Consider the following 72,089-nt stretch of genomic DNA (forward strand, 5'->3'; position numbering starts at 1 on the left):
CTGCTCATTTAACCAGGGAGGCAAGGAATGCTCCTGCAAAGAGCAGATCCAAGTACCAGTCAAGAGGCAGCCCCTGACTTCAGTAGGTTCAGTTTCCAAGTTGGAGGTGGAATATTTTGCATACAAATTCAGTGACTATTAATTGACAAGGGGCTATGCATATGTGCATCTATGGTATGTACTGGCCAGAGACCTTCTTTTTCTTAAGTTTACATTCACCAGGATAACTCAGGCAGTTATAAATGATGTTTACACTGGAGAAAAAAATCTATTTCTGACAATGTTAGAAATGGAAAAGAACTTACAGATCCTCTCATCGTCACTCACTCTTTTCAAAAATGAGATTACTGAAGCCCAGAAGGTGAACCAATTTGCCCAATACAGCTGAACTAGTCATAAACAAATGCCCATATACTTTGAAAACAGTAAAATGCATTTTATTTACAGGCTCAAAAATTAGGGCTTGATTACCATTGAATGAAGATCATCTAGTCGCGCTTCTTGATCTTGAACATGCATAGCCATCTACCCCCCATCCCACTCCCGTCTTGTTACAATGCAGATTCAGATTCAGTAGGTGAAGTCTGGGCCTGAGATTCTGCACTGCTAACAAGCTCCCAGGTGGCGCCCACGTTGCTGACCTCTACTTTTGAATATCAAGTGTTTATAGGCAACGCCCTGGCCTTGTGTGGATGGACCTCAGCCTCCAGCAGAAAGGTATGCAAGACTTCCCACTGAGAATTAATTCTTTCCTGGTAAGGTAAGGAGTTCTCATCAGAAACTTATTTTGCTGTGCCTAAGGTGAACAGAATTTCTTGTGAGTGCTCCTTTCAGAAAAAAAGTAAAACTAAGAGGATGGATGAATTTACATGTCTCCTATTTGTGTAAGTACACAAATTGCATTTCTTAGTGTCCTTAGCACAGGAGGCTCATAATTCAGAAAGTGCACACCTGTGTCCCCCACTCACTCGAAGCATGCTTTGCTTCCTCTTAAGTAATAATCAACATTGCAAAATTGCAACTAGGCAACTAGCAAAATGTTCCCAGGAAATACAACTGCTGGCTTTCGCTCATAACAAGTTCCCTTCCCTAACCCACTGTGTTCTTTCCTGCAGGCTCTCATTCACGGGTTTCTCAACTTCAGCACTAACGCCATTTGGGGACTGGTCATTCTCAGTTGTAGGGAGCTTTCCCGTGCACTGTAGGGTGTTTAGCAGCATCTCCAGGCTGTGGTCATGTCTTACTTTAGGCTGCTATAACAGAATTCTAGGGTGGCTGAAACACGGTGCACTTATTCCTCATAGTTCTGGGGGGTTGGAAGACCACAACCAGGGTGCCAGCATGATTGAGTTCTTGGTAAAGGCCTCCTTCCTGGTTTAGAGAGAGGCGTCTTCTCAGATCCTCACTTGGTGAAAGCAGATCAAGAACTAGCTCTCTTCCTCCTTCTATAAGGACAGTCATTTCATCATAGGGGTTCATGACCTCATAACCTCCCAAAGGCCCCATCTCCAAATACCACCACATTAGGTATGTGAATGAATAAGGTATGTGAACATATGAATTTTGGCGGGGGGACACTAACAGTCCATTACAACCCACTAGATGCCAGTAGCACCACACCACCAGTTGTGACAACCAGAAATGTCTCCAGAAATTGTCAAATGTTCCGTAGGAGGCAAGATCACCCACAGCTGGAAACCACTGCTTTAAAGAGTAATAGTACTATGTTGGAAAAGACAACTAGCTTAAAACATAAAATTATACCATTTTAGATCTGAAAGCAATCTTAGAGCTCTTCCTGCATCTTGGGGTCACACACTGAACTTAAGTCAGAAGCACGGTTATTACTATTGGACACGTTTCTTTCTGTTCAAACAGTGAAGTCAAGGTATTATCGATATTGCATTTTTCAATGGTACAAACTTCAATTAAGCAAAATCTCAGATTCCAGGTCAAGATGGAGTCTTTGCTGGTGTGGTAGGGAGTGGGGAGGAGTCAATACTTTTCTCCATCGTCATCAGTACAAGCTTAGAAAAGGTGAGACCAGAGCTGTATGGAGGCGCCAACATGTCCCCAGATCAGGGACTATCCAGTGGGGTGCGAAATGTCTTCAGTCTTCTATAAGGTGCAGATGTACAAACATTATTTCAAGAAAAAATTCCTCACCCTCTGCGCACAGCTTCTTAGCCCTCTGGTTAGCTACCTAAATTCTGGAGCAGCTTGTGTTTATACTCAGCCAGAGTAGGTCAGCTTACAACATGCACCACAGGACTGTGAGAGAGGTTTTCTCGCTGCAGTATTAGTGACAAACGTTTTACTAATACTCTATTGACAAAAGAGAGAGCAAGAGAGAGAGAGAGCAGTTAATCAGACATTTGCCTTTTGGCAAATGCTGAACAACAATGGTCTACTAAAAGAACCACTTGTTATTAGATTTGTTAGCTCACTGTTAAGAGAGCTCTGAAGTAAAACACATATGTTAAGTATTTAAAAACTCATTTCATGTTCATGGCCTCTCTAACATTATGAAAACGTGATGGCCTAAAAGTGCGTCAGTGTCAACACAAGTTATTTATGGTAGATAATGTTAATAGCTTAAGGCCCTGGCACAGGGCCAGATTAAAGGAGCCCTATTTCCCCTCTCCTCTACTGAAAAGAAAAAGGAAAAGCTGGGCTCTCTCTCAGCTCTAAGCTGGGGATGACACCCATCACCTTCCAATAAATAGTCTGCTGCCCTGCAGCTTTCAAACCCTCTCTATTCACACCCAACTAACATTACTTATACACCTACCATGTGCCAGATGCTAATCCAGGCACCTCCACAAAATTTATCTTAATTTTTACAACTTAATATATTTGGGCACTATTGGGGAACAAAAGGAAAGCATTAAGGCTAATAATGTCAAACCTGTTTTAGAGTTCTCTGTGCTCAAAATAATTACTTTCATTTTTAAAAAATTTCTAATTTTATCTTTATTTATCACTTCCTTCCTTGCTTGATTCCTTTATGCAGTAGATGTGCTCCTAATATTGGGAAGCAAATTGCAATTTTCTAAGTTGACTCACTTTTGAAAAGTTTTAGTATGGCTCAATATTTAAGACTGATGAAGTAAATCTGCCTTTGATTAAACAAGACATCCTTTGGGAAAATGAAAGCCACGCTTTACCTGATTATTATTTTATTTTTTTTGAATCACAAAAACGAGTTTTATTTATTTACTCATTCATTCATTCATTCTTCATATTAAATATTTTTCCCTTCCAGTTATACTGAGATATAACTGACATACTGTACTGTATAAGTTTAAGGTGTACAGCAGAATGATTTGACTTACACACAACATGAAAGGATTACCACAATAAGTTTAGTGGATACCCATCGTCTTATCCAGATACAAAATTAAAGAAAAAATATTTTTTCTTGTGATGAGGACTCTTAGGATTTACTCTCTTAACAATTTCCATATATAACATACAGAAGTATTCATTGTATTAATCATGTTTATACATAAAACCCTAGTATTTCTTTTTCTTTTTTTTCTGATTTTTAATTCTGAACTTTTAAAAGTTTTCTCAAAGATGGACATATATAATATTTTCTCAAGTCATCAATGAAATCTAAACCAACAACAGATTATGTTTTTACAGTGATGAAATAGATGGTATAGGAATCAAATATTAACACCAATATTCAGACCAATCTAATGGAAGGTACAGCTGTCTGACGTGAATGTTTATTAGTTTCCTATTGCTGCTATAACAAATTATCATAAACCTAATGGCTTAAAACACCACAAATTTATTATCTTATCCTTCTAGAGGTCACAGATCTAAAAATCAGTCTCACTGGGCTAAAGCCAAGGTGTTGACAGGGCTGGTTGCTTCTGGAACAGGAGAAGAAACGATTTTCTTGCCTTTGTCAATTTCTAGTGGCTACCTGCATTCTTTGGTTCATGATTTCTTCACATCACTCCAACCTCTTGCTTCTGTTTACTACTACTCATCTGATCTCCTGCCTGCCTCTTATAAGGACTCTCATGATTATATCGGGCCCACTCCGATAATCCAGGCTAATTTCCCCATCCCCAAATCCTTAATTTAATCACATCTACAAAGTCTCTTATCATGTAAAGTAACATATTCACAGGTTCTGGGGATTAGAATTTGGGCATTTGGGGGGCTATTATTCATTTTATCACAATGCTGAAACAAACTTCAAACTAAACTTAGTTAAGAATTGGTAGGCATCCAACTAATTACCTAAACCAGTTTAAGTAAATAAGAAATAGGTCTGGAACAAATTCACTGAGTGATTAATTTTAATCCAGTGTACATCTGGGACTTTTCAGTGTTGTATTAAACCCAGGAGTGAGGCTTCCTGAGATTATTGAGACGCCTTGTAATTGTGACTCGTTCCATGGAAATGAAATGAAAACTAAAAAATGATCCAAAAAACCCAGAACTTGGCTCCATTTATCAAAGACATTGCTAAGTAACAATACCATACAACCTCGGCTTTGAGTTATTTTCTAGATAGATTAGTTTGATTTGAACCATTCTTTATACCCAGACCCCATTTATAACGAATGCTATACATTTATGGAAAAAAGGATTTGGAATTAGAGTATAGTGCAGATATCTTTTCACTAAGTACTCTGCTCTGATTACCTGGGCGAGCTGCTTAGACATTTTGCTTGCTGAAAGTGTACTTTAAAGAATTCAGTTCTATTATCTTCCACTAGATGTAAAAAATCATTACAAACTATGGGACATCAGCTGTACTAGTTCAACAAGTATTTAAATACTTCCTATTAAGGTAGGCATTATGTACTTTGAGAGAGACATAAAGATAGATTTTATTCTTGAGTCTAAAAGCACCTGTGGGGTGTTGGTCTCCTCCTCTGGACTCTGAGAAGGTTTGTGTATGCTTCAGTCAACAAAGTTCAGCAGAAGTGATACAGAGTGACTGTCCACAGCTGGAAAGGTCATTGAATGACAGGTAGAACTTTTGCTCTCAGAGCCCTGAGCTACCACATAAGGCAGAGCTGCAAAGGTGTGAGGATGCCCAGGCCACAAGGAGAGCCCATGTGTTAGATACCAGTGATAGTCCCAGCTGCAGATAGCCTTCACATCATTCCAGCCCAGGCCCCAGAGACCTGAGGGAAGAAGCCTCCAGATGATGTCTGCCTACTGCCATTCAAGTCACCTGCAGCTGTTTGAGCCCACACCATGGAGCCATCCCCGTCCAGATCCCTGAGGCATTGAATCTGAGGGGGTCATGAGACAGTGGTGTTTTATGCCACTAAATTTTTTTTGAATTTTATTTTTTTTTATACAGCAGGTTCTTATTAGTTATCTATTTTATACATATTAGTGTATACATGTCAATCCCAATCTCCCAATTCATCACACCACCACCACCACCACCACTTTCCCCCCTTGGTGTCCATACATTTGTTTCTCTACATCTGTGTGTCTATTTCTGCCCTGCAAACCAGTTCCTCTGTACCATTTGTCTAGGTTCCACATATATGCGTTAATATACGATATTTGGTTTTCTCTTTCTGACTTACTTCACTCTGTATGACAGTCTCTAGATCCATCCACATCTCTACAAATGACCCAATTTCGTTCCTTTTTATGGCTGAGTAATATTCCACTGTATATATGTACCACATCTGCTTTATCCATTCATCTGTCAATGGACACTTAGGTTGCTTCCATGTCCTGGCTATTGTAAATAGTGCTGCAATGAACATTGTGGTGCATGTATCTTTTTGAATTATGGTTTTTTCAAGGTATATGCCCAGGAGAAGGATTGCTGGGTCATATGGTAGTTCTATTTTTAGTTTTTTAAGGAACCTCCATACTGTCCTCCATAGTGGCTGTATCAATTTACATTCCCAACAACAGTGCAAGAGGGTTCCCTTTTCTCCACACCCTCTCCAGCATTTGTTGTTTGTAGATTTTCTGATGATGCCCATTCTGACTGGTGTGAGATGATACCTCATTGTGGTTTTGATTTGCATTTCTCTAATAATTAGTGATGTTGAGAGGCTTTTCATGAGCTATGCCGCTAAGTTTTGAGGTGGTTTGTTACACAGCAATAAATAACCAGAGAAGTCTTCAAAGTTGACTAAAAATTAATATAGTGGGATGGGAAATGAAACTTTTGTGTTAACCTTAGAATTGTGACTAAAGCCATAAAGCTGGAAAAGTGAGGTGTTGTAAGTATATCAGTTATAATGAGAGCTGCCCAAAATAGGTGCAGACTAAGCAGCAGCAGAACAGGCCGCATCTACAATCACCCCAATCCCCAGGATATTTAAGGACAGGATCGAGAAGTAGGGTGGGGAGGAGGTAGAGGAGAATTGTGATGGATCCTGTGTGATTTGTAACAAGCAGCTTTCCCCTCCCTTCCTAAGGTCATGCCCGATGAATCAAAGGCAGGTAAAAGGTGTTTCTAAGAAAATTATTCCTAGATAACGGCAAAGCTCACCAAAGAGGAGACCGAAATAACTGCAGCTGTCTTAGCCTAATCATCTGTGCTTAGAGTGGGAAGGAGGTGGAGGGAGGAGGGGGAGAAGGATTATGTCATGTCCAGAGGTGACAGTAACCCCAGAAGATGAGGATCAGGACACTTACTTTGCAAAACCTCATTTCTCACTAAGAATAAGGAAATGGTTGTCCCACCTCCACAGGTACTCAACATAGGGTGGTTTTTAAAAATACTAATGCCAAGTCCCAACCCCAGACTGACTGAATCAGAATCTCTGGGGCAAGGGGTAGGGGTGAAGCCCCAAAGCATTTTTTAAAACTGCCTAGGTGATTCTAATGTGCCAACAGCTTTGATTATAAATATAAGCAAAAGTAGCTCAAGGAAGCTGTCCAAGGACTAGGTTCAGTGGAATGGACTAAAAATACTTGAGAAGGTAAATGTCAGCATTATGTTGGACAGGGGTATGGCATCCTGGGGCTTGGTCTTCTGCTTGCTAGCCCTCTAACCCTGGCCTCTGGGCCTCAGATTCCTGTCTTTAAAATGGCACCATGATGCCACCTACCCTCTGTGACTGCAGTGACGAATGATGAGATAATCCATACAAGCCATGCACTGTTTCTGGTAATGTTTAAAGACTCAGAAATGAGCTGGTATTCATATAAGGTTACCTTAGACGTTTACACTGAAATACTGCCATGTAATAAAGTCCTCTTGGGTTTTTCAAGCACTTTGTAAATGCATTTCATTTCAGGTATATTTTAGTATCCAAACAACCAGGCCAGATTGACCTGCTATTTAGCAGATTTTTCTCAGTATCAGGAAAAGCTGTGCTTCCCCTAAGCAACTAGTCTGTTTTCATTTTTCTTTTATTTTAATTTGGATGCTATGAATCTTGTGGTCAATCTCTCTCTCTGCTTTGGCCATTAGAAAACTAATGTGACCCAAATCTCAAGAACTAAATAAAACTGGCTTTATTATTTTCTCTCCCTTTCTTCCCTTTCCTCCTTAAAAATCTCAGCTTTTGCTTTATACTTTTATATAATATTTATGTACATTTTACATACATAAATTTTATATAATTTTATAAGAATGTCTGTGTTTTTGTAAGGTGATTCAAGTACTTTGTGGAATGGTACCAGTGTAAGTTAATTACATTAGAAGCACTTTTCTACGATGAGATCCAGGCTAACAGGTAATTGATTAGTTGAAAAATGCAATTAAATGCAGGGTTTTATGAAAATATGATGTATACGCAGCTTAAAATTTTTATTTTAACTAAAAACATAAAAATTGTGCATCTTTTAATTGACCTTTTGACATAGAGCCAAGCCCTTGTCGTCAGAAAAAGATCTACTGATGGGGCTTGTCACTGTCGTTCTTATATCTATCATATCTGTACTAGCCCCATTTAAAAAAAAATGGGATGAGAACCCAGAGACACTTGTAAAGAAAGCAGAGTGCAGAAACTCTCTAGAATCTTAACATTTTCTTCCCTGATCTCTAACAACTTTCCTGACCACACTTAATTCAAAAGCATTTTTTTGGGGTGTGTGTGGTATGTGGGCCTCTCACCGCCGCGGCCTCTCCCGCCGCAGAGCACAGGCCCCGGACGCGCAGGCCCAGCAGCCACGGCCCACGGGCCCAGCCACTCCGCGGCATTCGGGACCTTCCCAGACCAGGGCTCGAACCCTCGTCCCCTGAATCGGCAGGCGGACTCTCAACCACTGCGCCACCAGGGAAGCCCCAAAAGCATTTTTAAATGATTCCCTTTCTCAAAAACGTCTAAAAACTGTGAATTTTTACAGGCACAGCAAAATTCTTCCTTGTTACACTTACTTCCCTTGTAACATCTGTAATTACAGGTTTGAGACACATTAAAATGAATTTCAGTCAAGGCACAACTCAATTGCTTGAAAACAAAAGTTCATGAAACCTATGAACTGTGAATGGTCTGTGCTCTAGAGCTTTGGTCTGTGTGTTTCAGAAAGAGAGAAGAGCTCTGTATAAATTGTTGACTTAGAAAAATAGCTAAATGAATAGGCCCATATAAAATACACAGCTAAACTTAGCAATGAGAACATTCAGAGGTACCAATATACACATGTGTGGAGGAACATGAGTGGTTTATCATGGGTTACTGGGTAGATGTCCATGTGTGTGGATGTGAATATGTTTTCCCAATGAAGATTATTTTCCTCCCACCCCTCTCATGGTTGCTGCTCTTCCAAGGACCTGGAAATACCTTTCATTTAGTTGTCGTTTCCAGAACTGGTGCATCTTTACTTTCTATATTGGTGGTGCAAAGGGTGTTTCCTTAACTGCTATTTGCTGTTCTCTAATATTTGTGGGAATATTTGATATTTTTCCCAATGTAAAAAAAAAATAATAAGAGGGTTATACATAGCAGAGCATATTTTACCTCTTCATGGCTCTCTTTTTAAATTTCTTGATCTTATGCCTCAAACTATAAAATAAATAATTATCCACTTGGGGGATTAACGTCACAAAACAGTGGATCTCCTTAAACTGGAAGGTAGGTTTAACATTGAGCAATGAAAACTGCTAAATATTAAGGAAAGAGTTAAATTTCTACCCCTTCTGCAGCCAAGTATTACATGCAGCAACGTATCATCTGAGACGTTCTATAACTCTCATAGAAAGGGAAATTTCACGGGAGGGTGGGAGGATGATCCTGGTGATGAGTGTGAAATTTTTTGAGGTGCACCCACAATCAAAATCGTACTCAAAATGACAAGCATTTAAGGCAAAAGATTTTTATCTAATGGCTGTTAAATCACAGTTACATCTGCAGTAAGGCATAATGTTATAGGTTTCTTTAAAATATCATGGAATTTGGACCAAGAATATGCACCTATACGACCTTGAAGTGCACGTTAAAATTGTCAAGTTTAGGGCTTCCCTGGGGGCGCAGTGGTTGAGAATCAGCCTGCCGATGCAGGGGACACGGGTTCGTGCCCTGGTCCAGGAAGATCCCACATGCCGCGGAGCGGCTGGGCCCGTGAGCCATGGCCACTGAGCCTGTGCGTCCGGACCCTGTGCTCCGCAACGTGAGGGGCCACAGCAGTGAGAGACCCGCGTACCACAAAAAAAAAAAAAAAAAATTCTCAAGTTTAAAAAGGTAATTCAAAAGAAAGTTAGCCAAGTTTATCAAATAATGAAATACTCAAAAAAAAAAGGGGGGGGGGGCTTCCCTGGTGACGCAGTGGTTGAGAGTCCGCCTGCCGATGCAGGGGACACAGGTTAGTGCCCCGGTCCGGGAAGATCCCACATGCCGTGGAGCAGCTGGGCCCGTGAGCCATGGCCGCTGAGCCTGCGCGTCCGGAGCCTGTGCTCCGCAACGGGAGAGGCCGCAGCGGTGAGAGGCCTGCGTACGGCAAAAAAATAAATAAATAAATAACAATAACAATAATAATAATGATGAAATACTCTTACCTTCTCTCTACCAAACATTAAGGTGTGTATACTTTTAGATATCTACATGCATCCACCACTGCCTATCTTGATGATTAACATGACAAACTGAAAAGGACATTTACAGAAATATAATTTATTTAGCTATATTAACTTGAATCACAAAGTTCAGTTGAATGAGCCCCCATCTCTAACAATGAAGTCAGTAGATTACTAGACGGTTCTGAGAATTGCTGGGCAGCATTTCTAACAGACTGTGTTTTACTATTTTTAATCACACAGCTCTTAGGATTTATCCTAAAACCTCTAACCCAAGATTTATCCCAAACCACCTTCTTCCAGTGCAGTTTTCAGTATGGGTGGTATATTTCCATTAATAATGTCTTTCTATTAATTATAAGTTACTATATCCCCAAATATTATAAACATGGGAAAAGTGTGAAATGTTTAGGTAAATTACATGCAAAATAGTCAAGCATCTTTACTTTTCTTCCCCAGAGACCAAAGGATTAATATGAATATGTTAACTGGCTAATGTTAAGTATTCATATTAAGGAAAAATTGATCATTAGTCACAGAAGAAATGTTAGCCAGATGAAAAATTAACATTATTTGGATCAGAGTCTAATGAATCAGTCATGGACTGATGTGTTACAGTGACCTGATCTTAGAATTTTAAAGCATGAAAACACCTAAGAGCATTAGTCTCTAAGCATTGTTCTTACCTCCCAGGAAATGCACTGAAGGATCCACCAGAGCACAGGGAGTTAATATCAGAACTTAGATTTAAATATACTGTTTATGTGAATAGAGAACAAGCTACACTTTACTAATATTTGGTCCACTGTCTGACACCAATGCCTGGATTCTTAGTGCATTTCTGCAATCATAAGTCATGGTCTACATGACTGTCCTGAGGGCTTTTCGAAAGCCAGTAGCATCCTTAGTCCTTCACAGCCTTTTAGAATTCAGAGACATAACTGCAGTTTACCCATGAAAACTTTTTGTTACAATATTTTTCTAGGTGTCGGAATAATTTATCTTGACTTTACTATTAGACTTTATTGCTTTTGTTATAATTTTAAAGATTTTATCGACATTCTCCCTTAGTTCCTTAATAAATCTCAAGATGACCAAATAAGATAGTTCAAAAAAAGGAGTCTTTCGTTTCTCATCTGTTTTATCGAAATGTTCTAAGTAACTTTACAACTTACAGTTTAAAATGGTGTATTTCAGCTTTATTAACTTTTTAAATAAATGTATCTTGTTTGACTTTGAGGATCCCTGTTTTTTAAAATATTGTTAAAAATTCTCATCACAAGAAAAAAATTGTAACTAGGTATGATAATGGATATGAGCTAGGCTTATTGTGGCGATCATTTCACAATATATACACATATTGAATCATTATGTTGTATAACTGAAACAATCATGTTTGTGTCAATTATGTCTCAATTTAAAAAAAAGAAAAAAGGTATCATCGTACCTCTTCCAAGGCCTAAAAACCTTTTCAGTGGGCAAGCCGCCTCATTATATTTAAATTCTTTAAAGGAAAATCTAATTTGGCATGTGCATTTAAATACTCCATTTTTAAGACAAACCTTTAAAGAAGACATAAATATGTAACTGTCGGGCTTCCCTGGTGGCGCAGTGGTTGAGAGTCCGCCTGCCAATGCAGGGCACACGGGTTCGTGCCCCGGTCCGGGAAGATCCCACATGCTGCGGAGCGGCTGGGCCCGTGAGCCATGGCCGCAGAGCCTGCCCGTCCGGAGCCTGTGTTCCGCAACGGGAGAGGCCACAACAGTGAGAGGCCCGCGTACCACCCCCCCCCCCCCACACACACACAAATGTAACTGTTGCAACAATATATACATAGTCTACAATTTCAGTTTGCCCTGGAGGTGGCTCTTCCTTTAATGAAATTTAGAGAATGAGCTGCTCCTGGACATATTGTGTGTATTTATTTATGTGTTTAAAAGAATGCTGTCTATACCTTCCATTACTATCAAAAGACTCATCATAAGTGCTGAGTCTTTCGATTGAGGGTAAAATTGTCCAGACCTCTTGGTTGAGTAAAGTCACAGAGGGGTTTTAGTTGGCAAAAAAAAAAAAAAAAAGTTAAAAAGGCTCACAGGATTGTTCGTTTTATTTTTATTTATTTATTTATTTTTGTGGTACGTGGGCCTCTCACTGCTGTGGCCTCTCCCGGCAGAGCACAGGCTCCGGACGCGCAGGCTCAGTGGCCATGGCTCATGCGCCCAGCCGCTCCACGGCATGTGGGATCCTCCCGGACCGGGGCACGAACCCGCGTCCCCTGCATCGGCAGGCGGACTCTCAACCACTGTGCCACCAGGGAAGCCCAGGATTGTTCATTTTAATAGCTGCACGCAATAAGCACCAACTGATTGGTGCTGGTCACATTCAGGACAGAATCTGCAATAACGGACTCATATTTGACGTTTAATTTATTTATTCCATTTACTACTTCATCTGGTTTACATTTTCCAGTTATTCTGATTAATTCTCAACGAGTTTTTTGGGGTAAATAATATTGTTTTTCGAAACTTGACTTTTTCCCAGCAACCTTTGTAAAAATATATCCAAATCAGCAATTTGTTTAATGATTCTATGATATCCATGAAATTTCCATTACATGGAAACGCCATATTTTTATCATGCCTCTGAAGGGCCAATCTTTTTCATTTATAAATGTATTAACTACAATAACCCTTTTTAGCACCTCAAAATAATACCAAATGTTCTGTCTCTTCCATTATTCAAGATATTAATCTGATACATTTTTATTTGATTTCCATGTAATCCAAGCAAACACTATTCTTTATTGTCTGTCCTACTAAGACTTTGTCAGGTCCTTTGGTCTACAGAAAGTAGGCAGCTCTGTCTGCTTTATAAACTGGTTTAAACCATAGCCTCATTTCTTCAGAGAAACTGAAAAACATTTTAACAATAGATGCATCTGAAAGAAAAATGAGAAGACTGAAAAGGTTATTAGAAATATTCTTACAAACCTTCAATTTTAATTAAAGTTTCTACCAAGTGAGCCCCTTATGACTCTAAGTCTAACCTGCTTTTCATTAAAAGGTAAAGTCTGATAGAACTTCAGAGATCAAATAAATCCTAAAAATCCCTTAGGCAGAGCCAAACTAAAGCAAAATTTTACACAAAGTGTTTTTCCCCTGGACTTCCTCCAAAACATCCATCCTTCCCTTCTTCTGTATCCCCAAATGTGTACTTACTCCAAATCCCACACATAACTTAATTTCAATTTTGTGGTACAACTGCTTATAAAAATTTAGCCCAGTAGAGGTCAAAGCCTTCTCCTCTTGCCAAAGAACGTTTGCATTGTTAACTTTACATTATTTGCAAAGGAGTAGTTAGTTCCCTTCTCCGTAGACCTTCTGCACCTTTAGTGAATTAACCAGCTGTGTGGTTCTATCACATTTGTCTCTGCTGCCACAGCAAACAACCAGTGTTTAGAGATTAAGTCAAACTGATTTAAATAAAAAGAAATTCAGAATCGCTATACAGTGTGAGTGCAAATGTGCATTTTCCTTTGGATTATTTATTAACCTCTTATCAGAAAATGGACCAAAGACCAAAGTGCTTATTTCACTAGGAAGAAATGTGATGATTCAGTGAGTTGCTCCCTACAGAATCAATAGAAAGCAGATGTCTTATTTTTCTTCCCTGGCAATCGGTACTATATAAGTCCTCTACAGAAGATGATGTTTAGCATGTTTGCATCTAAATGTGGATTTGTGTTACTGGCAGTCACGCGTGAAAGATTGCTGCCCCACTCCTATTTGATTTTAACACTAGGTGAGTGAGTTGCATTTGGTTTATCGTAACACTGAGCCAAAATAAATTTGCCCCAATCTATGCACGGCCATCATGTTAAGTCCAGACCTAGTTTCTTCAGCAAATGTGCAACTCTACACTACCCTTAGGCTTCCACAGACTATCTTAACTAGGTTAAATGAATTACTTCCCAATCAAAGAAAACAGCAAGGTAAGAATGACCTGTAAAACAGGCCGTTTCAGTCATACAGTTGGCAAAAGCATGCCCTACCTACTTTCTAGAGTAAGACCTTATCTTTGTTACTGTAGACAATCATTTTGGGAAACTGCCACCTAAAGCATGTAGATGAAAGTGGTACTTTATTATTAGATTACCTTTCATTTTTTCTTATTAAAAATCCATATTGGGCCTCCCTGGTGGCGCAGTGGTTGAGAATCCGCCTGCCAATGCAGGGGACACGGGTTCGTGCCCCGGTCCGGGAAGATCCCACATGCCGCGGAGCAGCTGGGCCCGTGAGCCATGGCCGCTGAGCCTGCCCGTCCGGAGCCTGTGCTCCGCAACGGGAGAAGCCACAACAGTGAGAGGCCCACATACCACCAAAAAAAAAAAAAAAAAAAATCCATGTTGATTACAGAAATATTAGACTATTACAGGTAAGCAAATACAATAAAGTAAAAATTAATCTGTAATCTCACGAGTAGGAAATAACCATTATTAGTTAGCATTCTGATACACAAATTTATAGACCTTATAAGCTCGTTCCTGTCCAAAGGCCTTTCCACTACTGTTTCTTCTGCTTAAAATGTTCTTCCCCAGACCCACGTGTGCCTGCCTCATTCAGGTTTCAGTTCAAATGTCACCTCTGTAGAGAGGCCTTCCCTGACAGGTCTAGACAAAGCAGCCCCTCCCCAGCCTCCCTGTCACTCTTCATCACGTCACCCTAATTTTATTTTCTTTATAGTCCATAGCGGTACCTGAAATTCATTTGTTTGTGGTCGTAGTATGTCTCTCGACATTTTTATAACAGCTGAGCCTACAACCAATGTCAAGCACATTTTTGTTTTTCAGGAAGTATTTGTAGGTCTGTTAATTAAAACTGACCATACCACGAACATTTTTCCATGTCAGAAAATATTTTCCCAGAACACCATGCGGTGGCTATATCCACTGGCTCTGTGTATATAGGTGTGTATGGGTGTGTCATAAATTATTTTTATCAATCATTCTAAAATTTTATAATTTGAAACGCAGGACATTTTGATCATTTCCAATTTTTCACTATGTTAATCATGCAGTGATAAGCATCTTTTTTTGTTGTTTTTATGTGTTGTGTTGTTCGTGTTGTTGTTGTTTCAACAGTATTTTACTTATAAAAACAGATAGTAGGCCAGATTTGGCCCATGGGCCATGGTTTTCCAAATAGCAGTTGTTTTTGTTTTTAGACAACTTTACTGAGACATAATTCACTTACCTATCTATGTCTAGTCTCTCAATGAAAAATACAATTCCTCCATTTCAAGTGTACAATTCAGTGTCTTTCGTATTTCATTATTAATTTTTTTTGCCACTTCGAATCATTTTTTCTCCCAGTTTTGTTGCAATATAATTGAAATACGGTGCTGTATAAGTTTAAGGTGTACAACACAATCATTTGACTTACATACATCCTGAAATGATTAACACAGGTTTAATGAACATCCATCATCTCATATAGACACAAAATAAAAAATATTTTCTCCCTGTGATGAGAACTCCTAGGGTTTACTCTCTTAACTTTCATATATAACATACAGCAGTGATAAGTATATTTATCATGTCGTACATTACAGCCCTAGTACTTCTTTACTCTTGTAACTGCAAGTTTGTACCTCCTGACCACTTCTATTCAATTCCCTCTCCCCTCCCCCCACCGTTGGTAACCACATATCTGATGTCTTCTTCCACGAGTTTGTTTGTTTTTAAAGTATGATTGACCTCCAACACTATGCTAGTTCCTGATGTTCAACACAGTGATTTGATATTCTACACATTACAAAAATGATCACCACAACAAGCATCTTGATAGCTACATTTGCGTGCACATCCAGAATTATTTCCTTAGGAAAAATTCCTAGAAGTAAGATGGCTATATTAAAGGATATGGTCTTTTTAAAGCCTCTGGCAACATGTATTCAATTACGCTGCCGAATATGGAACAAATCAACACCCTCACTAGTGATGTAGGAAAGGGCTCATTTATTACACCCTTGCCAATCTCTGAGTTCTGTCATTTAAAACTCCTTGCCAGTGCTATTTTTAATGTGAAACTGTGTTGAAATTACAAATATTTCATGCGCATGCTTGTGTCAAGGATACAAGGAAAAATGATCAGCCATAAGTCTCGGTGTGACTTCTCAGGGCATTTATCATGACATGACTTTAATTGAGTATCCTCCCACTATCAACTAAACCTTTTCTCGGTTTTATACATCTTTTTTTATTAGTTGCAAAACTGAAGCTGAATTTAACTGTCTCCAAATGGGCTGCTTTAAACTGTAAATATTATCCAATGCATTTAAATCCTGTAATATTCTAAATATAGATCTCATCTTCATTTACATCTAAAAATCATACAAGGAGAAATAATCTTGGACTAGAAACCAATTTGGTTTGGCTACAGTATTTGGAAACGATGGCTAAATATCTAAAACGCTTCATAAGAATTGCAGAAACACTAATGACATCTGAAAATTACATGGATTTCATGAGAAAATTAAGTCTATTTCTTGACAGACCTGAGCAGAAACAGAATGGGACCCATAAAGTTAGCTCTTCTTGTATATCCAGAGTGCTGCTCAGTAATTTATTGACAGGGTCAAAGAAATAAGCACTGAAAAAAATGAGCTGAACACTGACTGGGTGTAAATGATTGTCCACCGAGGACACTAAGAAGCATCGCAAATGACCCTGAACCCAAATACACTTTTAACTCCTAAAAATGAATACCAGGCCCTAAACATATGCTCATGGTAAGAATATTGAGGGATCTCAAGGCAGTACACAACAGACTAAATATATGTGTCTTAGGAGAGAACAAGCACAGAGAGTCACAGAGGACTGCCCTGTCAGAGGTGGAACTAAAAACTGAGCTGAGTGTGGAAATAAATCAGCATTGCAGTCAAAAAGATAAGCAGGATGACAAAAGGGTTTCTTGACCAAAGTTGGAAATGTGGGGAGGATTATTTGTTCAGGAGATGGACAGTAGGCCGGAAAGTGTGGGTAAACACAGAGAGGGGTGGGGAAGCTGCGTGCAAGCAGACCCCAGAAGACCTTAGCTACTAATGTAAGCAAGCTCACTAAGACTTTATTCATTCTGAAGAATCAAAGGGCTGCGGCAATGTCATTTGTCTTACGGTTTAATATTTTTAGGTAGAAGATAATATTTCAGTGAGAGTTAAGCCTCATCTATATCCTTTTCTAAATAGATGGCGGATAATAAAAACCTGAATATACCCAATTGCTTTCAGAAGATATTTAAGACCTTCCACTATGGATTCCAAACAGCTTTTTCAATTTTTGTCCAAGTATTGTATCTTCCAACCAGTCCAAGGGACTTGTCGGAGCTGTTCCTTTTACATTCTTGCTTTTGTCCTCATTGTTGTCACCGTTTGAAAAGTGTAGATCTTCCCATGTACTTTAATCAAATTCAGTCAGGCCTTAGCCAAATGCTACTTCCCTGTGAAGCATCTCATCTGTCCTCTGCTGAATCAATCCCCTACTTTCTCTGTGCTAGTAGTTAATACATTCTGCCCTAAATGGTAGTTCTTCCTGTTCTTAACTTTAGTCCTCTGTTGAATTCTTAACTTCATGAGGATAGATATCATGCCCTTCATTATTAAATTACATCAAATGCTTCAATAATTTCCCCTTTTTTAAACTAAGACAATCATTGTTTGTTACGAGCTTATGACACTTGCCCAAGGACACATGGCTACTGAGTGGGGATTTGAAAAATGTCAGGTTTCAGAGAACACTGCTTTCTAAAAGAATCAAGCATCCTTTTTAAGTAGAAGCAAAGTGTTCCATCATGTTGATGTGCTATAATTTACTTAACCATTTTCTTGATATTGACATTTAAGTTGCTTTTATTTTTGTCATGTAAAATGGCACTGTAACTATCATTTTGGTGCCCAAGACTTTTTTTTAAGATAAAGTAACAATCCAAGTGAACTACTGGATCAAAAGATATGACTATTTGAAGACTTATAATGCATATTACTAAATTGTACACAAAAAAAGTTTCTAAAATTATGGTTCCTAGATACAGTCACTAAAGAGTACTCTAGTGAGCACATATCACTAACACTTAAGTTTTTTTTATAACTTTAATTGGTTAATTTCATGAACCTATCTTTATATGTATTTATGTCCCTTCCATTGCTAGTAGAGATAAATACTTTTATGCAAATTGCCTTTATATCTTCTGTTGTGAAGTCCATTCCAGTTCTTTGACCATTAATTTATCAGACATGTTACTATTTTTCTTATCAGCTTAAATAAACAGTTCTATAAAAGAAGTAACATAATATTCCCACTGGAATTACTTAGCCAAACTGTTAAACATAGGTATAATCTATCTATTTCAGTTATTTCCAGAAATATAAAAGTTTAAGATTTTTATCTTTTGCTTTTTAAATTGTGACTTCTTCTACCCTTTTTAATTCTAGGAAGCCCTTGCTTCTTCAGAGATTTATGAAATATTCATGTCTATTTTCTTTCACTTTAAAAAAGTAAATATAATAGGTTTTTAAATAATTCTTATTCAACGTCTAATCAATTTATTGATTTGGCAGCATGGTTGAGAAAATGATCAAAATGTAAGAAAAACATTTATTTTCTCTAAATATTTAAGCACTTAATAACAAGAGCTCTGTCTTTATCACATATGTGCACTGTGGAGGGCTCAATAGAGAGTCTTACAAAATCCAGATACAGCAAAAAAGCTTATTACAATTGGCCTGGGACTTAAATTTTATGCCTTTGGGGGTGATTTGAAGAAACTGAAGTCATCAAGCCAAGAGTTGGTGCTGGTGCAGTGTCTTATTGAATGTCACAGGTTTTTGCCAAGAAGAAATGGAATAAAATCTGTATTTTATACAAATATCATATATACCTAAGAAACTTTTGATCACTATTTTAAGCCCTTAAGTATTTCTACCAGGTCTTCTCCAAATATTCCACCTAAATTTTTTTACTATAAAAAGTCATGCAAGGCAAAGGATTTTGCCAACAATGGTTTAATAATTCTGAGTACACAAATAAAGGACAAACCTCACTACTCATCAAAAAACAAAAACAAAACAGAACAAAAATCCCCAAATATTTTAAGTCTGAGGTTGAAATGATACATAAACTCCTAAGAATGTAGGAGAGAACAGATTTATTATAACTCTAATCAGGATTTTAAATTAGATATCCAGACAGATCTGATTAACTTTAATAATGAAGAAAAATGGTGTAAATAATTATGGAACTACTTCCACAGAAAACACACTCCCAAATGCATACCTATGACACCTACACCAATACATAAAGACTATGTGCTTAGAAGTACAACAGATAAAAGATCAATTCAGGTGTGAAATTCGCTGAATGACTGCCAATCTAAAGTCTTTGTCAAAGAAAGTTCTCCATGGCAGAACACTTATCACCGTTAATTACTGGGCAGAGCTTTTCATAGATACAAAAAAGCATTCTCATAGCACATGTGACAGAATATGTTTCATCCTGTCCATGTGCCCTTACCCCCCTTATCTGTAATCAGAGATTGGTTTCTAAGTAAATTTGTGATTTTAAATGACACAAATTCTTTCTCCATCTTGTTTTCTCTGAGGTCCTGCCCTGACTTCAGAGCTGAATGAGGACTAGCAGCTTTCTGAGCAGCATTCTCAGGCCTATTGTTTCCTCCTCCACCAGTACACCAAGAAAAACACATTTGTATTGGTATTAATGTATCCTTAAATGATACCATAATCTTTCTGAATACTGAGCCATCTTCTGAAGCATCAATTCAACCCTAGATTTCTCTATTCACGTTTTATCCAAAATACGTTTTCTTTTGAAGGTCTCATGATTTTCCAATTAACGTGTGCTTTTGTTTACTACGTTATCTGCCTCTATAAAGCAGAATACACATTCTGTGGGAGCAAGGTCTCTGTCTAATCTACAGATAAGCATTGTATTTCCAATGCTTGGCATCAAATATTTACTTCACGAATGCAGACAACACACCTTTATTCCGATGATGTGGCATTTTCAGAGCATTTTGCGTGGATTGCCTTATTCCTCTTACTCATTCTTCTCAATCATTATCTGAATTTTGCACTTGAGAGCACTGAACACAATGCTTCTTTCCTAACTCCCAGCCCCTCCTCACTCTAGACAAGCAAATATCAAAGCATGGTCCAGGGACCCCTGGCGGGGTTTTGAGATCCTTTCAAGGGGTTCGTGCTGTCCAAACTATTTTCATAATAATGCCAAGATGCTACATGCCATTTTCACTTGTCACTCAAGCACACACTGGAGTTTTCCAGAGGCTACATGACACGTGATGATGTCATCGCTCTGATGTCTAATGTGACATGTGCTTGTGTACTCTTTTGTTTTAAAAGTTTCTGTTATAATATGCTAAAGATCAGTAACTGTGACTCACATAAACACAGGTCTTTGAGGTCCTCTCTGAACCTCACGTATGATTATACATGGTTTTTAGGCAACATGATTTCAATGTTCCAAAAAGTAACTCACAAGTGGACCTTTCGATAAACCATTCATAAACACTAGATCTCCTGTTTATGTATGGAATAGGTTGTCAGATTAGACCTTCCCTATGATCAAATTTCAGCAGAGGCCCCTAAAACCAGTTAAATTCCAACAGCCCAGGATCCTAAGTGGAGGTGCAAGACCACCTATGCAGCACATGTTACATTGTTCAACTGATCACCCACATCCAGCTTATACAGAACAAATCCTTGCATCAAGAAGAAGGTAGTAATAACTTTGTAGTAAATGTGTTATGTATTTCTCCCATGCGGGAGGGGAAATGGAGTCTTCCCATTTGTCTCAAATCAATGAAGGGAGCTTTGAAAGAACCACGTGAAGAACTTGTCATATTTCCCTTGGAGTGTGGGGCTAGGGAACGGTCTAAAAATAATCCAGAGCAATACCATGGCAGCATTCTGAGAAGGCAAAGGGAATAAATAAAGGGCTCCCCTTCGACCAACGGTATATAAAGGATGCACGTTTTCCATGGGCTAGGAGGGGAGCTGATGGCAAGATCTCTTGGAAAGGAAGAGGGCTTCTGGCACTGAGTACAACAAACATCCATTACTGAAACTGAGCAGGCTTCAGGTAAAGGCAGTGGAAGGTCTGGGAGGTGATGGAGGCACAGGGTCCAAGGAACTCTCAAAAGTCACCCACAAGTAAGTCAGCTTTTGTCATATACCACAACTAAAGGGTACCAGTGCCCTATTAACTGTACCAGTCAAGAAAGACTTCCCTTCACACTTCCCTCTTCTCTCTGCCTTTTCTTTGACCACCAGAAAATGCAGCTAGAAAGTAAGGGAGGAGCTGTTTCAAGGGAGAAAAGCAGCCAACTATTCTCTATTCCCCACTGCCAAGATTCCCAGTCCATGGAAATTTGGATGAAGCTGGTCAAAATGTACAGATTTCTTGTTAGAAGATAAATCAGTATTGGGGATATACAATATGATGACTATAGCTAACACTGCCGTATGAGCTATTTGAAAGTTTCTAAGAGAGTAGATTCTAAAAGTTTTCATCACAAGAGGAAAAGTTGTTTTGTTTTGGTTTTTTTTAGTGTCTGTATGAAATGACGGATGTTAAATAAACTTATTGTGGTAATCATTTTGCAATATATGTACGTCAAGTCATTATGCTGTACACCTTAAATTTATACAGTGTTGTATGTCAATTTTATCGCAGTAAAACTGAAAGGAAAAACATGTTTTTTTCCTGGAGAAAACAGCCAGGCTCAGATGGCTTCACTGGTGAATTCTACCAAACACTTAAGGAAGAAGTAAACTCTTCCAGAATACAGAAGAGAATGCATTCCTCCTCAGTCATTTTATGACTCAATCATTTTATGAGGCCAGCATACACTTTATACCAAAACCAGGCAAGGACATCATTAGAATGGATAACTTCAAACAACATTCAGAACATGTCCACTACAATTGCTAAAATGGAAAATTCTCATACACTGCTGATGAGAGTGCAAAATGGTAAAGCCACTTTGGAAAATATTTTGGCAGTTGCTTATATAAATTACGAACATACTTATTATATGACCCAGCGATTCCACTTCTAGGTATTAAACCAAGAGAACTGAAAACATTTCTACGTAAAGACCTGTATGTGAATGTTCATAAGAGCTTTATTTCATAACAGTCAAAAACAATTCAAATATTCACCATCCTTAAATGGATAACTAGTTGAGGTACATCATACAATGGCATACTACTCAGCAACAAAAAGAATGTACTGATATATGTAACAACTTGGAGGACTATTCAAAGCATTATGCTAGAGGAAAAAACCCAACCCCAAAATATATACTCCATGATTTCATTTATATGACATTCTAGAAAAGGCAAAACTATAGGGACAGAAATCAGATCAGTGGCTGGCAAAGACTGGGAGAGGGAAGAGACTGCAAAGAACTGAGAGAAAGCTTTTTGTTAGCGTGGAAATGTTCTATAATCTTGATCACAGTGTTGTTACAAGACAGTATAAATTTGTTAAAACTCATTAACCGAACACTGAAACACAGTGAAATTCGTTATACCTATATTGTACCTCGATAACTATGAAATGAAACCTTGAATGAAAATAGGTAAGTATGTATTTTTTTAAAAAGATTTCCAGCCCAATAAAGAACAGCAGTTGTAAATTGGATGACAGCTTTGGGTTTTGAAATTACACTGGACAAGGCGTTTCAATAATTGGAAAAAGAGACTACTTAGTTATTACCTGGGTAAGTTACCAGATCTATATAAGATTCCATCCAGAAATGGAAGGGTGAAGTCTATGGAGCAAATTCAAAGGGACAGAAGTAAAAAAGGAAAAAAGAAAAAAAGGCATCTTCGTAGAGAACATATGAAAGGCATGTTGGTCGTATGTTCAAGCAGAAATGCTGGAGACATGCTAACTTGCTAAATTTACCACAGCTTTCTCATCCTAGCTTTCAATAGGACCCCAAACTCTCTTTCCAGCACTGCCTCTCTTGAAATGCTTACTTACATCTTTTTGTCAGCTCTGCTACCCCATTCCCAACCTGCCCCATTCTTCTGCATACCTGTATAGACACTATTTCCTTTTTCTAGAATGTTCCTCCTCTTATTTCTGCCATTTGAAATCCTTTGTGACTTTCAAGGTTAACTTCAAAATATCTTTCATAAAGCTCGTAAAGAAGAAACAGCTGGGATGCCAACTCCTAAAATCCTTTATGAGCTGCCAGTGGCCAATGACAACACCTCTGCTTATTTCTAAGGGTTATTTTCATGGGATTTACTCCAAAAAAGCGATAGGTTCCCGATTGCCAACTAAGGATTAGTAACAAATCTTCAGCTCTCTCCTGCTCTAGCACACAGAGCTGGGTCATTTGTAATTCACCCACTGCCCTTATTCCTTTATTACAATGCCAAGAGTAAGAGGTGCTCCCTTTTCCAAGAAGCCCTATAATGGATGCTGCTTCAGAACCCTGGACACTCCCATAAAGACCACATCAGCCATATCAGAATTCATGGAACAAAGCACCACAAAGAGGAAATTGCAACTCTTTGGTCCTCCCATGAAATGAATGAATGCTCCAGTCATTACTGTAATAACTTAAATAAGCATATTTGAGGATTTCCTTTTCTTCATCCTATACTCGTTCTTATATTATTTTTCTATCTTTGGAGAAAGGGATCTTATTTATTAATTCATGTTCTGGTGTTGGTTGTGAGAATGGGAATAGTCAGCTCTTCCCTAGAGATTAGAGAGTGACACCAGCAAAGCCTTTTGCTCACCCACTACCTGAAACATAGAACTATTTTACCTCTCTTATACGCCTACATTATTCTGCCTATAGAACTGTTATGGCTATATGCCTACATGGGAGACCATAAAACATAAATTCTACAAAGGCAGGGTCTGTCTTTTCTTACTAATATTTGTATCCTCTATAGATACTAGCACATAGGAGGTATTCACTAAATAATTTGATGTTAAATTAAAATATCACTATATGGCAATCCCTCTTAAATATAAGATGAACTACAACTTTCTTGAACTATATTCAAAAGGTTCATTTATTGATGTTCCAGGGACCCTTCTCTATAAAATAATCTCCCTTTAAGACTATCTTAATATATGGAAACTAAAAAGGTTACAGTGGGATTCAACGTAGTAAGTTGCTTACCACCTCATTATATATAATACTGGGAAAGTCTGTTATCCATTGTCAAAGTTCTTATGAAAGTGCATGGGCCAATTTCATTCTACAACTCTTTTGCCAAGTTCAAAACCACAATATCTTAGCAGCTTTTATTTTTCTCCCAAACACCATAAGTTATTACACTATATGATGCACTGCATACTTGCCAAAGCACTTCAGCCAGATTTTTTTGTTACATAAGCACGAAAGCATCCAATACTAATAAACTCCTATTTTTCTTTCCACTTTTTTTTTTTTTTATAAATTCAAACAACTAAAGCATGTTTCTATGCCCTTGGGTTAAAAAAAGCAGCAATCACTGACATTTGAAAAATATTGTGGCAAAAGCCAAAATTGTGAGAATGTTTCTCAGCTGACAAATTTCTTCCTAATTGACCTGGAATTACACAAGTTTTGTAATAGTTTTTCTTGGTAATACATATAAAATGTATTGCGTATGGATCCAACACAGTGACTATTGGTTTGTCTTTTGTTTGTTAGTTTGTTTTTCAAAATGTGTTGGAGTTAGTAACTTGGTTTTTGTTTTATTGCCCAGCTACAAGATTAATCCTATGTGTGTGAATTTTAAAAACTGAAATGCATAACATACACATATTTGAACGATAAGTTGGGAATTTTATTTGACCATCTAAAGAAAGATGATGATAGTTTTCTGTCACCAAATGTAGCTTAACAAGCAGTGGTCCAAAGCTTGCCTAAAGATTCTGCGTAAGTTTCTCTAAGGTTTGTACACTGTCAATTTATCTATACATTTTTAGAAGAAAATGTTTCTCTTTCTTAATACTTGCTCCATTAGTCTGAAAAGTAGGCTTACCACAAGATAATAAGCAAGTAATGTTGAACTAGTAATGGCAGGAAAGTTAGCAACAATAGCAGCTCTCTACTGAGGAACAGATAGAAGATGGTGTTAAGGAAAGAGAAACCATTCAGAGGATGGATCTAAGGTGCATCAAGAGTTATTTTTCATTTTCCAAAAGCTCAATCAAAGATGTTTGTACCATAAGGAAAAATGTTTTCCTACTTGTGAATCAATATGGCAGCTGAAATATGTAAAGTGATCCAATTCACATTTTTCAATGAAACGATGGAAACATTCTCTAAGATTCTTCAGAGCTGTATTAACAGACAGATGTTCTTTCCTGTTCTTTAGTAAGTAGCGGCCATCAACAATGTGACCATTTTGAAATATGACAGTTTGAGTGACTACTTTGCAGAATGTCTAAAGCTAAAGGGAGGGTCAATACGGCACTGTAATAACTAGTGAACAATGAAGAATTCGGCCAACTTGCTCCTTGGTCTATACAAACCAACCATCAGGTGGACTGGTTTTGTTTTCTTCTTGCCCATTTCCAGAATAAGTTGGGGAGTCAATATGGATGATATAATCAAAGTTCAAAGTAGTCATTGCAGTACAATAAAGTCTGAGTTTTGAGGTCTGGGCTGAATTCGTCTACCATATCTCAGATAATCACAATGAGACTGACCAAAATTTCAGGTTGGAATCCTTCCAGAAAAAGTTACATTGCTAGTAACAACGTAATCTCCTTAGTTAACTGGTTGTTTTTCTGTCTTATAGGTCCACCAACAATTATGTTAGGCATCTTGTATTGCCTCACTTCACTGTAAATTTCACTAAAACTTCAGTTTCTTGTGAGATAACTGGAGACAGTATGAGGTGAAAATGGAGGAGTGTTAGAAGCCAGAAACAATTTTTATTTGAAAGGAAGTTGATTGATTAATTAAATAATTGCCTGTGCCTATACACACATGTATCAGTGTGCTAAGTTCTGAATATACATGGAAAATAAAGAAGATATCGTCCCTGCCTTCTTTTAACTGATATTCTAGCAGAAGAGACCGACCTTAATAAGTACAAGTGAAAATGAGAAGAGAATATCATGAGAGAACAGTAGGGAGAGACTTCAAATTGGATGGTCCTGGATGACTTCTCCAAGGAGCCGGCCATAAAAAGAGAACATTTCAGGCTAACGAAAGGCTCAGAGGTGAAAACAAGCTTGGCCTGTGGGAGAAACAGCAAGGTGACATACCTCAGTGGTGGGAGATCAGAAGCAAAGGGTTGGATAGAATAGTAAGAGCTAAAGAGGTTAACAGCCAAATCACACCAGACCTTGGTGGCCAGAGAGAAGACTTTGTCTTTTATCCAAGTAAAACTGGAAGCCAAGGAGAGCATGAGATCGACAAGATACAATTTATATTTTTTTAAGAAATTACTCTGGCTGTTGAGTTGTATGTAGTGAAGGCAGGGAGACAGAGTCAAAGCTGGAAGATGTGTGTGTGTGTACGTATGTGTATACGTGCGTTTGTGTATGTGTGCGTGTATACATGGATGTGACCTACATCTTCTGCAGTCAGGGTGTTAAAACACTTTCCAAGTCCTTAAAGAAAATACTTTTGTGTTTGAACATTTAAAAATGGCAAATAATCATGTCAAAAAGTACTTAAAAGAGAGGAAAGCCAGGCAAAAGAATTTTAGGGCTTAGTTTCCAGAAACTCCTTTTTCAAAAAACCTATAATTTTCTTATAACCAGGGTAGGCTGATTTTAATGCATTATTTGTATTTATGTGTCATATACTCATATATCCAATTCAAGGTACTGAGGCAGGAGATAGATGGGCCCCAGGCTGAACAGTTTCTCCCCTGTGGACAGAAACTCCATAAAAGCAGGATGATGGAGGAGGCTGGGCCCTGCCCAGATAAAAGCCCACATATTCCTCATTTTCAAAGTCAAGGAGACCTCCCCGACTACACATGCGCAGAAAGGCTCCCTGGAGGTCAAAAGAGAAGAGGTGCCACCCCACAGTAAGTGATGTCAACTACCCATAGGACTCTTCACTGCAATCCACCTTGGCTAAGAGAGGCACAGGCACACAGGGGAGGACCCTGAAATATACCAAATACGGACCCAGAACCCAGCAAAGCAAGATGATTGGTCAAAGGAAACACAGAAAAAAATGCCCTATAAAAGTGATTCAAACTGCCGCAGGGCGTGACTCTCTCTCTGAGCCTGCCCATGCATCTATCCACACGTAACTCTTTTTCCTCCTAATAAACACTTTACTTGCTTCACTACTTTCCACCTCTATGCGGAAATTCATTTCTACACAGCTGACAGGCCAGGGCCTTGTTCACTGGCCACTGGTCCCTGGTGGTCTGGTAGCTAGGATTCAATGCTCTCAGTGCCGCTGCCGGACCTCAATCTCTGGTCGGGTCGAAAACCTGCTTCAAGCCGCTGTAGGCCGAGGTCACCCGCGATCAGTATAATTATTCATTTCCTGTCAGTGTGCTTTCCATAAAGAAACACACATTGCATGCGGGTGAATATATTTCTTGGGGCAGCCATACATCTTTCTCGCCTTTCTAAGGCTAATCAGGTTGCATTACTATTTCTTCTCATTACATGTTGTCAGATAACCCATGTGAATAACATGTGTGCTAATATTTTTTGAGAGGCAATTTTTCAAAGTACAGTTTTTATTCGTGTTGTGGTGTCCATTGAGGGACTTTCCAGAACTCATTCTTAGACTGCTAGAAGTTTGCAGTTTAGAAGTCATCAGTAGTACTGTTTAAAGCTTTAGGTTGTTAAGAAGAATAGTGACTGAAACATAAAGTTTTATGATATGTAGAAGTGTTTGTGTATGTGTACATGTGTATGACTGTGACATACATCTCGTTGTGGAGACTTAGAGTAGAAGCTGGAAGGTGTGTGTGTGTGTGCATGAATGGAAAGATAGACAGTCACTGAAATGTCAAGACCTAAAGAAAAAAAATGCCCTTTTTCTTTTACATATTCATTCATTTTCTTAGCCACCTGGAAGAACATGATATTGTTTTCAAAGTCCACCTGCAGATCTGCAAAAGCCAAGTTTTGAAACTGTGGAATGAGAAGCTAGAAATAGAACTCCCTGTGTCTTTTTGGTCCATTTCATTGTATCTTGAGGGTAACTTATGTCACATTTCATGACACGTGATGTTCAAAGATGATGAATGATAGAGAGTCTATTCTGGTGTCAGATCCTGTTTGGGTCATCTCCAGGATCTCTTAGATTTGGGAAAAGAAGGAAGTAAGTGAATCTCGCAGCATAAAGTCTTCTCATTTAATCAGAAGGGTGCATGGAATAGCCTTAAGGAAAAGGAAACATTTTCCAACTTCAAATCCCTCTCCGGACACATCTCTTTAGGAGGAAGCTCTAGTGACATGATCCAAGTATCATTTTCCCTGCAAAGGACAGACATATAGTTTGCCCAGCGGAAAACTAGTCCAGTCAATTCAAAGACAGGACTTTAGGATGTATTACCCATGAGTGGGTAATATAAAAAGTCTAAGTATGTGCTTTTAAAAGTCTAAGTATGTGCTTTTAAACTCTAAATACAAAATTGTGTCGATGGTTCCATTTTCAGATTAATATAAATAAAGCAGGTGCTTTGAGGCAGAGCTTAAATAAATAAATAAATAAATAAATAAATTTGGAGTAAAAAAAATCTCAGGCTTAGAAGTCGGGCAGCTTCCATTCAAATCCTGGCTTAGCCACTTATTTGCTGTATGACTGGCCAAGTCGTTAAATCTCTGTGTCTCAGTATCTTCAACCTTTAAATAAGGACAAAAATAGCACTGACCTCCTAAAGCTCATAGAGGTAATCAACCTATCTCATGCATAGCACTTAACACAACTCCTTATTCATTATATTCACCCGATAATAGTAAATATTAGTATAACAAGAACTAACGTAACAAATTATGATGATCAAAGAATTAAATTATTTAACTCTGTACTGTCAGGGCCTAAAGTGTTGATGTGACTTCCAAGTATGTTAGGTTATTCTTAAGGAGAATGTAATCCCTGCTGTGATGGGGCAGATGCAAATTATTTGTACAGCTAGAACTTTCTGCTTCTTCCCTGTAGCCCATCTCAGCATCCCACAGCAAACCAAGGGGCACCTACAAACCGAAGCTGAAAGGCACTTTAATTGTCTATGGAAGCATCTTGAAAAAAGTGTCCAAGGGACATTTGATCATGATGCAGAGAATTATTTTTTCTTTATTCTCTTTCCCCATCACTCCTATAGTTGTCTCACCAGAAAGACAGCTGCCTTCCCTTCCTCAGTTTGACCCAAACTCTTTCTTAATCCAGACCAAGATGTCTCCTATCTTCTCTCTCTGCACCGAGGCAGCTATCCTAACTATTCTGGTTTTCTATTTAGTAACCATCTGTCCTTTCCAGTCCAAATCAGATCACACTGTAATGAACTATTGTGAATTCCTATCCTCCCTCACTCTCTCTCACCTATTACTCAACATCTACCCCCCAAAATTTAAGACACATAGAAATAAGACCCAGTAACCTGGACACTAAACTCAACCTCCATCTCAGCAGAAAGACTAAACTGTGAGACTATGATGATCATGCTTGTTTTCTAAAGCTATTTTCTACTTGGCTCATTTTCTCCTAAGGCAGACCTTAAAATATAAAAGAAATGTGATCATACTGTTATTGTGCTCTCACATGGAATTCAAATAAAGCAACATGGAAAGGTCACTAAATTCTTCCTATCTTCAAAAAAGGGAAATGATAAGCAGTCCTGAAGAGCTCACCCAGCTTCCTTCCCAAAGGGCTCTGCTAACACTGTTGCCTACACCCTTCCTGTTGCCCCAGGTGCTTAAGCTGAAAATATTTAAACACTTGGCAATCCTGAAGATACTCTCTGAGGTGCCTATAAAATGACTGGTCTTGGCTTCTGCCAATACAGCAGCAGGCACTTCAATTTTATTTTATCTTGAGAGGAAGTTCATCGAGTTGCAGGCCTCGCCCACAACACCTCAACTTCTCTTTTTTTATATGTGTAATTTTTTTTTCTACTTCTGTCTTTCAGGAATAGGTTTTTAGTGGTCCAGGCATTTCCCACGATTTTACCTGAATGTGGGCAACCTCAGCAGCAGAGGATCGCAGAAATATCCTCCACCTATTTTTCTCAGAAGATGCGAGAACGGTTGACTGGGGTTAGGAGCGGGAAGTGGTTGGTGCATACAGCTGCGAAAGGAGCAGTGGAAAGTTCTTTATTGATTTAAAAATAATAACAGCTCATACTTATCTTGTGACCATGGCAACGTAAGGAATGAAGTCTCTCTGCTTTCCTTTACCTCAAGCAGGAAGTGAGAGAGATGTTGGGTTCTGGGAAGCCAATGGTTTGGGGTTATTTTTCTTCCTACCTATTGTCTACATTACTCAGAGATTTAATACTGGTTTCTGTCTTTATCATTAAATCTTTTTCTTCAGATCAAGCAATTCTAGTGAGATGATTTCTTTTATACATACATCGATGTTTTATTAAAATGAAGCTTTTAGCAGTATCAGTCATGAGGAGCTTAGCTGTAAACCCAGAGGTGATAGTAAATTCTCAAGGTTAAGGGGAACTTAGAAACTGCAAAAAGAAGTTTAACTTCTTTACTCAGAGGTGAAGAATGGAACATCTCTCGCATCAGAAACCACTGAAGTTGAGGGCAAAATTACAAGTAACGATTAAGCAGGATGGGTTATTCTTTGGCCATATTTAGGCTTTCTTTAATTTTATGGAGCAATTTGAAAGGAGTGAACTAGTAAGAGATTTTATTAAGTGTTGGTGTGATGAGAACTGGCAGCTGACAAGTAGGGAGAGAGTTCAATTTCAGTCATGCTGAATTTTAGGTGCCTCTAAATGAGACAACCAGGAAGAATTTGAAATTGTACCTTAAACTCAGATGGCTATCGGAGCTAATAGCACACGTGTGGGAGTCATGAAAGTAAATCTGGTGCCCAGAACCGCACATAAGGAGCTCAGGTGGCACGAGAAGAGATGATGACTGAGAGCACACACACTGCGGGAAGAGTACTGTTTAGAGAACAGAGTGAATGAGGAGCCAGGGAAGAAGCCTGCAACTCGGGAGCTGGAACAGAAGGGGAAACGGGCTGGGTGTGCTTCTGGTCCAGAGCACAGGCTTTACCTGTTTTTTTACCAACTGCTAAAGCAGTAAGTCCAGATCTTACCATCTATCTGATGTTCAGTGACATTCCCTGAGTTTGAAAAAACAGTAACATTCCCAATTAAATATCACTTGATTAACATAATTTATAGACTTTTATTTAAAAGGACATTTTACTACAAAACGTGGAGAGGTACGTATCATGGAGATGTTCAGAGTGGCACCATATGATCCTCTTTACTAGCCATTGCTAAAGAGTCACTAATGATCCTGCCTCCTAAGTCAGGGACACAGCTGAAAAATCAGACCTCAACCTGATGTTCTGGTGGTGACGTGATGTATGACTCTGGAACTTCCACCCCAATCATTCCAACAGGAGCTTTACTGAAGTTGACTTTTACCACTTCTACGGAATTGGAAGGTTGCCGTCAAAAGCAGCACCTAGCCATTTATTCACTAGTAATTCAAAGCAAATCAATCAACTGCATAGCAGGATGCAATAAAATCAGGGAGTGATAGGATTTTAAGTAACAAGCAACTTCTAAGATGGGCTGGTGCATTTTTCGAATAGATGAATGACAGAGCAGCCTTGAGAGACAAGCAGTTCTTGCAATAAGAAATAGAAGTATTGAGATGTATGGCCAATAGCCCATTGAACATACATATGGTTAGGAAAATGTCCTTGGTCTGGTAATATTTCTTATAGACCTTATTAGCATAATAGACAGTGTGAAAATACCATCCTAGGAGTTGGCAGTGGCAAATTCCAAATTAGCACGTGTCAGTGTGCCTGCCTATGTAATATGAGGAAGGCATCAGATAATATATGGAAGAAGACTAATTCATGGAGAAAGTGAACAACAGTTTCACAGGCTGCAAAGTGAGAAAAGATCTGATGAGCATTCACTTTATTTAGGAATTATGATGTCACTGGTGACCTGAGCAAGGATAGATTCTATAAAGTGCTAAGGGCAAACCTTGGTTACAGGAAGGCGAAGAGTAGACAGAAACTTCCTTTTCCAACAATACTGGCAGAGTAAATATCCTGAAAATGATCCTGCTCCTTATCCTAGCTCCTAATTTTGTATCCTAGTAGATACAAAATTTAAAACATATTTTAATGCATGACTGAGTTGGAAAGAGTAAGAGAAACTAACAGAATCATCAGAGGCCAAAAGTTCTGGGGAGAATCAACTCAAAGAGTTATAAGCACCAAAATCATCTATTAATTCCAGAAACCTAAAGCGTTGGTTTTGACCTTGACAAACTCAGGTCTGCTTTGGCAGGAGAGCTGGAATTCAGTTCTGGGACCTGTAAAGAATTGTATCTTCAGTGCAAGTATGAATTAGAAAAAATTTCAAAATAAATAAAATATGCCTTGGATGAAGAAACAAACAAAATATCCCCTGGGAGTCCATAAGCCCAAGCTACTCCTCATACAGGCTAGGATCTCACATCTCACTGCCTGCATAGTCTGAAAAACACTCAAGCAACCCCAGTCTTAAAGCTTCTAAGTGCCTGTCAAAAGCAAATGATAGTTTTCTCTAGATGAATCAACAATCAAATCAAGCCTCAAAGAATTTCCACATGTAAAGTCCCCGTGTCACCTCAGAATTTAAGTACAAAATAAACAAGGAAACAAGGAGTAGGAGTAAACAGCAGCAGAAACAGTAAACACAAAATCAAACTCAAGAAAGAGTTCTGATGTTGCAACTGTCACATTCACAATATGAGATTAGTGTATAATCATTTAAAGCAAAACAAAAAAATCAAATGTATGAATAAGAAGTGACTGTAAACTAAGCAGTTGGAATAAAAAATCAAAAATAAGTTGGACATACAGAAATAAAAATTGGGAATAAAAACAATAGGTGTGGGCTTCCCTGGTGGCACAGTGGTTGCGAGTCCGCCTGCTGATGCAGGGGACACGGGTTTGTGCCCCGGTCTGGGAAGATCCCATGTGCTGCAGAGCGGCTGGGCCCGTGAGCCATGGCCGCTGAGCCTGCACGTCCGGAGCCTGTGCTCCGCAACGGAAGAGGCCACAGCAGTGAGAGGCCCGCGTACCACAAAAAACAAACAAACAAAACAACAGGTGTCTACTTATTCTATTAGACATGACTGAAGAAAGAATGACTACACTAGAAATACAGACATAAAGCAATTAGCCCCAAGAGAGCACAGAGAGTCATAGATGGAATATAAAATCAACTGAGAGACATAAAGGATACAGTGATAGATGTAACACAAGTCAAAAGAGAATTCCAGAAAGAAACAGCAGAAAAATAGGAGAGACATTATTTTGGAAGGCAAAATCTCAGGGAAATCTCAGAATTCCAGATGATTTGAATCCTCAGATTCAGGAAGCAAAACAATCCCAATCTTAACCAAGCTGTAGAACACAAATGCCAAAGAACTTTTAAAAACCCAGAGAGAGAAACATTATATCCAGACAAAAAATTAGAATGATAACTGAATTCTAAATGACAACAATGGAAGCACAAAAACTGTGAGATAATATCAAAATTATGAAAAAATTATTCATAGTTACCGACTTAGTGTGGTATGGTAGTATAATGAAACTTTGAGATACAACTAAATCAAATTTCCTACAAGCAGTTCCTCCCTACAGAAACTTCTAAAATATATATTTCAAGAAAAAGGAAAATGATTTCAGAAAAACTACTGAGTTCAAGAAAAAAGGTAAGCAAATGAAGTGGTAAATATAAGTGAATCTAAACAAATATTAACTCTATAAAACAATAACAATGAAGTCTAATTTGAGAATGTATTAGTTTTCTGTTGCTGTGTAATGACATACCACAAATTTAGTGGCTTAAAACAATACATATGTGTTGGTCCCTAAGTTTCCAAGGATCATGAGTTGGGACCCAACTTAATGGGTCCTCTGTTATGGGTATCATAGGTCTGCAATCAAGGCACATATCAAGCTGTGATCTCATTTGGAGGGGCCACTGAGGAACAATCTACTTTCAAGCTCATTCACATTTTTAGCAGAGTAATTTCCCTGAGGCTCTATTACTGAGGGTCTAGACCTTTAATTGGCTGCCAGCTAGGGGCCACCCTTAGTTCCTAGAGGCCATCCCATTCCATACACCCCCTCACAATAGGGCAGCTAATTTCTTCAACCCAGTAAGGAGAATCTCTCCCCAGTCCGTATAACATAACACAATAACTGAAATGACATCCCCATCACCTTTGCCATATAATGTAATCTTATCAAGGGAGTGACATGCCATTATTTTTACAATATTCTATCGGTTACAAGCAAGGCAGAAGTTCTGCCAACACTCAAGGGGAGAGAATGATGCAAAGGCATGACTCATTGGGGGTCACCTTAGGGTGTGTACTGCACAAAGAAGTTGGGACAAAAAAACAAGATAAAGCTAAAACAGTAAGTCAGAAAGAGCATGATTAGAGTTAAAGCATGCTACAGTCCTTGTATAAAGTTCAAAAAGATACAGGTTAATTTTAAACATGTATTAAGCATGAATACAAAGAACAAAATAAGATGGTAGAAATTAACCAAAATATACCAGGAATCTAAAATATAAGCACACAAACATCTTTTTAAATGAAATGGTGAACAAAATTTAATGTGGCTATACAAATGACAGATAAAATAGTCCTTAAGGTATAAAGCAGTATTTCCGTTAGAGGGTCACACTACCCAATAATAAAAATATCCCATGCATCAAATTTCACAATTCAAAATATATATAGTAAAAATTAGCAGGAGAGAGTCACAGATCATAGTTAGTTGGCGATTTTGAGACATATTGCTTGACAATGGATAGATCAAATTGACCCTCCCACACAAAAAAAATTCAGTATGATACCAAAGACTTTGAGAATGTAAAAAACATGCTTGAACTAACTGCATTATGTAACGTATGAAACAATTAGAGACAATACGTAATTTTCAAGCACATTTGAGGTATATTGCCCATATAAATATACAGAAACCATGTAATAAACTATAAAACTAGTTTTAACAAATATGAAATACTTGATACGATATGGGTCACATTCTCTAGCCACAATAAAATTAAGTTTGAAGATCATGAAATGACTCATGTTTAGAAATTTGAAAATACTTATAAATAACAAAGCAATCAAAATGGATATTAGAAAATTTTAGAATTATGAAAAATTATATCACATAGCATACAGATAAAATAGTTCATCGAGAAAAATGTATAGTTTTATGTAATATGTTAGGAAGGCTGATAATTAATTAAGCACCTAATTAAATTTAGAAAAACAGTGACAAAATAAACCCCCAAATTAGAAGAAAATTAACAAAGATAATAAAAATTAATAAAGTAGAAAATAATTAAGAGAATCAACAAAAACAAGTCTGTTTATTTAAAAACAAAATCCAGATGTCTCTGATAAAACTGATCAAGAAAAATGAGGAAAGATACAAACAATATTAGCAAAGTTAAAGGAAACATAGTTACAGAAGAAACAGAGCAGAATGTCATAGACAATTTTAGATTATGACAACTTCAAATTATGACAACTTCGATGAAATGGGTGCATTTCTAGAAGATTATTTCTCAAAAAAATTGATTTATGAAAGAACTAGAAAACCTGTGTAATCCTATAACCACTGAAGAAATTAAACTGTCATCTTCTCACCAAAAAAACTCAAGTCCACAGTTCGACAACAAATTCCACTAGATATCCAACATCACATAAATTCTTCCAGAAAGCAAAAAACAATGACACACTCCTCCTTGACTTGTTTTATAAGGTCATTATTATAATCTTGATTCCAAAAGCCAATAATGAAAGTTTCAAAGGAGTAATTATAGGTCTCAATTATGAACACAGTTGCAAAAGTCCTATATAGAATATTAGCAAACTAAATCCAGAAATATATTAAAAAGACACACACAGAGACACACACACATATTACTAAGTTGGCTTTATCCAAGAAATAAAAAGCTAGATAACATTTTAAAAAATATTAATATAAATTAACAGAAAAATGCTAAAAACCCATAAAATCATTTCATGTTTTACAGATAAAAGAGACACAACATTCAATCATATTAGAAACTCTTAGCAAACTAGTAATTGAAGGAAACTTTCCTAATTGGCAAAAGAGTATAATAATTTCACAGGAAACATCATAGTCATTGGTAAATGGAAAAATCATTCTCTTTAAAGAGAGAAACAAAAGAAAGATACCTACTATTACCACACACATTAACATTGAACTGAGGATGCCAGAAAGCACAAGAAAATAAGAAAATAAAGAATATGTAAGGATAGAAAAAGTAGAGAAGAAATCTCATTTACTGAAGACAGTCAAACTCAAAAGAAAGCTATAAAGTATTCAAATAAAAGAGCTTAGTTCGGTGACCACATAAGTTCAATAAACAAAGGTTAAAAACAAAATATAAATTATAAAAATTATAAAAACATATATAATTAGGAATCAATTTAACAAAAGATGATCAATCCTTTCATGGAGAAATTTATACTTTTTAAAATGCATTTTAAAAACCCTAAATTGTTATTTATTATAAATAACAAGATTAATATTTTAAATATATCAGTTTTTCCTAAATTGATATACAGAGTCAACGAAATTTCTTCCAAAATCTAAACTGAATATCCCTCGAAATTTAAAAGACTGATTTGAAGATTTAAGGAGAAGGGTTAGAGCCAAGAAGAAAAAAATGAAGTATAGATACTAGCTGTCACAGGTGTCTTAGCTTCTTTGGTCCAGAAATAGACAAAGAAACCAGTGCAAGTGAAGAAAGAGGCCTGAATTAGACCAAAGCTTTTAAGGAAACTTGATAGATGACAGATTCAGCACAGATATGTATGAGTACAAGATGAACTATTCAATAGATGGTGCTGTGGAAATCGGTATCTGTATTTTTAAAAACTGAAAATGGATTCCTACTTCATATCTTACACAAAAATCAGTTCTAAATGGATTTAAAGATAAAGCATAAAAGTCAAACCTTTAACAATTTTACATAGCAAAATAGGAAACTATCTTTACGGTTGTAGAGGAGGAAAAAGGAATTCTTTAACAACAACAACTAAAGAAAATAACTGGTGAATTTGACTCCATTAACACGGAGAACATTACGACATTCATCAAAAGAAACCACAAAAATCAAGGAGGAGGGGCTTCCCTGCTGGCGCAGTGGTTGAGAATCTGCCTGCTAAATGCTAATGCAGGAGTCACGGGTTCGAGTACTGGTCTGGGAGGATCCCACATGCTGCGGAGCAACGAGGCCCGGGAGCCATGACCGCTGAGCCTGCGCGTCTGGAGCCTGTGCTCCGCAACAAGAGAGGCCGAGATAGTGAGAGGCCCCCGCTTGCCACAACTAGAGAAAGCCCTCGCACAGAAATGAAGACCCAACACAACAAAAAATAATTAATTAATTAATAAACTCCTACCCCCAACAATTTTTTTTTTTTAAAATCAAGGAGGAAAAATATACCACAACTGGAAAGATATATTTGCAATCAGTATCACTGGGAAACAATCAGTATCCAGAACTCGCAGACAAATCTTACCCAACAAATTTTAAACAGGACAAAAAAAGGCATAAACATAAAGCAAAGAGAAAACACAAGTGGCTAATAAAAATATGAAAAGATAACCTCATTACTAATTAGGAAAATGAAAATTAAAGACATAATAAAAGCTGGTTTTGCATACAAGGAGCTTGGAAGACATCACTCCATCCTAACAACAAGTAAGGCTGAACTTGACTGAGAAATTAACAACTCTTGGGTCCGTAAAAGAGAGAACCGAGGGGAAACTGCTGCCCCTCAGACTGGAGAGACAGAGTAGGGAAAAACGCCGGTTGTCACTTACCCGAGCAGAGACTCACTAGCAGAATCACCCGTGGGAACCAGTGCCAGGGTAGGAAGGCCTGAGCCATAATTGTGGAACTGATGAGGGCTCAGCGTGCACAACTCTGAGAGTTAAAACATCCCTGGGAGCCCAGTCATAAAGGGGCCCCACCATATTGTCAGACCCACTTCCATGAGCTCAACCAGATTCCCCAGTAAATATGGGAGAAAAATCCCGACGTGCTTCTGGCAGGGGGAGGAAAACCACTTTAAAATAAACCAGAGCACCTTTGTGCTTCTTAACAAGGCCTGACCTCAGGGGAAACTAATTAACCAGAGCCTAACCTGCTGGGGTATAATCAGGAGCTCATTGACCTGGGGGGGAAGGGCAATCTCAACTGCAGTCAGCCGTACCTTCCACGAGGGAGTAGCAAAATATCAACTCCAGCCTGCTCTAGTCATCCTGTCCCACCTAAAGGGGTAGAAAAAACCAGAAACACTAGTGAAGTTCACAGTGAAGTTCACAGATATAGGCTCCTGAAAAGGCTGAGGCCTAATTACTTAACAACCAGAAAGTAAACAACCACTTAAAATGGGCCAAAGACCTTAACAGACTCTTCACCAAAGAAGGTATACAGATGGAAAATAAGCATAGGAGAAGATGCTCCACATCATCTGCCATCAGGGAAATGCAAATTAAAACAAGATACCTCTACACACCTATTAGACTGGCCAAAATCCGGAACACTGACAACACCCAATGTCCGCAAGGATATGGAACAACAGAAACTCTCATTCATCGCCGGTGGGAACGCAAAACAGCACAGCCACTCTGGAAGACAGTTTGCTTGTTTCTTACAAAACTAAACATACTCCTACTATACGATTCAGGAATCTCACTCCTTGGTATTAACCCAAAGGTGTCAAATCCTTATCTCCACACAAAAATCTGCATGCACATGCTTATAGCAGCTTTATTCATAACTGCCAAATCTTGGGAGCAACCAAGATGTCCTTCAGGAGGTGAATGGATGAACTGTGGTACATCCAGACAATGGAATATTATTCAGTGCTACAAAGAAATGAGCTATCAAGCCATGAAAAAAAATGCAAGAAATTTAAATTAATAATTTAATTAATTTATTAATTAAAATTAATATTACTAACTGAAAGAGGCCAATCTGAAAAGGCTACATATTGTACGACTCCAAACATGTAATATTTTGGAAGAGGCAAAACTATGGAGACAATAAAAAGATAGGTGATTGCCAGGTGCTGGGAGAGGGGAGGAATGAACAGATAGAGCACATCGGAGTTTCAGGGCACTGTAATGAAACCATAATGATGGATCCCTGTCATTATACATTTATCCAAACCCACAGAGTGGACCGTAATGTAAACTACAGGCTTTCTGTGGTTATGATGTGTAGATCCTTCAGTTACAGCACATGCACCACTCTGGTGTGAAGCATTGATGATGGATGGGGGTGGGGGGCTGTGATGATGCATGTGTGTGGGCAGGGAGTACATGGGAAACCTCTGTACCCTCCCCTGGATTTTGCTTGAACCTGAAACTTCGCTTAAAGAAGCGGTCTTAATACAAAAAAGAAGTTCAAGACATAGTGAAGTGTAATTTTACATATCTCAGACTTGCAAATTTTTTCCTCTTACACTATGTGTTGTTGAGAATATGAACCAGTGAGGACATTTAAACATTAATGGTGGTGACGCCGACTGGAACAATAATTTTGAAAAACCATTTGACATTCTGAAGTAAATACGGAGATGTTTATTCTGTTGGAACAATGAATTCCATGTCTACCTTGACCTCGAGAAATTCTCACACATGGCATAAGAAAACATGTACAGGAATGTTGGCAGCAGAGTTGTTTGTATAGGTTAAACCATACTAAATCCTGATAATCACATAGTTTTAATCTACAAAAGCTGCAGTTTCATGTGGTTCAAGGTAATAACAGCAACAACTGAAAACAATTTCCATTCATAGTAAATTCTCATGATGTAATGCATTACTAACCACAGTCACCTGGTTTGTCAATATAACTATAAATTGAACAGAGCTAATATGGAGCAAAAACAGCAAGAAAACAAGATACAGAAGAATACCAACAACGTGATAAAATTTGCATAAAACGAAAACAGGTAAGACCATACCATGTATTGTTTAGGTAGGTATAAATGAAGAAACAAATGAAAAATAAGCAAAAATTCATGACTGCCTTTATAGGGGAGGGGCATGGATTGGAAAGGAAAACAAACTAATTTTAAAGGCACTGGTAATATTATATTTCCTAAGCTGAGCTGTGGAGACATTTAAATTATTATATCTTATATATGCATATTATTTTATACATATGTAATATTTTATAATAAATGATTGATAAAGCATGGGTGGAAGGTGAGGACACGGAGGCTGAGCGTGTATGTTCCTTTTTGTTGGGGGGGGGACACTTAGGTGTGAAAGGAAGAGAAAGGAGAAAAGTAGCTGGAGTAGGAAACAGAATCAGAAAAGGGTCTTGTTTTTTTTCTTAGAGAAACTTGAATGTTAATGTGCTGAAAAGGAAAGGCTGACTACGGAAGAGAGAAGGCAATTGGAAATGGGAACCACGTGAAGGTGGAGAGAAAAGCTTTCATCAGAGGTGGGTGTCTCTCTTCCCGCTAAATCCGAAGGGACAGTTTATGATACATACAGATCTTGACCAAAAGCAAGGTCAAAAAGTCAAAGAGGTTTGATGGTCACTGTTTTCTCGTGAATTCGGATTTCAGTCATCTGTTGAAACTAACAGGTAAAACAGCAAGTCAGGGCATTAAGGAGACTGGCAGAAGTTTAAAGTGATTTCTGTGAGTCTGGGAAAGAGAACAAGGGTCTGCATCAAGTTGGAGACCATGAATATTTCATCACATTCGTTTGTTCCTTCTCTCCAGTTGTGTCAAGATTCTCAGGTGTAAGAGTAGAGGAAAGGTCTGGAATGAGCTAAGCTTTGTATTTTCCTCGGAAGTTGCCGCAACAGGCACACCTGGGCTCAAGTGATACATTAATGAGCTTCTGGGGTTTAGGCAGATGCAAGTCAGAAACAGAAGAGAGGGTGGAAGGATGGAGAGAAAAGGAGACTAAAAGTGTTGGTGTTCTTGAAGTGGCCAAATAAGGGGAGTGCTGAAAATAAGGGGTTGAGAGAAATGTGAGGAAAAGGAAGGTACTGCCGAGAGTTTAAGAATCCAGAACAGGAAAATGGAAGGATGCTGATGAAGTCCAGGTGGGGTCTGTGGTATGTGGTGCTGGTCCCTGGCATTGAAGAGATCAGGGAACTGTGAAGAAAGTTGGTTGGATGGGGTCGTCTGCCCTGACATTGAAATTAGCCACGAAAAGTGGCAAGAAAAAAAAAAGTGATCAGAGTCTAAGGCCCTTGATGAAAGTGGAGGAGTGACAAGGGTGTTGGTGAACAAGAGCCAGATGGAAGGTAGGAGATGGTAACCAGATGGCAAGGGCCCCAAAGTAAGAGAGGTTTTCATCTGAGGAATGAGAATGAATGGTTTGAATCTGAGGAATGAGAATGGATGAGTTGTGTTGGGAAGCTAGGAGGCTTTGATAATCACCTTCTGTATGGGGTACACACAGTGTGGGAGAATAACCAGGCTTTCCTTGAGGATCAAGAGAATGTTGGGTCCCAGCTCTACAATGTTTTCAAATGCGGTAGCGCCAGGCTCCTGCCTTCACTCTTATTTTCGATTTTTTAATTTTGCTCCTAGCTATCCTTCCAACTCAGATTTATCTTTGCACTTACTTCACTTCATAGCACCTGATCACTATGCATTGTAATACTTAGTTACATGCCTGTATTAGTCACTGGACTGCACTCTGCTTAAGGGCAGAAAAACATGTAATATTTACCTTTAGGTCCACAACACTTAGCATAGTGCCCAGTATATTAAAGGTGCTCAGTAAGTGTTTACTGAATACATGAATGGAAGGAATAGAGTAATATTTATAAGTGGAAAGGACTGTGAAAGCCATGGAATGACAGGTGTGTGTTCATATTTGTGAATGAGTTTGCGTGTGTGTGTTTCTTGCATGAGCTGTTAGAGATGAAATAAAGATGCCCCAGAGGGCAGTTACAACAGTTTAATTACCTGAGAGGGTTTTGGATGAGAAATACCATGTTAGTCTAAAACTCAGGAAAAAAGTCAGTAGAAGATCAATAAAACATCGTGGACATGATAAAATCATCACAATCGCTTTGTGAACAACAATAAAGGGAAAATGCTAATATAGTCCTCACTGGTATATTCTGAAATTAATAATGATCTAAATACCTCCTATGAAGATTTTCACTAAAAACACTTCCGTAATCTAAGTACTGTAGACGATGGATTCAACAAAGAAAACTTTGCTTTATTTTATTTTATTTATTTATTTATTTATTTTTATGACCCTTTACTGAATTGCCATTAGGGATTGCAAAATGGGCATTTGTATCATTTTCATACACTGTATTAATATTATTTCAAGAACTTCCCTTTTTATCTCTCTCTTTTTCTTTCTCTCTCAGTCTCTCAACATTGTGGACTACTCATGAATTTGTTTTTAGCCCAAATATTTGTGTTTAATTCAACGAAAGCAAGAGAGATTTAATTGTCAGTCTAGTTCACTTTGGCTGATAAAAATGCTCAGAATTTGGTGCTTGGGAAAATGTAAATAATGTTGGAAATTAGAGTCCTATGAAATCAAGTTTATCTTTAGAAGTAGGTTTTAAGAAAACTGAAAGGACTGATAATAGTAAAGTAAATATGGAACAGATGTTGCCTGAAGCAGGGTCCTGGATAAAATTTTATTTTGATATGAAGTTAATGAAAAAGGGTGGGGTCACTGGTATGATTTTTGCAAAATGTATACACTTGCTTTCCAACCTGTAGTGTGTAACTTCGTTTTAGTTTCATAAATAGCTGAACATTTTTACTGAGTATTAAGTATGCTTTGAACTTAGATGTGATAGGTTATATATTTTACAGAAATACTAGATCAGATTTTGGAAGTGCAAATCTTGCTTTTTATTCAATGGAAGGATTTCCTATTAAACAATTTGTTCTAGTCCTTACAATTAAGTCTGCCTAGAAGATATGCCTAAAGAGATAATAAATAATAATCTAAGAGTGTATATGATATATAAGTTTGTAAACTGTAAGGTACTCCATGATGTTGTAACATTGGGGTGCTAGTATCCTGGAAAGATTTAAAGATACATAAATAGTAAACAGACTATACTGTTCTCTAATACTTAGGAGATTTGTGGAATTTGAGAAATACATGAAAACTTACATTTTGTCTCATTATGAAAAAATAAAGCGAGTTTATGGAAGATTAACAATTGATTGATGGCAGAACTGGGACAAAGGTCAGATCTTCTGCACTCCGGGCCTATATTTTCCCCCCTTCTTTTTCCTGATATTCAAAAACTGTATCCATTATACTAATGCTTGATATCTATACTAAAATTACCTTGGCTTTTACACGCAGGCAAAATGATTTTTAAAAATTAAACTTTAAATTTTATTATAGAGGTATGAACTTTTAATAGAACTAACAAGAATAAAGAAAATAAAGTTTCAGGTGTAGAAGGAATTGTTTCATTAGAGTAATAGATCCAGAACCAGAAATCATATTAGCTTAGACTTAAAACTAAGCAGAGAATTGAGATTCATAATGGTTCCCCAGTATAATACTTAATGGATCTTCCCCCCTCCCAAAAACAAGCACAAATTTCTCATAATAAAGAGGTTCGTATGTGCAATGATATTCCAATATTATAACTTGTATAAAGGACTGAATGCTAAAATGTTGTGTCCAAAGTTACACGGAAGCAGAATTGACCTACTAGAGGGCCTCTTTGGGTTGAAAAGGGCTGGAGATTTAGATAGAGGCATGGCTAAAGTGGATCTATCCTTCTGACTTCCCCTAACGGCCACATAAACTTGGAAATTTCTTTATCTCCTTTCTCCCCAAATAAAACATTTCAAAGTAGTGCTGAAAGCAGAATTTAGAATTTCAAACCCACCAAAATGTTATGGTTTGGCGTATTTAATCTTGGTAAAGTGTTAAAAATATCTAAGTAGGGATTTGGTTTTATTTGGGACTAACAGCAGACTTCAAACCAGAAAAACTCATCAAGAAGTTTAACAGCTGCTTCAAATAAATTTTGGCTTAAAAAAATTTAAAAGCAATATTTAAAAAACAGCATATGATAAAACATTATATATATATAATTATTTTCTACCACTGAAATTTTCAAAAGCTTAAGAAATTACCCAACTTTGATCTTCAAATATTAAGTATTTTTTATCTATGTATTCTTCATCTTCCTCCAAAAGAGAAGATAAAATTTAGTCAGTTCTTTCAGCTGAAAGAAACTTCCAGCCTAATCTTTGCCCTTCAAACCCCCTCTCTTGGTGCAGGAACAATTAATAACCTGTTCTGAGCAAAGCTATATGGCCCTCTTCTCTCCTTCTGACTTTAAAATAATTCCTAAGAATTTGGCTTCAAGAAAATTATCTCCAGGCTCTTATTCAATGAGTCACTAAGTCATTTATTGTGTACTTGGTGCCCTAATTGCAGAGCAAAGTGTATTTTATAGCATAAAGTACATAAAATAAAGGCCAAGTTCTTGATGTCAGAACAAGACATTTTTTATACAATTTTATATCAGTTGGCTCATCAAACCGCCTGTAAATAAAACAATGGGCAAAAATTCAGAGCAAACTTCTCCAGGATGTTGAGTTCCCTGAGATGAAAACCCATACCTTATTGCTTCGTGCCAACTACAGAGAGCCAGACACATAGTTGTGCTTGATAAACAGTGAATGTGGAAGGAATGAAGCCTTCCTTACTGATTCTGGATCTGTGGTGTCATCTTCAGATAATTGTTTCTAGTAAGGACTGGCTCACAGACATCATTTGGTGTTTCCTTCTTTTAACTTCCTTGCATGCTGTGGGCCACATAAATGAAGAAGTTTTGCACCTGCTAAATTTTCTATTCTGTAGTTAGGTTATTTATCCTAAAATGATTGATTTTTCCTACAAGGAAAATTAAAGGCTGACTCTGTTTCTCCTTCTTTTTAAGAATGTAAGTTCTGCATTTACTCTTTGCTTCTCAACAAGTATGTTTGTATAGTTAACAGCACATTGGCCACTCGGTCAGTCCTATTGTTTTTCACTTCACCCAGGAGGAAGTATATGCCTACTTCAATTTTTCCTGGTGCTGGTCAGTATCTATTCTTTTTCTTTCCATTACTTCTATTCTTACTAGATACCACAGACACTTGCCTGATCCAACCTATGTTTCAAACCCATCTCTCCCGTGTCCACAACTGCCACAGGACAGTAAAAGTTAAAACTCAGTTTCTCAGCATTTCTTTCAACTGTGAGTAGTCACATGACACCGTTCAGGCCGATGAAATGAAAAGCTAATTAACATCTCTGATGCTTTCTGTCCCCTTGCCTCCTTCTCCCTGCCTGGTGCATGCATAGTAGTGTGGCCCTCTTGCAAACATGAAGATTAAAATCATACGCTAAGGAAGGCAAGCCAGAAAGATGCCACAAGCCTACGACATCGACCACATTGTGGAACCACTGCACCAGCTTTAGAGGATCTATCATAGCTTCTCTTTATGTAAGAAAAAATAAATCTTTCGCTGTAATTTTGGTTTTATTTTATATGTTGCTAAACACCATCTTAACTGATACACTGGAATAATGTATATTTGGTATTGGGGTCAGTTACATTAGGATAGTTTCCAAAAAAAAAGTTACAATTGTTTCTTTCCAATATGTAAGGCAATAGAGGAAATGTCTCATTAAGATAATTTTGTACAAAAAGGCCATTTCCTTTGTTTTGTTGAATATAGGTACCAGAAAATTGATAGTAATCCTAGTTCATCTGAAACAGTGAGTGTGGGGCTTTTAAACTCGGGGCTTCATAAACCCAACTCAGGAATTTATTGAGAATAACTTCAGTGGATTATCATATCGGCTTCTGCATTCAATCTGTTGTAATATGTTATTTTGGTTGAAGTATATAAAGAAAACCCCACCTCATATTCATGATTGGAAAAGGGAAGGATATTTTAATAACAGCTTCTTAAAAGTTTCAGTATGGAATCTGAAACTTTCTCAGTGAACTTTCCCTACTCTGTTACTTTAAAGGCCATTGGTCTCTCCTGCACTCTGAATGGATGTTTTACCCAAGCATAACTTTGTAGTGGTTATTTAGAGAATATTGCTTCAATGAGTTATATAGCTTTTTCAAATGTTGAGCCATTCATCATGTAACATTAAAAATAATCACATTCTGTAATACTAAGTTAATTTTATCAGAAAAGTCTTTAAGTATTGGGAAGCTGTTAAGCTCATATGGTGGATAGCAGTTTTCCAAAATTCTAATTTTCATCAGAAAGCTCAGATTTTTATCCCTTACAACAAATACTGCTTATTGTTTTCCTTGAAGTAACAGGCTCACTATGATCATTTTCAAGAAAATGTTGAAAATCCAGATCAGGATAACCATAGCCTTCTGTCAGTCATTCAAGTAAAAATGAAAAACCTAATAGTTCAGCTCAGAATTTCAATCAATAGCCCAGTTCTCTCTCTTAAAACAATAATCATACTCAGTATACTTTAGGTTTATTTCCTATTGTGTCATAGAGAATACTATAAAAACATGAACTTAAGGACTAAGATTTAATAAAGTAATTTTTATTGCTTCCCCATGGACACTCTGAACTAAATATTTTTCTTTTTCTTTTTTTTTTTGCAGTGAGTATGTGGTAGCAAAAAATGCAGTAAAAACCTGTACAGTTTTGTGCCACTACCTTGATTCACGCTAAGGCACCAGAAGTTTTTATCCACTATTCCTTTTGTACTATCAGTGCAAATCTCACAGTATGAAAAAGGCAAATAATGTCTTAGTATTATTATGAAAATAGTTTTTGAATCCAGAGGCTGCCAGGGATACACACCACATTTTGAGCACTACTCCCATAAAGTATACTAATTGACCAGTAATTAAATCAAAAATACACTATTTATCAAGAAAAGCTATTGCTCTTTTTGAATTATGGTTTTCTCAGGCTATATGCCCAGTAGTGGGATTGCTGGGTCATATGACAGTTCTATTTGTAGTTTTTTAAGGAACCTCCATACTGTTCTCCATAGTGGCTGTATCAATTTACATTCCCACCAACAGTGCAAGAGGGTTCCCTTTTCTCCACACCCTCTCCAGCATTTGTTGTTTGTAGATTTTTTTGATGATGGCCATTCTGACTGGTGTGAGGTGATACCTCATTGTAGTTTTGATGTGCATTTCTCTAATGATTAATGATGTTGAGCATTCTTTCATATCTTTGTTGGCAATCTGTGTATCTTCTTTGGTCTATTTACAATAGCCAGGACAGGGAAGTAAGCTAAATGTCCATAGACAGATGAATGGATAAAGAAGATGTGGCACATATATACAATGGAATATTACTCAGCCATAAAAAGAAATGAAATTGAGTTATTTGTAGTGAGGTGCATGGACCTAGAGTCTGTCATACAGAGTGAAGTAAGTCAGAAAGAGAAAAACAAATACCGCACGCTAACACATATAAATGGAATCTTAAAAAAAGAAAAAATGGTCATGAAGAGCCTAGGGGCAGGACGGGAACAAAGATGCAGACCTACTAGAGAATGGACTTGAGGATACGGGGAGGGGGAAGGGTAAGCTGTGACAAAGTGAGAGAGTGGCATGGACATATATACACTACCAAATGTAAAACTGCTAGTGGGAAGCAGCCGCATAGCACAGGGAGATCAGTTGGGTGCTTTGTGACCACCTAGAGGGGTGGGGTAGGGAGGGTGGGAGGGAGGGAGACGCAAGAGGGAAGGGATATGGGGTTATATGTATATGTATAGCTGATTCACTTTGTTATAAAGCAGAAACTAACATACCATTGTAAAGCAGTTATACTCCAATAAAGATGTTTAAAAAAAAAAAAAAAAGAAAAAGAAAAGCTATTGTCCTAGAAACCCAAGTCATTCACAAATCAGCAGCAAGGGTCACTGAATTCCCCCGCTGAAGTGATTCTATTTGTATTCCAGAAACAAGTCATTACATTAAAATGTTTGCTTTTTCTTCGAATGGACATAATATACGCTAACATTTGGAAAAGCATGAAGAAAAAAATTAGCTGTCTTCTACCACCACCAAAGATTAACTATTGTTGATGTCTGACATATTTTTCTCAATATTATAAGCTTTTAACTTATTTAAAATTCTCTTGAAACATAACTTCTGTTGGCTGTAAATTATTCTGTTTTGAAGTGGTACAATAAATTTCTGACAGTTTCTATAGGGTTAGATAATTTAGTTCCAGTTTTTTTCTATTATAGTTATTGCTGCCAACATTGAATATAGATGTACAATTCTGGCTATTATTAGGTGTTGTCAGACATTTTAATTTAGTCATGTTCTGATACATGCAATGATATTTCCTTGTGACTTTAATTTGCATTTTCTTGACAAATAGTGACATTCAGCAAGTTTTTTATGTACCTATTTGCCATCCATATATCTTTTTTGGTGTATGCTATTAACATTTTTGTACACTATTCTCAAACTTTTATAATACATGTTTTCTGAAAAGGTTGATTCTGTTAATATGCCATTTTGTATCACAGTTCCTTTTCTTTATAAAACTTATTTTGACTTATTATAGAATTAATAAATACAGCTCATGGGAAATAAAGAAAAGTATGAAGAAAACATATAAAATTTCCTCATAATCTGACCACTGAGAGATACCCACTGCCAACCCCTTATTTTTCCAATCTTGGCTTTATGCAGTTTTCCATAATTGAGTCAATATTGTATATTCAATTTAGTTTCCAACTTTTTTTTTTGCTTCAATACCATATCATGAGCATTTTGTATGTTATTAAGTATTCTTTCCACATCACTCTGTCTTCTTCCTACACCCCTCACAGGAAATTAAAGTTTACTTAGGGCAAATACATGCAAAATTATAATTAATAGAGTACTAAATTGTATAAGGTAGGTGTTGGAAAATATGACTAAGTTTACATGGGTGTTACGGAAGGTCCCTGAGAGCTGGGGTCATCAGGAAAGAGCAGCGGAGATGAAAGATGAGTTGGGCCTTGAGGAGGTGGCAGGCGTGGGAACTAGTGAGCAGGGAGCAAATGCTTCAGGATAGGAGGGAGCCAGACGGGATCAGGGCCATCTAGCGCTGGGCAAGGATTCAGTGAGGAGAGGAGAGTGATTGGTTTGCATTGAAATAAATGAGAGAGACCAAATTTCAGAGGTCCTTTCAAGGCTGGCAAATGAGCTGCTGCTCTCTGTAGAACTGAAATGTGTTTGAAATTATATAAAATTTAGTGATTTGTGAGAGACAGGCTGACTAAACTACAAAACCCTTCTTTATGATAACACACACAAAAGAAACAGCACATGCACACTGCCATTCCCAGAAAAGACAGAAAATATTGTGTTGTGGCTAGAAACTGTATAAGCCCGCTTTGGCGAATGGCACATATATTTTCCAATTTTATGTTAAGGACCAGTATATGGGACGGGTATTCTTGTTCTTACCACATTATTATCAAAGCTTTTTAAAAAAATTAATAGGGCTTCCCTGGTGGTGCAGTAGCTGAGAGCCCGCCTGCCAATGCAGGGGACACGGGTTCGTGCCCCGGTTCGGGAGGATCCCACGTGCTGCAGAGCAGCTGGGCCCGTGAGCCATGGCCGCTGCGCCTGTGCGTCCGGAGCCTGTGCTCCGCAACGGGAGAGGCCACAGCAGTGAGAAGCCTGCGTAACGAAAATAATAATAATAATAATAATAAATTAATAAACTAAGTCTAGATAGATTGAGCCATTTGCTTATAGTCACCACTTGCTCCGCAAGTCACAGGCAAGGAGTTTAAACCCAGACCTTCCAATCTCATGCTTGTTCTCTATCTAAATGATGGGTCTCAACCCTGGCTACATATTAAACTCAAATGTGAAGCTTTTAAAGCATTAAACACCCACTTTCACACCTCCTGCTCTGAATTTCTGATCTAATTAATCTGAACTGGGACTTAACTGCTTGTGGTTTTAAATGTTCCCCCGGTAATTCCCATGCATTCCCACATTTGCGAACCGCTGCTGTAAACCACACTGCTTCAGCAGCATGAATATACATTTAGCCCAATTCTTGGTTTCTAAGAGGCAGTCTTCATTGTAGTAGTTTTCATCTGTGCTGGGCTGATCTGGGGTATTATCCTTCCCAGGCTATGCCATTCTGAACAGATTAAATAAATGTAAATTTCTAACATCCAGCTAGCATGCTTATAAGGGCTTCTTGTGGCTTTGCCTCGCCTTCCACACCTTTATTTGTAGGATCTATATCTCCGTGATTAAGCACAGGATGTCCAGTTAAGTTTGAATTTCAGATAGAGCTACAAATAATTTTTTAGTGTTAAGTATGTCCCACAAGTATTGGGGACATACTTACACTAAAAAATTATGTTGTTGTTTCCTTTTACTATTTGGGACACAGTTATATTGAAACATTATTTGTAGTTTACATGAAATTCAAATTTAACTGGGCATCAAGGCACTTTCCAAGACTTACCTAGTTTTGAATTCTTCATTTGATTAATTTCTTGAACACATGTTGAACTTCTCAGTGAAATTTACTTTCAAGAAACATGCATATGTGATATGTTTTCCAAATCTTTCACATATGAGAATGTCTTATTTCTTTACACAAGAAGAGTAATTTAGGTAAATGTGGACATTGGGGGACCAATTTTTACTCAAATTTTATAGCTATTTCTCCACACTCTCTCCTGCCATTTATATTTGCAGAAGGCAATTCTGATGCAGACTTTTCTTTTTCCTTTTTAATTTGGATTGTTTATTCTTGAAACTTGCAGGGTTCTCCATCCTTTCTAGCTATCATCTCTTCATGTTTTTCGCCTTTGACTTTTCTTATAAGTTCTGAAAGCGTCTCCTATCTCAACTCTGAATCAATGTTATGCATTAACACCTTCATGACTCCAACAACACTTCTAATACTCCTACTATACTTAATTCTGAACTCCTAAAATCTCTTTATCTCACATACCTTGCTTCTCAATTCATCTTTATGACTTTTGCCTCTTGTCTCACGGAGTACAAATGGACTATGTCAAGCAGTATAACAATACTTACGTTCTTTGGCTAGTAGTTACTTTCTCTGGTACGTTTTCCCTTGTTTTGTTTTGTCTTTTCTCCTTTATTTATTCTTAATGAAACAAGCTCTGTCTAGAGCGTGCCACTCCGCCAGTGTTTGCCAGTTGATGGGAATGTGGATTTCCTTTCATGACATTCAGCATCTGTTGGAATCTAGCTACAGACCAACTGGAAGGCAGGTCAGTGAATATACATTTAGCCCAATTCTTGGTTTCTAAGAGGCAGTCTTCATTGTAGTAGTTTTCATCTGTGCTGGGCTGATCTGGGGTATTATCCTTCCCAGGCTATGCCATTCTGAACAGATTAAATAAATGTAAATTTCTAACATCCAGCTAGCATGCTTATAAGGGCTTCTTGTGGCTTTGCCTCGCCTTCCACACCTTTATTTGTAGGATCTATATCTCCGTGATTAAGCACAGGATGTCCAGTTAAGTTTGAATTTCAGATAGAACTACAAATAATTTTTTAGTGTAAGTATGTCTCACAAGTATTGGGGACATACTTACACTAAAAAATTATGTTGTTGTTTCCATTTACTATTTGGGACATAGTTATATTAAAATATTATTTGTAGTTTACATGAAATTCAGATTTAACTGGGCATCCTGTATTTGTATCTGCTAAATCTGGCAACCCTTCCTCCACACTCCTCTCAAGTTGTTCTCTAGAAGCATCAGTCTCTAATTTGCATAGGAAAAACTATATTAGCTGTAGTGTACTTCGTAAGGCTGGACACCTGTGCAGGAGAGCGAGACAGCTGCTCAATTTTCTTCCTGGTATAGTTCTGAGATTTTGGAGCCAAATGACAAATGGTTTGGGGATTTCTCTACTTTTCTTCCAGCTGGGCAGCTTGCTCTGTTGCAAAGATCTGGCATTGGTGGGTCTCAACTGCATTTTTCAATCCAATTCTGCCCATCTTGTGGTTGGATGTTAAGAGCTCCCATATTCTAAAAATTCAAATCTTTGGTGGCTTTTCTCAGTGTTCATATTTTTTTGTGAGAAATTAGGAAAGGCTCTTAGCCAGAAACTATTGGAAATCAGACTCCTGGCACTCTTCAGTGTGTGTGTTTGCATGCTTGGACTACAACTTCTGAAGCATTCTCAGAGGCCCCAAATGAAGGAGGCAGTTATGTTTGGCCTAATGAACACTGCCAAAATGGAATCAAGTGTGATATCTAAATCTACCTCCACAACGGCAAGGCCTTCTCTGGAAAAGGAAATAGTATTGCTGGGTAAGAGATTATGTTACCTAAGATATGTATTCCAGGTCATGCCGTGGTTTAGTATTTACGCTTTTGTCCCTGTTGAATGCCCACAGACGTGTGTTGAAGTCATTCAGCACTGTTGGGTCCAGTGCGGTCTTGTCAAAGGTCTGCTCACCCCCTGCATGTTTTACAGCCCCCCTGCACAGCAGAGGCATTTTTTACAAGAATTTTTTCTTCCTGCTACTCTGGGGAAATGGTCCATCACACAATCCCTGACATCACTTAAAACACACTTAGCGGAAGGGCCATCTGCCACTGGCTGTTTGGCAATTCTCGGAGCACAGGAAAACAGGCTAAGTATGAGAAAATGTCTTCAGAATTGGTCTTGACACTCTTAGTTCAACTAGTTCCCAGCTACCAGCTCTTCTAAGTCATGCATTTAGCTCAGTTCAAAGCCTGACAAAGGTTACAGATCTTGCTTTTTGTGTAAATGTGCGATGCCTCATGCTGTGTTTTATCTTCCCAAACACAAGCCAATGTACCTGCTTTGACTGTTTGATTTGTTCCAGCTGGTTTCCCCTTTGTCTTCATTTACTCTCAAGGTTTTTGCCTTATTCATTTGTCAAGGAGGCCTCATCATTTATTTCATGAACATTATCTTTTTACGACTGTGCTGTTTGGTCAGCAGAACAAATTTGGTGTTAATTATATTTATTTGGCCTTTGTAGAACAAAATGATAGCTTTTTTTTTGTTTTTGGTAAGGAATAATATATCCTCACTAAGAGACGGGGACAGATGAAGAACTCACGTGGAAAGAGTCCTTTCTTCTGCTGCCATTTGTCAGAGGTGTTGAGATCAACTGAGGTGATGTCACATGACCTACAACCCTGAAAGCTCTTTTTTCAACTTGCAGTGAGGATGGGCAGTTCCAAGAAAGCAAACCTCTGGAGGAGAACCATTGAATGAAAGGGTGCTCATTTGAGATCCAGAAAGAGAGAGAACAAAGAGTTCTGACTTAGATTTTATAGGGTCTGAGTGTTCTCTGGTCCATGGGCCCACATGGTTTTGGGTTTTGTTCTGTTCCTATTCCAATGGGGCTCAGTAGAAATATGCTCTGCTGAGCAAGAGGGGAAGCAGGAAAAATCCTAATATGTAAGTGACTTACCCCTGTGAGCCTCTCTTTTCTTGATCTATAAAATGAAATCAAGAAATCTTTCTTAGTTGAGGTAAGGACTAAGCTGCTGAAAGAAAGAGACCTCAAAATACAATGCTTAAAAAAAAAAAGGCAATGGCTTAAATTAGAGGTTTGTGTCTCTCCTTCTTGTGGAACCATTTTAAGGTGGGCATTCTATGCTGGGTGGGCGGTTCTACTCCTCTGAGCCATTTAGGAGCACGGATTCCTTCCATCTTCTAGCCCCTCTTCCACCTTTACAAGTGCACAGCTGGGTCTCAGCAAATCCAGCCAGCCTGCAGGAAGGGGGAAAAGAGGAAGCCCAGGAGGAGCAATTTTCTATAAATAAGTCACACACGCAAAGGTTTTGCTCTTCACCTCACCTCCCATTGATCATGTGACTCATTCTCACCAATAGGATGCAAGGGGAAGAGCATGAGAAACTGACACATGTGATCAGGAACAGAGAGGCCATGTGCCCAGGAAAAAGGGGAGAATGGGATTTTGAGGGTGAATAGGTATTAGACAGATATCAGCAATACCAATATCAAAGCAAGAGGTAAAGATTAGAAAATGTTTTTAACGTGCTAAGCACATGCTAATCTCGAGTATGACTAAGGGCTTAATACCCAACAAAGACTCGCTCTTGCCCTCATTTATGTTCTTCTTAAGGGACTGGTAATTATTAAAAAAAAAAAACAGAAAGGGAAATGAGAAACATGATGCACAGCTCTAAGTTAAGACATGAGGGGAGTAGGGGAAAATGAGCCAGGTCTGGGGATACCTGAAATTTAAATAACTCTCTTTCCTGAATGGTTTAATTAACACTAAGTGTCACAGTGGAGGTTGAATATGGAATAATTCTCCTAAGATACCTAAAAGTATGACAGGGATGAGGAGTCATTCCTTTTTGGTTATATGAACCATGACTTCTACTTTTCGTTTCTAACACAGTTCTTTGGAAATTACAGGTGGTAGATATTTGCTAGTTTATTATTTGCTGTTCAACCATATTCAGCACTGAAAGTCCTAAGGTAATAAGCTTAAGAGCAGATTAGACTCCGATTGGACTTTGTCAGTTGAACAGTTCCTGGATAAATTTCTGAGTAAGGTGTTGTCCAGATTACGATGATTTCTCTTTTTGTAACTCTGGAGCAATCTAAGGGTTTGGATGATATGCACTGGATAAAACATGTGAAATGTCTAAGTCGTACACATTCCATTAAAAAATCTGTAAAGTATTACTGTGCCTTAAGGTCAGAAAAAATAAAAATTAGGGTAGTTGTTTGGCAGAAACAGAAAGTTTTGTGGGAAATAAAATCCACAAATGACTTCTATTTGAATAACTATGCTTAAAACTTTAAAAATCAATCCCATTTGTTATAACTTACAAAACTCTTAATTCTTACCTTAAGAGCAAAACAATACATACCTATTTATATGACTATAAGGATACATACTGAAAGTCACAGCGAAGTTAATGTATAAATATAGAAGGTTATTATTTTCTTCTTTACGTTTTTCTAGTATTTTCTATTCTTAAGACGGAGAAAATTAACATGAGGAACTGAGGGGTGGAAAGAGTAAGATTTGACACAGTCATGCCTTTTAATAAATCTTCAAACTACCAACGTTCTGAAATGCTTTTCATATTGTCTGTAATTAAAATAACCCAGTATCCCCATTAGGTGACTTGGGGAAGGAGGTACAATGTTGATTGTTTTTTCAAGTATGTCTAAAGTATTATGTGCAGTCCCCAAGACAGTGCTGGAAACAGGATTGGAACCTGTAACACGTCCATTCATGGACCCAAAACTCATGAAATTCATTGTTCACAGGAACATAATGAGTGCAGAAGGCTGACATTTCCTTTGCCATTGTTTCTTTCTTTAATGCTCCCTAGTGCCCCATACGCTTCCAGGAAACAGCTCCCTGCTCCTTCCTCTTCATGAACATCAAAAGGCTTAGAAGCCATTTGTAGATCCACCATGTGTACATTGTGGAGACTGAAATCAAATCTCGTTTCAAGTTCTCAAGGAGGAATTCCGGTGGGCATGGCAGGGCTACTCCAGGATATGAAGGGAAAGGCCATGGTATTCATTTTCCATAGCCAGCAAATTCTAATGTCACCAAACTCCAATAATTTTTATTTTAAATGTGACTCTATTTCCAGAGCTCATCTATATGGTTTCTTTAAACACCTTCACACTACAGGTTGGGATCCCTAGCAATGAATTTGAGTACAGATAACTAGCACAGGGCAGAGGAAATTTCCAGTCATAAATGAAAAGCACTTACTTTAGGAAGTCTTATTTCAAAATAGTGTTGCTATTCACTCCTTACTTTAGCATTTGTTCTTACCCAAACCTCATTTTCTCATTTTCCATACACTGTTAGCAAAGGTAATTTTGGCCATACAAAGCTCAGTAGTGATATTGGTTCCCAAGCATAGGATGTGCTATCTTCTTATCTTATATACATATTGATAACTATGATCTAATTTACCTATGATGGGGGTAAGGGCAATAGAGTAGAAGGGATAAATGTACAGCTTCCCATATCCTGCCTTTTTTGAGAAGCTTTTACTTTTAAGACTTTAGTTGAACCATGTTTAATTTCCTATCTCTCTTTGTATCTCAGCACTACAACAGAACAGAGGGAGAAAGTATAACTGATATGCCATCTATTAAAATAAGGTAAATGTATATTCCTGGTAATTATTTGTGTGAAGCCCATTTGAACAAATGGGGGTTCTTTGATCACAAGAATGTTTCATCTTAATAATTAAATAAAGTCTGGCTTCAAAAATCTCAAGGCCTCCAGTCAACATAAGCTATGAAACACCTGTTCTGAGGCATCGTTAATAGGTACTACACAGAAACTATCCAATTTAAACTTTTCAGATGCGCAAAGAGCCACTGTAAACATAGTCTAGCAAATGAAACATGAATCCAAGAAAGACAGATATGGAAACAAGAAATAGCATGGAGCAAGGAACCAGTAAAACTAATACCTATCTAAAGAATTGTTGAAAATGAGACTGTGCAACTTAATGCCTGAGTTAAAAGATTCTTTGAAAAAAAGCGTAGATAGGAACTTATTTTAGAACAGGGTGTAATTAACAGACTACGTCTAGAAAAGGAAATGCACAATTGAAATTCCTGAGTATCCTTAGACTGAAGTATGAAAATAGTCTTGTGCTGCATCTTCCCTTAAAGAAAAAATGAGGCTAAGGAGTCTGGGAACCAGGGCCACATTAGGAGGGGCGAGATTGCCGTTCGGTCACCAAGGAGTCATCTACAAACAATGAACATGCAAAATCATGCAGATATAGTTTGGAAAATTCGAAGTCATTTTGTACATTACCTATAATGTGAAGAGTTAGTTGTTCATCTTTTTTTTTTCTGTGAAAACTGCTCTTAAAAAATAAAGTTTATTAATGAAAAAAATCCCAGAAAAAAAAATGCTGAAATTTCAGATTGGATAATATGGTATGTAAACTTTAAAAAGGCACATTTTTTTTAACATATTTCTTGGAGTATAATTGCTCTACAATGTTGTGTCAGTTTCTGCTGTATAACAAAGTGAATCAGCTGTACTTACATATATACCCATATCTCCTCCCTCTTGCGTCTCCTTGCCACCCTCCCTATTCCACCCCTCTAGGTGGTCACAGAGCACTGAGCTGATCTTCCTGTGCTATGTGGCTGCTTCCCACTAGCTATCTATTTTACATTTGGTAGTGTATATATGTCAATGCCACTCTGTCACATCATCACAGCTTACCCTTCCCCCTCCCCATGTCCTCAAGTCTGTTCTCTATGTCTGCATCTCTATTCCTGTCCTGCCCCTAGGTTCTTCATAACCATTTTTTTTTAAGATTCCATATATATGTGTTAGCATACAGTATTTGTTTTTCTCTTTCTGACTTACTTCACTCTGTATGACAGACCCTGGACCATCCACCTCACTACAAATAGTTCAATTTCATTTCTTTTTATGGCTGAGTAATATTCCATTGTATATATGTGCCAATCTTCTTTATCCATTTGTCTGTCGATGGACACTTAGGTTGCTTCCATGTCCTGGCTACTGTAAATAGTGCTGCAATGGACACTGTGGTACATGACTCTTTTTGAATTATGGTTTTCTCAGGGTATATGCCCAGTAGTGGGATTGCTGGGTCATACAGCAGTTCTATTTTTATATTTTTAAGGAACCTCCATACTGTTCTCCATAGTGGCTGTATGAATTCACTTTCCCACCAACAGTGCAAGAAGGTTCCCTTTTCTCCACACCCTCTCCAGCATTTATTGTTGGTAGACCTTTTGATGATGGCCATTCTGACTGGTGTGAGGTGATACCCCATTGTAGTTTTGATTTGCATTTCCTTAATGATTAGTGATGTTGAGCAACCTTCCATGTGTTTGTTGGCATTCTGTATATCTTCTTTGGAGAAATGTCTATTTAGGTCTTCTGCCCATTTTTGGATTGGGTTGTGTTTTTGATATTGAGCTGCATGAGCTGCTTATATATTTTGGAGATTAATCCTTTGTCAGTCGCTTCATTTGCAAATATTTTCTCCCATTCTGAGCAGTGTCTTTTCATCTTCTTTATGGTTTCCTTTGCTGTACAAAAGCTTTTAAGCTTCATAAGGTCCCATTTGTTTGTTATTGTTTTTATTTCCATTTCTCTAGGAGGTAGGTCAAAAAGGATCTTGCTGTGACTTGTCGTAGAGTGTTCTGCCTAAGTTTTCCTCTAAGAGTTTTATAGTGTCTGGTCTTACATTTAGGTCTTTAATCCATTTTGAGTTTATTTCTGTGTATGGTGTTAGGGAGTGTTCTAACTTCATTTTTTTACATGTAGCTGTCCAGTTTTCCCAGCACCACTTATTGAAGAGGTTGTCTTTTCTCCATTGTATATCCTTACCTCCTTTGTCATAGATTAGTTGACCATACTTGCGTGGTTTCATCTCTTGGCTTTGTATGTGTTCCATTGATCTATTTATTTGCTTTTGTGCCAGCACCATACTGTCTTAATTACTGTAGCTTTGTACTATAGTCTGAGGTCTGGGAGCCTGATTCCTCCAGCTCCATTTTTCTTTCTCAAGATTGCGTTGGCTGTTTGGGGTCTTTTGTGTTTCCATACAAATTGTGACATTTTTTGTTCTAGTTCTGTGAAAAATACCATTGGTAGTTTGATAGGGATTGCATTGAATCTGTAGATTGCTTTGGGTAGTATAGTTATTTTCACAATGTTGATTCTTACCATCCAAAAACATGGTATATCTCTCCATTTGTTTGTATCATTTTTAATTTCTTTCATCAGTGTCTTAAAGTTCTCTACACATGGGTCTTTTGTCTCCTTAGGTAGGTTCATTCCTAGGTATTTTATTCTTTTTGTTGCAGTGGTAAATGGGAGTGTTTCCTTAATTTCTCTTTCAGATGTTTCATCATTACTGTATAGGAATGCAAGAGATTTCTGTGCATTAAGGTTGTATCCTGCTACTTCACCAAATTCACTGATTAGTTCTAGTAGTTTTCTGGTAGCATCTTTAGGATTCTCTCGCTATAGAATCATGTCATCTGCAAACAGTGACAGCTATACTTCTTTCCTATTTGGATTCCTTTTATTTCTCTTTCTTCTCTGATTGCTGTGGCTAAAACTTCCAAAACTATGTTGAATAATAGTGGTGAGAGTGAGCAACCTTGTCTTGTTCCTCACCTTAGTGGAAAATGGTTTCAGTTTTTCACCATTGAGAATGATGTCAGCTGTGGGTTTGTCATATATGGCCTTTATTATGCTGAGGTAAATTCCCTCTATGTCTACTTTCTGGAGAGTTTTTATCATAAATGCTGTTGAATTTTGTCAAAAGATTTTTCTGCATTTATTGAGATTATCATATGGTTCTTATCCTTCAATTTGTTAATAAGGTGTATCACATTGATTGATTTGCATATATTGAAGAATCCTTGCATTCCTGGGATAAACCCCACTTGATTATGGTTTATGATCCTTTTAATGTGCTGTTGGATTCTGGTTGCTACTATTTTGTTGAGGATTTCTGCATCTATGTTCATTAGGGATATTGGCCTGTAGTTTTGATTTTTTGTGACATCTTTGTCTGGTTTTGCTATCAGGGTGATGGTGGCCTTGTAGAATGAGCTTGGGAGTGTTCCTCCCACTGCTGTATTTTGGAAGAGTTTGAGAGGGGTAGGTATTAGCGCTTCCCTGAACATTTGATAGAATTTGCCTGTGAAGCCATCTGGTCCTGGGCTTTTATTTGTTGGAAAATTTTTAATCACAGTTTCAATTTCAGTGCTTGTGATTGGTCTGTTTATATTTTCTATTTCTTCCTGGTTCAGTCTTAGAAGGTTGTGCTTTTCAAAGAATTTGCCCATTTCTTCCAGGTTTTCTATTTTATTGGCATATAGTTGCTTGTAGTAATCTCTCATGATCCTTTGTATTTCTGCGGTGTCAGCTGCCACTTCTCCTTTTTCATTTCTAATTCTGTTGGTTTGAGTCTTCTCCCTTTTTTCTTGATGAGCCTGGTTAATGGTTTATCAATCTAGTTTATCTTCTCAAAGAACCAGCTTTTAGTTTTATTGATCTTTGCTATCATTTCCTTCATTTGTTTTTCATTTATTTCTGATCTGATTTTTATGATTTCTTTCCTTCTTCTAACTTTGGGTTATTTTTGTTCTTTCTCTAGTTGCTTTAGGTGTATGGTTAGGTTGTTTATTTGAGATGTTTCTTGTTTATAAAGGTAGGACTGTATTGCTATAAACTTGTCTCTTAGAACTGCTTTGGCTGCATCCCATATGTTTTGGGTTGTCATGTTTTCATTGTCATTTGTTTCTAGGTATTGTTAGACCTGAACGGTCTCCGAGGGATCCCAGCTCGCCCAAGAACCGCCAAGAGTCGAGAGTCGTTGCAACACGCAAGAGGTTTATTAGGAGCCGGTGCACCAGGGTTCCTTAGTCCTCACGCAGGAGGCCGAAGAGGAACCCGTAAAAACGGAATCACACACATTTTATAGGTTTATTCACTTATAGAGCGGGTATATTTGGAGTTTCACAATGATTGGGTAAACGGGGCGACCTTTAAACTCATTGGCTGGGGCGACCTTTAAATTCATTGGGTTAGGCATTCTTGCCCCCGCCGTACTTGTTTGTTCGCGGTTAGGGCATGTCTCAGACATGTCCTGTTTTCCAGGCCTTTTTCTCGGAACGGTTCCTGCCCAGAGGGACGTGTGGATATATCGAGGGTTTTTCTGATTGGTTTGTTTGTTCCGGACGGACCGGAGTGGGAACTTGGCTCTAGTTCCTTGATTGGTTAGCTATCGGATGCCTAGTTTACATTTTCGTGTTTTGTGCTTTTTCTCGGCAGGGTGTAACCAGGTGTTTCTTGGAATTGTTTTCCCTTGGTGGGGGTTGAGTCACACGGGTTATGATAATCCCTTCAGTATTTCTTGATTTCCTCTTTGACTTCTTCAGTGATCTGTTGGTTATTTAGTAGTGTATTGTTTAGCCTCCATATGTTTGTATTTTTTACAGTTTTTTTCATGTATGATATCTACTTTCATAGCACTGTGGTCAGAAAAGATACTTGATGTGACTTTAATTTTCTTACATTTACCAAGGCTTGATTTGTGACCCAAGACATGATCTATCTTGGAGAATGCTCCAGGAGCACTTGAGAAGAAAGTGTATTCTGTTGTTTTTGGCCGGAATGTCCTATAAATATCAATTAAGTCCATCTTGTTTAATGTACCATTTAAAGCTTGTGTTTCCTTATTTATTTTCATTTCAGGTGATCTGTCCATTGGTGAAAGTGGGGTGTTAAAGTCCCTTACTATTATTGTGTTACTGTCAATTTCCCATTTTATGGCTGTTAGCATTTGCCTTATGTATTGAGGTGCTCCTATGTTGGGTGCATAAATATTTACAATTGTTATATCTTCCTCTTGGATTGATCCCTTGATCATCATGTAGTGTCCTTCTTGGTCTCTTGTAATAGTTTTTATTTTAAAGTCTATTTTGTCTGATATGAGAATTGCTACTCCAGCTTTCTTTTGATTTCCATTTGCATGGAATATCTTTTCCCATCCTCCCACTTTCAGTCTGTATGTGTTCCTAGGTCTGAGGTGTTTCTCTCGTAGGCAGCATATATACGGGTCTTGTTTTTATATCTATTCAGTCAGTCTATGTCTTTTGGTGGGAGCATTTAATCCATTTACATTTAAGGTAATTATTAATATCTATGTTCCCATTGCCATTTTCTTAACTGCTTGGGGTTTTTTTATTGTAGGTCTTTTCCTTCTCTTGTGTTTCCTGTATAGAGAAGTTCCTGTACCATTTGTTGTAAAGCTGGTTTGGTGGTGCTGAATTCTCTTAACTTTGCTTGTCTGTAAAGATTTTAATTTCTCCATTGAATCTGAATGAGATCCTCACTGGGTAGATTAATCTTGGTTGTAGGTTTTTCCCTTTCATCACTAAAGATGTCCTGCCACCCCCTTTTGGCTTGCAGAGTTTCTTCTGAAAGATCAGCTGTTAACCTTATGGGTATTCCTTGTATGTTATTTGTTGCTTTTCCCTTGCTGCTTTTAATATGTTTTCTTTGTATTTAATTTTTGATAGTTTAATTAATATGTGTCTTGGCATGTTTCTCCTTGGATTTATCCTGTATGTGATGCTCTGCGCTTCCTGGACTTGACTGACTATTTCCTTTCTCATATTAGGGAAGTTTTCAACTATAATCTCTTCAAATATTTTCTCAGTCCCTTTCTTTTTCTCTTCTTCTTCTGGGTCCCCTATAATTAGAATGTTGGTGAGTTTAATGTTGTCTCAGAGGTCTCTGAGACTGTCCTCAGTTCTTTTCATTCTTTTTGCTTTATTCTGCTCTGTGGTAGTTATTTCCACTATTTTATCTTCCAGGTCACTTATCCGTTCTTCCTCAGTCATTCTGCTATTGATTCCTTCTAGAGAATTTTTAATTTCATTTATTGTGTTGTTCACCATTGTTTCTTTGCTCTTTAGTTTTTCTATGTCCTTGTTAAATGTTTCTTGTATTTTCTCCATTCTATTTCCAAGATTTTGGATCATCTTTACTATCATTCCTCTGAATTCTTTTTCAGGTAGATTGCCTATTTCCTCTTCATTTGTTTGGTCTGGTGGGTTTTTACCTTGCTCCTTCATCTGTTGCATATTTCTCTGTTTTCTCATTTTGCTTAACTTACTGGTTTGGGGTCTCCTTTTTGCAGGCTGCAGCTTCGTAGTTCCTGTTGTTTTTGGTGTCTGCCCCCGTGGGTAAGGTTGGTTCAATAGGTTGTGTAGGCTTCCCTGGTAAGGGGATTGGTGCCTGTGTTCTGGTGGATGAGGCTGGATCTTGTCTTTCTGGTGGGCAGGATCGCATCCGGCGGTGTGTTTTGGGGTCTGTTAGCATATTATGATTTTAGGCAGCCTCTCTGCTAATGCATAGGATTGTGTTCCTGTCTTGCTAGTGGTTTGGCATGGGGTATCCAGCAGTGGAGCTTGCTGGTCGTTCAGTGGAGCTGGGCCTTAGCGTTGTGATGGAGATCTCTGCAAGACCTCTCGTTGATTGATATTACATGTGGCCAGGAGGTCTCTGGTGGTCCAGTGTCCTGAACTCAGCTCTCCCACCTCAGAGGCTCAGGCCTGACACCCTGTCAGCCACACGGCCAAGGAGGATTCCCTCCCTCCCTCCCTCCAATCCTCCCTCCTTTCCTTCCTTCCCAAGGCACACATTTTTAAGCAACTGTTCACAAACATCTTTTGAGCAGTTCATTTTCTAGACATGGCATTATTACTTTATAAGGGTGGAGAGAATCATCTTTTTCCTTTGTTTGGGAAATACAGGCTTAGACTGTAGATCCATTGCCATGTATTTTCCAACAATCTTTCTCTTAAAGGCAATAGTCCTGATCTTGGCAGCCTGGACGAAACTCCTATCAAAACATATCATTCTTTTCCAGTTCCAAAGACAGCCCTGTAGGAAATATACAAAATTGCTATCTTTGGATGGTGATTATGTTTCTTTTTTATACTGTTGTGTAGTTTGCAAAATGAGTTCCATGATTATTTATAATTTTCTTTTGGAAAGGTGAAAATAATGCCTTACTTTTTACAATCAGAAACCATGAAATACTTACAGGTATATTTTGAAATAAAAATTTTCTACCAATAATTTTCTACCACTATATAAAGGAAAGCACCCAAAATTTTACCCTAGAAATGTTCAAAATGTAGAGTGAAGAAATTTAGCTAATTTTTTAGTCACAACTTTGGTAAGACGGACTTAGGTATGGATCAGATATATTAAGATACCTTAAGTAATGTGATACTTTGAAAAACAAACAACTTTTATTTGGTCTTCTAGTCAATGTTACCTAGGGTTTCACGCTTGACTGCCTCTCTCTACAGCTATGCTATTTAGTAGAAATTCTCCAGGCAACAATCTGATCAAAATCAGCTACCTCTAAATACTTAAGTTCTCCTTAATTTCAAATGTCTATTTTTTTCTTTCAAAAAATGTTCAAGGTCATGATGTGTGACCCAAAATCCTTTCACTATGTCATGAGAAAAAAGTGAAACTTTTTACAAAATGATGTGAAAACTCAGATTATAATGTTGATGAATAGCCCCTTGTGATCTGCAACACCTGAAAAAAGATGAGGAACCACTTCCTCATCAGTTTTTCCCTGGCAAGCACTGAACACAGAGCCAGCTTTACCCGTTTAACAGAAATAAATGACAAAACAAGCAGCTGTAAAGAAAATATATATCCTAAACCTTTGAAGCCCCAACTTTTTGAAATGCTTTGCCCTTCATGCGTGATGACTGATGGAATAAGAAAGCACTCTATTGGGGAGGGGGCAGTGGTTGGAGACCATGCCTCCAACCCTTAGATCTTGAAGGGGTATTTCTTTTCCATTCCTCCAAAAACCCTATCTCTAGCGTGACCTCAGTTATGTATGCTTCCCTCCATTTCTTTGAAATGATAACACGTACAGAACCCTATAAACTTCATTCAAAGGAAAAGAAAAATCTTTCTACTTGGCCAACTGTTTAACCACCCAGGCTAAGCCTGCCTCTTGGTTCCTCCTCGTCCTCCATCAATATTACCATACATTGAGCCCCGATGCTACACCAAGCACTCTGCTAGGTGCCCACATCATGCACCCTCTCAGGTGTCCATGTTGATATCTTAAATTCTTTTATTTAGCCCTCCTCTCTTGGGAGTGACTTTGGTTTCTATGTTCTCAGAAGACTTTCTCTTCCTCGTCAAACTAAACATGGCTTATAGGATAAGATAGAGGGGACAGAGAGCAGGGCATAGTATAAAGAACTGGGAGATTGGGACTGACATATATACACTACTAGGTATAAAACAGATAACTAATGAGAACCTACCATATAGCACAGGGAACTCTACTCAGTGCTCTCTGGTGACCTAAATGGGAAGGAAATACAAAAAAGAGGGGATATATGTATACATAGAGCTGATTCACTTTGCTGTACAGCAGAAACTAACACAACATTGTAAAGCAAGTATACTCCAATAAAAAATTAATTAAAAATTTAAAAATAAAACAATTTTAAAAAAAGAGCTTATGAGCTTCCTTGAAGAAAGCCCTTTTCCCCTCCTCTTGTGGTGTATAAATTAATTGCAGTTTTATCTCAGCCCCATCATTTTGTTTCCCCTCTGCCTTTTCTTAAATGGAGAAATACCAATAAATTCAGATTAGCCATAACTGAATCACGGTTTTCCTTCCTCTCATTCTTCTTGTAATTTAAACTCCACATCTGAGAGTGAGAAGTGTGAGTTCCTCATTTTTCCACAGCTTCAATAACCAGGCTGGAAAATGTTAATGGACCACTTGAATCAGTGAATTTTAATGGCTTCTCACGTCCCTCCTGAAGATTTTCACATTTAGCTCTTCCCTTTCTCTCGTGTCTTCAGCAACTCTGTCCCAACCCGAGTGGTAATGAATTAAGCCTGTGGTAGCAATACTGAAACTGCTGTTTTTTAGTTTAAATGATAGCAATGACACTGTGCTGCTAAAATTAATTTTATATTATCATTTTCACACAGTTCTCTCTCATTTACCTTTGTTTTGAAATAAAAGCTCCTAAAATATTTCTCTCAGTACTCCTAAAGATGTGACAAGGGATCTAGAGTTAACCCTTATCTTGCCTGAAACTGCTTTCTATCCCAATAGGTACCCCATTTTAAACATTTTTTTTTCATATATAAATCTTAATCAAAGACTTTTCTAGAAAAGTCATACTCTGGACATGTTATGTTTTTGCCAAAGTATCCAGGCTTTGTTTTCGCCATGTCAGGGATATGACTGTGAGTTTTCCTTTATCTGTGAGAGAAAGTTGACCTTTTGTGCTCATTCTACTTCCTGGTGAGTCAGCCCTCTTTCTCTCGGGCTTGTCTCCTCACTGAGGGCCAACAACTTCTCACATTCCACTGATCCAGCACCTGACTCTCTGTATCCAGGCTCTTCTTCAAACCCATTATACCAGCCCCATCTTTGAACCAGTGACTGTTTTGTGTGGCCAGTTACCTAACTTTCAAAGCAACTGTTATTACATATGAAAAAATGAAAATGAAAATGAAAATAACATCATTTATCATCCTACTAGAGCACATTAAATGAAAAGAAAACATAAATGAGGGTTACTAGCCATGCTAATTTTCTCCAGGAAGGGGGTAATGGTGAAATAATGAGAATGTATTTGATCACAAAAATTCATAGGTAATAATTTCTCTTTTATTTTTTTTCCTCCAGGAATTGGGCTTGAAGTTATCCATGATCCAATTTCCTTTACGTCTTTCCAGTTCAGAATAGTAGAATGGAAAGAAGTAGAAATAAATTTTCTCCAGACTTTTCAAAGCTTACTTATGGGTTTGGGGTGGAGAGGGAAAAGCAGTAACGAGTATTGATTCATTTATTCACCAAAAACTGAGTGCCATCTTGGTGCTAAGTCATTGCTTCTATAGGGAAAGGAAATATCCCTCTGGGACATTCTCTCACTTTGTAGACGTCAGCAGTGCAAGGAGCAGAGCACAAAGGTTTCCACAAGCTACAGAAAAAGGCTACACAAGGACCCTACATCTCTGTTCACCAATTCCAAGAGCTGAGCTGAGGCTTTTTTTAAAAATTTTATTTTAAAAGATCTTTATTAGAGTATAATTGCTTCACAATACTGTGTTAGTTTCTGTTATACACTGAAGTGAATCAGCCATATGCACACATATGTCCCCATATACACTCCCTCTTGATCCTCTCTTGCATCCTCCCTGTCCCACACCTCTAGGTCATCACACAGCAACGAGCTGATCTCCCTGTGCTATGCTGCTTCTTCCCAATAGCTAACTATTTTACATTCGGTAGTGTATATATGTCGATGCTACTTCGCCCCAGGTTCCCCCTCCCACCCTGTGTCCTCAACTCCATTCTCTTTATCTGCATCTTTATTCCTGCCCTGCAACTAGGTTCATCAGGACCTTTTTTTTTGGTTCCATATATAAGTATTAGCATATGGTATTTGTATTTCTCTTTCTGACTTCACTCTGTATGACAGACTCTAGGTCCATCTACCTCACTACAAATAGTTCAATTTCATTTCTTCTTATGCCTGAGTAATATTCCATTGTATATATGTGCCTCATTTTCTTAACCTATTCATCTGTCGATGGACATTTAGGTTGGTTCCATGTCCTGGCTATTGTAAACAAGTGCTGCAATGAAAATTGGGGTGCATGTATCTTTTTGAATTATGCTTTTCTCAGGGTATGTGCCCAGTAGTGGGATGGCTGGGTCATATGGTAATTCTATTTTTAGTTTTTTAAGGAACCTCCATACTGTTTTCCATAGTGGTTTTATCAATTTACATCCCCACCAACAGTGCAGGAGGGTTCTCTTTTCACCACACCCTTTCCAGCATTTATTGCTTCTAGATTTTTTTGATAATGGCCATTCTGACTGGCATGAGGTGATACCTCACTGTAGTTCTGATTTGAATTTCTCTAATAATTAGTGATGCTGAGCATATTTTCATGTGCCTCTTGACCATCTGTATGTCTTCCTTGGTAAAATGTCTATTGAGGTCTACTGCCCATTCCATAATTGGATTGTTTGTTTTTTTGATATTGAGCTCCATGAGCTGTTTGTATATTTTGGAGATTAATCCTTTGTTGTTTCATTTGCAAATAATTTCTCCCATTTTAGGGGTTGTCTTTTTGTCTTGTTTATGGTTTCCTTTGCTGTGCAAAAGCTTTTAAGTTTAATTAAGTCCCATTTTTTAGTTTTGTTTTTATTCCCATTACCCTTAGGAGGTGGGTCAAAAAAGATCTTGCTGTGGTTTACGTCAAAGAATGTTTTTCCTATGTTTTCTTCTAAGAGTTTTATAGTGTCTGATCTTACATTTAGGTCTTTAAACCATTTTGAGTTTATTTTTGTGTATGGTGTTAGAGAGTGTTCTAATTTCGTTCTTTTCCATGTAGCTGTCCAGTTTTCCCAGCACCACTTATTGAAGAGACTGTCTTTTCTCCACAGTACATCCTTGCCTCCTTTGTCATAGATTAGTTGACCATAGGTGTGTGGGTTTATCTCTGGGCTTTTTATCCTGTTCCATTGACCTATATTTCTGTTTTTGTACCAGCACCATATTGTCTTGATTACTGTAGCTTTGTAGTATAGTCTGGTCTGGGAGCCTGATTCCTCCAGCTCCATTTTTCGTTCTCAAGATTGCCTTGGCTATTCAAGGTCTTTTGTATTTCCATATGAGTTGTAAAATTTTTTGTTCTAATTCTGTGAAGAATGCCATTGGTAGTTTGATAGGGACTGTACTGAATCTGTAGATTGTTTTGGGTAGTATAGTCATTTTCACAATACTGTTTCTTCCAATCCAAGAATATGGTACATTTCTCCATCTGTTAATGTCATCTTTGATTTCTTTCATCAGTGTTTTATTGTTTTCTGAGTACAAGTCTTTTACCTCCTTAAGCAGGTTTATTCCTAGGTATTTTATTATTTTTGTTGCGATGGTAAATGGGATTGTTCCTTAATTTCCCTTTCTGATTCTTCGTTGTTGGTGTATAGGAATGCCAAAGATTTCTGTGCATTGTATCCTGCAACCTCACCAAATTCATTGATTAGTTCTAGTAGTTTTCTGGTGGCATCTTTAGGATCTTCTATGTATAGTATCATGTCATCTGCAAACAGTGACAATTTTACTTCTTTCCCAATTTGTATTCCTTTTATTTTGTTTTCTTCTCTGATCACCATGGCTAGGACTTCCAAAACTATGTTGAACAGGAGTGGCGAGAGTGGACATCCTTGTCTTGTTCCTGATCTTAGTGGAAATGCTTTCAGTTTTTCACCATTGAATATGATGCTTGCTGTGGGTTTTTAATATATGGCCTTTATTATGTTGAGGCAGGTTCCCTCTATGCCCATTTTCTGGAGAGTTTTTCACAAATGGGTATTGAATTTTGTCAAAAGCTTTTTCTGCATCTACTGAGATGATCATATGGTTTCTTATTCCTTAATTTGTTAATGTGGTGTATCACACGGATTGATTTGCATATATTGAAGAATCCTTGCATCCCTGGGATAAATCCCACCTGATCATGATGTATCATCCTTTTAATGTGCTGTTGGATTCTGTTTGCTAGTATTTTGTTCAGGATTTTTGCATCTATGTTCATCAGTGATATTGGTCTATAATTTTCTTCTTTTGTAATATCTTTTTCTGGTTTTAGTATCAGGGTGATAGTGGCTTCGTAGAACGAATTTGCAAGTGTTCCTCCTTCTGCAATTTTATGGGAGATTCTGAGAAGGATTGGTGTTACTTCTCCTCTAAATGTCTGATAGAATTTGCCTGTGACACCATCGTTCTGGACTTTCAGTTGCTGGAAGATTTTTAATCACAGTTTCAATTTCATTACTTGTGATAGGTCTGTTTATATTTTCTAATTCTTCTTCGTTCAGTCTTGGAAAATGTTTACCTTTCCAAGAATTTGTCCATTTCTTCCAGGTTGTCCATTTTATTGGCATATAGTTGTTTGTAGTAGTCTCTTATAATCCTTTGTATTTTTGTGGTGTCAGTTGTGATTTCTCCTTTTTCATTTCTAATTTTATTGATTTGAGTCCTCTCCCTTTTTTTCTTGATGAGTCTGGATAGTGGTTTATCAATTTTGTTTATCTTCTCAAAGAACCAGCTTTTAGCTTTATTGATCTTTGCTATTGTTTTATTCATTTCTATTTCATTTATTTCTGCTCTGATATTTATGATTTCTTTCCTTCTACTGACTTTGGGTTTTCTTTGTTCTTCTTTCTCTAGTTGTTTTAAGTGTGGGGTTAGATTGTTTATTTGAGATTTTTCTTATTTCTTGTGGTGAGATTGAATTGCTATAAACTTCCCTCTTAGAACTGTTTTTGCTGCATCCCTTAGGTTTTGGGTCGCCATGTTTTCGTTGTCATTTGTTTCTATGTATTTTTTAATTTCTTCTTTGATTTTCAGTGATCTCTTGGTTGTTTAATAACACACTGTTTAGCCTCCATGTATTTGTGTTTTTTACAGTTTGTTTCCTGTAATTGATTTCCAATCTCATAGCATTGTGGTCAGAAAAGTTGCTTGATACAATTTCAATTTTCTTAAATTTTCCAAGGCTTGATTTGTGACCTAAGATGTGATGTATCCTGGAGAATGTTCCATGTGCACTTGAGAAGAAAATGTATTCTGCCACTTTGGAGTGGAATGTTCTATATATATTTCAATTAAATGTCTGGTCTGTTGTGTCATTTACAGCTTGTGTTTCCTTAGTTATTTTCTGTTTGTATGATCTGTCTATTGGTGTAAGTGGGGTGTTAAAGTCCCCTACTATTATTGTGTTACTGTCTATTTCTCTTTTCATGGTTGTTAGCTTTTGCCTTGTGTATTGAGGTGCTCCTATGTTGGGTGCATAAAGGTTTATAATTGTTATATCTTCTTCTTGGATTGATCCTCTGATCATTATGTAGTGTCCCTACTTATCTCTTATAACATTCTTTATTTTAAAGTCTACTTTATCTGATGTGAGTATTGCTACTCCAGCTTTCTTTTGATTTCCATTTGCCTGTGATATCTTTTTCCATCCCTCCACTTTCAGTCTGTATGTGTCCCTAGGTCTGAAGTGGGTCTCTTGTTGACAGCGTATATATGGGTCTTGTTTTTGTATCCATTCAGCCAGTCTGTGTCTTTTGGTTGGAGCATTTAATCCATTTACATTCAAGGTTACTATTATTATTATTTTTTTTGTGGTATGCGGGCCTCTCACTGTTGTGGCCTCTCCCATTGTGGAGCACAGGCTCCGGATGTGCAGGCTCAGCAGCCATGGCTCATGGGCCCAGCCACTCCACGGCATGTGGGATATTCCCGGACCAGGGCATGAACCTGCGTCCCCTGCATCGGCAGGCGGACTCTCAATCACTGTGCCACCAAGGAAGCCCCAAGGTTATTATTGATATGTATGTTCCTATTAACATTTTCTTAATTGTTTTGGGTTTGTTTTTGTGCGTCTTTTTCTTCTCTTGTTTTTCCCACCTAGAGAAGTTTCTTTAGCATTTGTTGTAAAGTTGGTTTGGTGGTGCTGAATTCTCTTAGCTTTTGTTTGTCTGAAAAGCTTTTGATTTGTCCATCAACTCTGAATGAGACCCTTGCTGGGTAGAGTAATCTTGGTTGTACGTTTTTCTCTTTCATCACTTTAAGTATATCCTGCCACTCCCTTCTGGCCTGCAGAGTGTCTGCTGAAAACTCAGCTGATAACCTTATGGGGATTCCTTTGTATATTATTTTTTGTTTTTCCTTTGCTGCTTTTAATACTCTTTCTTTGAATTTAATTTTTGTTACTCTGATTAATATGTGTCTTGGTGTGTTTTTCCTAATGTTTAGCCTGTATGGGACTCTGTGCTTCCTGGTCTTGGGTGACTATTTCCTTTCCCATGTTAGGGAAATTTTCCACTATAATCTCTTCAAATATTTTCTCAGACCCTTTCTTTATCTCTTCTTCTCCTGGGACCCCTATAATTTGAATGTTGGTGCATTTAGTGTTGTCCCAGAGGTCTCTGAGATTGTCTTCAATTATTTTCATTCTTTTTTCTTTATTGTGCTCCTCGGCAGTTATTTCCACCATTTTGTCTTCCAGCTTACACATTCATTCTTCTGCCTCAGTTATTCTGTTATTGATTCCTTCTAGTGTATTTTTTATTTCAGTTATTGTGTTGTTCATCTCTGTTTGTTTGTTCTTTAGTTCTTCTAGATCCTTGTTAAACATTTCTGG

Source organism: Kogia breviceps, chromosome 9 (genome assembly GCF_026419965.1).
Source record: "Kogia breviceps isolate mKogBre1 chromosome 9, mKogBre1 haplotype 1, whole genome shotgun sequence".
Lineage (NCBI taxonomy): Eukaryota > Metazoa > Chordata > Mammalia > Artiodactyla > Physeteridae > Kogia > Kogia breviceps.